This window comes from Oncorhynchus masou, chromosome 30, assembly GCF_036934945.1.
Source record: "Oncorhynchus masou masou isolate Uvic2021 chromosome 30, UVic_Omas_1.1, whole genome shotgun sequence".
In the NCBI taxonomy this organism is placed as follows: Eukaryota; Metazoa; Chordata; class Actinopteri; order Salmoniformes; family Salmonidae; genus Oncorhynchus; species Oncorhynchus masou.
In genome coordinates this window covers 8,393,819-8,465,712 of record NC_088241.1, presented here as the reverse complement: position 1 = coordinate 8,465,712, position 71,894 = coordinate 8,393,819, and the positions used below count along the sequence as shown (strand labels likewise).

General features: G+C 43.4%; 4 protein-coding genes across 7 annotated transcripts in view; 3 read left to right on the top strand and 1 right to left on the bottom strand.

Moving 5' to 3' along the window:
- LOC135523019 (meprin A subunit beta-like) overlaps nt 1–644 on the top strand; it is a 13,877-nt gene extending 13,233 nt beyond the window's left edge. The window contains exon 12 of the mRNA XM_064949746.1: nt 451–644. Coding sequence (XP_064805818.1) covers nt 451–644 — 194 coding nt within the window. The remainder of the gene's footprint in view (nt 1–450) is intronic.
- A 4,434-nt stretch (nt 645–5,078) lies between these two features.
- LOC135521981 (probable ATP-dependent RNA helicase ddx6) lies at nt 5,079–22,034 on the top strand. 3 transcript variants are annotated; one of them, XM_064947831.1, is made up of 13 exons: nt 5,079–5,376; nt 6,959–8,022; nt 8,116–8,220; nt 8,339–8,468; nt 9,052–9,198; nt 11,473–11,567; nt 12,807–12,929; nt 13,110–13,238; nt 18,805–18,921; nt 19,041–19,104; nt 19,203–19,304; nt 19,443–19,654; nt 19,944–22,034. In XM_064947831.1, exons 2-12 carry the CDS (start codon nt 7,783–7,785, stop codon nt 19,649–19,651), a joined length of 1,461 nt encoding a protein of 486 aa, XP_064803903.1. In that variant the 5' UTR covers nt 5,079–5,376; nt 6,959–7,782; the 3' UTR covers nt 19,652–19,654; nt 19,944–22,034. The 3 variants fall into 3 exon arrangements, with proteins under 3 accessions (XP_064803903.1, XP_064803904.1, XP_064803902.1); XM_064947832.1 differs by lacking the exon at nt 5,079–5,376 and adding an exon at nt 5,707–5,809; XM_064947830.1 differs by lacking the exon at nt 5,079–5,376 and adding an exon at nt 5,709–5,899.
- Nucleotides 22,035–24,016: 1,982 nt separating this feature from the next.
- On the top strand, nt 24,017–29,044 carry LOC135521980 (mitochondrial import receptor subunit TOM40 homolog). The gene is made up of 10 exons (XM_064947829.1): nt 24,017–24,079; nt 24,598–24,809; nt 25,438–25,505; nt 25,721–25,813; nt 25,918–26,019; nt 27,318–27,423; nt 27,675–27,797; nt 27,885–27,961; nt 28,242–28,344; nt 28,503–29,044. Exons 2-10 carry the CDS (start codon nt 24,599–24,601, stop codon nt 28,640–28,642), a joined length of 1,023 nt encoding a protein of 340 aa, XP_064803901.1. The 5' UTR covers nt 24,017–24,079; nt 24,598; the 3' UTR covers nt 28,643–29,044.
- A 61-nt stretch (nt 29,045–29,105) lies between these two features.
- Nucleotides 29,106–65,084, bottom strand: LOC135521979 (B-cell lymphoma 3 protein homolog). 2 transcript variants are annotated; one of them, XM_064947827.1, is made up of 9 exons: nt 63,987–65,084; nt 63,338–63,509; nt 40,304–40,412; nt 34,503–34,704; nt 31,205–31,293; nt 30,952–31,056; nt 30,560–30,727; nt 30,073–30,178; nt 29,106–29,994 (listed from the first exon to the last, which is right to left on the bottom strand). In XM_064947827.1, exons 1-9 carry the CDS (start codon nt 64,636–64,638, stop codon nt 29,690–29,692), a joined length of 1,908 nt encoding a protein of 635 aa, XP_064803899.1. In that variant the 5' UTR covers nt 64,639–65,084; the 3' UTR covers nt 29,106–29,689. The 2 variants fall into 2 exon arrangements, with proteins under 2 accessions (XP_064803899.1, XP_064803900.1); XM_064947828.1 differs by having other exon boundaries at nt 30,952–31,029; nt 63,987–65,083.
- Between the last annotated feature and the right edge of the window lie 6,810 nt (nt 65,085–71,894).

Sequence of the window (71,894 nt, the reverse complement as noted above, 5' to 3'; positions counted from 1 at the left end):
CGGTTCACCTAACCGACTTCGGCTAGGCGCCATTCTAACTGTAACATGCTGATGCCGTATGCATCTGCCTCTGGTGCCAAAGGTTGCATGTTCAAATCCAGCAATAAAGTTAACTTTTGTATTTCTGTTTTAAGCGTATACCAAACCATAACCCTTACAGTAAATTCAGAAAGTATTCAGGCCCCTTTCCATTTTCACATTTTGTTACGGTGCAGCCTTATTCTAAAATGGATTTTTTTAAAGGATTTCCTTCATCAATCTACACAGAATAGCCTATAATGACAAAGCAAAAACAGGTTTGTAGATGTCTTTACGTAAATATTCAGACCCTTTACTCAGTACTTTGTTGAAGCACCTTTGGCAGCGATTAAAGCCCTGAGTCTTCTTGGGTATGACACTACAAGCCTGGCACCTGTGTATTTGGGGAGTTTCTCCCATTCTTCTCTGCAGATACTGTCAAGCTCTGTCAGGTTGGATGGGGAGTGTCGCTGAACAGCTATTTTCAGACCTCTCCAGAGATGTACGATCAGGTTCAAGCTAATGAGGATCCAAATAAACAAATGAACTACCACTCTCCCTCCGACAACGACAACACCTCTCTCCCTCCGCCAACAACGATTGAGAACACCGCCAACAACAATTGAGGACACCGCCACTCTCCCTCCTTCAAAAGTAACTGTATGCTATCGTTGGCTGGTCCTCGTTACATATTCGTCGCCAAACCCACTGGCTTCAGGTCATCTATAAGTCCTTGTTAGGTAAAGCTCTGCCTTATCTCAGCTCACTGGTCACCATAGGAACACCCATCCGTAGCACACGCTCCAGCAGGTATATTTCACTGGTCATCCCCGAAGCAAACACCCTCTTTGGCCACCTTTCCTTCCAGTTATCTGCTGCCAGTGACTGGAACGAATTGCAAAAATCACTGGTTGAAGACATATCTCCCTCACTGACTTTAAGCTTCAGCTGTCAAAGCAGCTTACCGATCGCTGCAGCTGTACAGAGCCCATCTGTAAACAGACCATGCAACCAACCAACCCATATTTGTTTTTGTTTTTCTGCTCTTTTGCACACCAGTATTTCTACCTCCACTTCCTCATTTGCACATAGAGTTGAAGTCTGAAGTTTACATACACCATAGCCAAATACATTTAAACTCAGTTTGTCACAATTCCTGACATTTAATCCTAGTAAAAATTCCCGGTCTTAGGTCAGTTAGGATCACCACTTTATTTTAAGAATGTGAAATGTCAGAATAATAGAGAGAATTATTGATTTCAGCATTTATTTCCTTCATCACATTCCCAGTGGGTAAGAAGTTTACATACACTCAATTTGTATTTGGTAGCATTGCCTTTAAAATTGCTCAACATGGTTCAAATGTTTTGGGTAGCCTTCCACAAGCTTCCCACAATAAGTTGGGTGAATTTTGGCCCATTCATCCTGACAGAGCTGGTGTAAATGAGTCAAGTTTGTAGGCCTCATTGCTCGCACACACTTTTTAAATTCTGTCCACACATTTTCTATGGAATTGAGGTCAGGGTGTTGTGACGGCCACTGCAATACCTTGACTTTGTTGCCCTTAAGCCATTTTGCCACAACTTTGGAAGGATGCTCGGGGTCGTCGTCCATTTGGAAGACCCATTTGTGACCAAGCTTTAACTTCCTGACTGCTGTCTTGCGATGTTGCTTCAATATATCCACATAATATTCATTCCTCATGATACCATCTATTTTGTGAAGTGCACCAGTCCCTCCTGCAGCAAAGCACCCCCACAACATGATGCTGCCACCCCCTTGCTTCACGGTTGGGATGGTGTTCTTCGGCTTGCAAGCCTCCCCCTTTTTCCTCCAAACATAACAATGGTCATTTTTGTTTCATCAGACCAGGGGACATTTCTCAAAAAAGAACAATCTTTGTCCCCATGTGCAGTTGCAAACCGTAGTCTGGCTTTTTTATGGCGGTTTTGGAGCAATGGCTTCTTCCTTGCTGAGCGGCCTTTCAGGTTATGTCGATATAGGTCTCGTTTTACTGTGGATATAGATACTTTTGTACCTGTTACCTCCAACATCTTCACAAGGTCCTGTGCTGTTGTTCTGGGATTGATTTGCACTTTTCACACCAAAGTATGTTAATTTCTAGGAGACAGAAGGCATCTCCTTCCTGTGCGGTATGATGGCTGCGTGGTACCATGGTGTTTATACTTGCATACTATTATTTGTACAGATGAATGTGGTATCTTTGGGCATTTGGAAATTGCTCCCAAGGATGAACCAGACTTGTGGAGGTCTACAATGTTCTTTCCTGAGGTCTTGGCTGATTTCTTTTGATTGTCCCATGATGTCAAGCAAAGAGGCACTGAGTTTGAAGGTAGGCCTTGAAATACATCCACAGGTACACCTCCAATTGACTCAAATGATGTCAATTAGCCTATCAGAAGCTTCTGAAGCCATGACATAATTTTCTGGAATTTTCCAAGCTGTTTCAAGACACAGTCAACTTAGTGTATGTAAACTTCTGACCCACTGGAATTGTGATACAGTGAATTATAAGTGAAATAATCTGTCTGTAAACAATTGTTGGAAAAATTACTTGTGTCATGCACAAAGTAGACGTCCTAACTGACTTGCCAAAACTATAGTTTGTTAACTGGGCTGAAATCCCGTTAACGGGATGATATGACAACAGCCAGTGAAAGTGCAGGGCGCCAAATTCAAAACAACAGAAATCTCAAAATGAAAATTCCTCAAACATAGATGTATTTTATACCATTTGAAATGTCATCTTGTTTTTAATCCCACCACAGTGTCCAATTTCAAATATGCTTTACAGCAAAAACACCACAAACGATTATGTTAGGTCACCACCAAGCCACAGAAAAACACAGCCATTTTTTCCAACAAAGGATAGCAGTCACAAAAAGCACAAATAGAGACAAAATGAATCACTAACCTTTGATGATCTTCATCAAATGACACTCATATGACTTCATGTTACACAATACATGTATGTTTTGTTTGATAAAGTTCATATTTATATCAACATCTGAGTTTACATTGGCACGTTACATTCACTAGTTCCAAAAACATCCAGTGATTTTGCATAGCCACATCATTCAACAGAAATACTCATCATAAATATAGATGATAATACAAGTTATACACATGGAATTATAGATATACTTCTCCTTAATGCAACTGCTGTGTCAGATTTCAAAAAAACTCTACGGAAAAAGCAAACCATGCAATAATCTGAGACGGCGCTCAGAAGAATTGTCAAATTAGCCATGTTGGAGTCAACATAAACAAGAAATTACATGCTAAATATTCCCTTACCTTTGATGATCTTCATCAGAATGCACTCCCAGGAATCCCAGGTCCACAATAAATGTTTGTTTTGTTCGATAATGTCCGTTATTCATTTCCAAATGCCTCCTTTTGTTAGCGTGTTTGGTATACATATCCAAACGCTCGTTCTGGTCAGTGTTACGTCGGACAAAAACTTTAAAAAGTTATATTACAGGTTCGAAGAAACATTTCAAACTAAGTACAGAATCAAACATTAGGATGTTTTTAACATAAATCTTCAATAAAGTTCCAACCGGAGAATTCCTTGTATCTTGACGAGCAAAGGAACGCAAGTATTCCTGAGAAATTTGCTTGATCAGAAAATGGTTGACTGCCAGACACCTGATTCATTCTGCTGTCATTCAGTCTCACAACACAGTAGAAGCCTCATTCAAATTTCTATAGACGGTTGACATCTAGTGGAAGCCCTAGGAAGTGCAACATCATTAATATCTTAAGGGGATTTCAATGGGAACTGTGTTGAATACATACCAACCTCAGATTTCTCACTTCCTGTTTTGATTTCTCCTCAGGTTTTTGCCTGCCATATAAGTTCTGTTATACTCACAGATATCATTCAAACAGTTTTAGAAACTTCAGTGTTTTCTATCCAATACTAATAATAATATGCATTAATTAGCAACTGAGACTGAGGAGCAGGCCGTTTACTTTGGGCACCTTATTCATCCAAGCTACTCAATACTGCCCCCCAGCCATAAGAAGTTAACAATAAATTTGCGGAGTGGTTGAAAAAAATAGTTTTAATGACTCCAACCTAAGTGTATGTAAACTTCCGACTTCAACTGAATATCACTCCAGTGTAAATTACTAAATTGTAATTACTTTGTCATTATTGGCCAATTTATTGCCTTACCTCCTTCATTCGCACACACTGTATACAGATGATTCTATCGTGTTTTTGACTGGATTGTTAATCCCATGTGTAACTCTGTTGTTTTTGTCACACTGCTTTGCTTTATCTTGGCCAGGTCGCAGTTGTAAATGAGAACTTGTTCTCAACTGGCCTACCTGGTTAAACAAAAATAAAAAAAACTGAGGAAGACAACAGGTACTCAACTATTCCCCTCTTTTATGAAGTTACTCACTGAAGAGGGTTAAACCAAGGCTTCGTACCTTTTAAAGGGTTAATAAATTGGGTTATGATAAACTGTAAGGTCTCCTGTTCTAGGAGACCTCTTTGTGTGTATTAACACCTGTTTTGAGTGTTGTGCCCTTCAGACATTATCAGAAGGCGGAAACTGCCTACGTTCAAACATACTCCTCCTGTCTGGGCCCATCTGGGTATCTGAGGTTCTGAGAATACCACTGGTTTCCTGAGAACACAAAGCTGCCGCAGGCCTGAAGAAAACAGCCACCTGTCAGAAGATGCTTGGACTCGTTCACCTTGTTATGACCCTATACTTGTGATGTGTTTTTTTCAATTACGTTTTACTTGCTTTGAGTGTGAAATGTGTTTGTATTACCTAACTTCATGAGTTGAATGGTATGTACTGTGCAGAATCCTTGGACGTCCCTACCCCATTGAAGTTTAAATGTAAAATGGTTAAGCAAAGGGTTAGGAAAGGGGTTAAATGCATCAGCATGCTTCAGTTCTGTTGGCGACAAGCCGAACCGAATGTGCTAGCACAGTACTGTTTGTCCATTTTGGGACGCGGTAGCCAGTTACACTTCCTCAAAATAGTCAGAACTCATCGAAGATATCCCAAGAAATATGTCATTAATGTTGACCTTTTTACCGAAAAAATCTTAGTCGCGCAATTGTACATCTAATTAAGTTTTTTTTTGTGCAGTATTTCTCAATGAAAGAATGTGCATAAAAACGAGTCGTCTCTGGTTGAATAACAACAAAGACTTTATTTAATAATCCCTACTGTTGACCAATCACCGACGAAGGGGCGTAGACATCGGCTCCGAATTTCGGCTTGCCTCTAGATGAATGTCGTTTGCCCGAACAACCGGAAAAAAAAACTCTCACCGAAGTCCAAAATGAACAAAATCTCGACATAGGTATGTGCACGAACTCTACCGAACTTTTTCGCCCGGGAAGCAAGCAAACTTTTTTACGTTAAATACGTCTCAAGAACCTAGATATCTCGAAACAATTTGAGTTCGAAACAGGACACGCTGATTGGGTAGTTCATGTACCTGCGCAGCCAGACGAAGGGTTCCATTAGTTACTACAGTCACAAAGTTAAATGGGTAAATGTATAAAAATGCATAAAAAATAATTAATTTGCCTTTAAGGTTGGGCATACAACTATCAGGTTAAAATCACATTTTAAGAAGATAAATTGTATAAATTGGTGGGGCTTATGACTTTGTGGCTGTGGTAACTAGTGACGAACCAGTAGGAAAGCGAAAGAGACAACCAGCTAAAGGCGAGCGCGCGGCCATGTTGAATTGTCGTTTTTTTAAGAAGAGACAATAGAGAGACAAGTCGGTGGGTTTCACGAAACACATACAGTTTCATAATATTTGGACAATTTGCTTTAATTAAGTTAACGAGAGAAGACGTTCGATGAACATTAAGGTAACGTGTTGTATTTGTTTGAAGTAGCTGATAGTGCATGGGCGCTACTCGGCTGCCTATGCTAGCATGTTTGAAGGAGAGTCGACCAGTCAGCCTACGCTTAACGTTAGTTACCATAGCTAGCTAACCAGCAATGTTTGCTAAGCAAACGTACTAGCTAGTTATTTCATATTTTACTTTCTAAAATCTGTCGACTGTTTATCTAAATCGTTAGCCTCAGCTCGAACATGTGTCGTGAACGTACTGCTAGCCTCCTAGTTGTCAGTCAAAATATCTCAGCCCAAAAACTTCGATTAACACGTTGTCACAGCTAGCTAGTTAACGTTAGTTGACTAACACAACTCTAGCTAGCTACGTTAGCTTAGCTAATCTACTTTACCGGGCATTCAATGCCACTATGTAGATAATTATCCATGTACACTTTGCCTACCGTTACCAATCATTAGTTAGCCATCTAACGTTTGCTGGTAAACCAATTGTGGGTCTCTTGTTGGCTGCTCATACGGCTATCAATTTGTTAATTGTTTCATGAGTACACTAATCACCAACTCAGCGCTAACTGAACTATTTTGCTGAACTCAGTCCAAGCTAGCTATCGTAGTGTTTTAGCACAGCCAACTTGTGCGTAGCTAACGTGTACTCGTAACTTATGTTTAGATCTTTTAAAAACAGTTTTTCTGCTTTGCTTTAGCCCCAGATCGCTGCACTTGGTAACTAACGTTAGCTAACTACTCTTATATCGACATTTTTTACCACGTAACCTAACTAGCTAGCGAAATACCTTGCTAATATGTCCAGTTCGCTAGTTACACGTTAAAACTAAAATGATCAAGTTTAACGTTAGACTCGATTAGCTCACGTTCTGGAAATAAACATAATTTCAAGTGTAGTCCTAGTTAGTGGTTGTTTTGTTTAGAGGTTGAGATTGGTTTCAATAATTTAAACATGTAAATTAATCTCCACTTCCTTTTCGTATTAGCTACAGTCAATAGCGGCACAGGCACAAGTTTTCATTTGTGATGCTTTTGTCCTTATGATGTTATTGTTGCTTTCGTGCAGGTAACCAGGAGTTGAATGCAAATGTGACTGAGTGTGTCAGCTCCACATCTACCACAGCAAAAGAAGAGCACAACAGCAGAACACACATTGTTACTGTCAAAGTGAACAGCACAAAGGGTTGGAACTATTTCCCTCTGTGTTTTGTGTAAGTCCATTTTTTGTGGTTGACAAGTGCACAATTTTTTTGCTTCATAACACACCAAAAAACACCAAGTTGAGACTCAGAGAAACATAGGAATAGTCCATGTGAATCAGAAGACAGTACAGGTCTGTTTGAATGTAAAAGACTAAAAGCACTTGAGACTAACAAAGAAACGTACGACCACTCCAGTCCAGGAAAAACAGCGAAAAGGTCTTTGAACATAGAAACAATATTAAAAACTTTACAGGTTGTTGTACACCGAAAAGAGACTTCAGAAAAAGCTATTTTCACCAGGAATAAGACTGCTTCAGGATAATTTACTTTAATGTTTGAATTCTGAAACACTTTCACAAAGGTTTGTTTTTTGAGCGGATATATGATCTATTTATTCATATAAATGCTAATTTCTCCCTTTTTGGGGAGCGTCTTGTAAATATACAATTTTCATACGCCAGACTCTTCTTTTCAAGAGGGCTGTACGTATAAGTATACATAAATTCTTTAAATTAGAAATCCTGAAAACAAGATTTTATTTTTTTTGTGAACTAAATAACACAAGGACAAAAGTTCTGCGAGTGGATCAACAAGACCTAAGGAAACATTGGCTAGGGGGAAAAAGTTTAGCTTTACACTGTGAGTGACTAAGGAATTGACAGACTGTGAAGGAAAACCTCTCTAAGCCATGTCTACAGCAAGAACGGAGAACCCAACATCCATAATGGGACTGAACAAGCCCAACGGGCAGTTTAGAGGACCACTCAAGCCAGTTGGACAAACACCAGGATCCCTGGCAACTACCCCACAACCAGATGCCCACCAGAAGGGAGGCAACATTCCCCAGGGCAGTGGGGGCATCCGTTTTGGCGATGACTGGAAGAAGTGCCTGCAGCTTCCACAGAAGGACTGCAGATTTAGAACATCAGTAAGTCCTAGTGATACATTCACAGTTTAATAAAGCAAGTCCATCAATCAATAATGAACACAGCTTTAACCTTGACGTCTACTCTTTCCCCAGGATGTGACATCGACCAAGGGGAATGAGTTCGAAGACTACTGCCTGAAGCGGGAGCTACTGATGGGGATCTTTGAGATGGGCTGGGAGAAACCATCTCCTGTACAGGTGACTTCCCTCTGCTGCTCTGTCCATGACTGTTTTGGAATTTTGTTGAATGTGTGTTGGTGTTTGCTCATGTTTGTGGAACTGTCTCTCACCACCCTGTGTCTGTCTCTCTCCCCAGGAGGAGAGCATCCCCATTGCTCTGTCAGGAAGGGACATCCTGGCCCGGGCTAAGAACGGCACCGGGAAAAGCGGAGCCTACCTCATTCCTCTCCTGGAGAGGATAGACCTGAAGAAGGACCACATACAGGGTGAGAACTGCACCAGCTGCTACTCTATACCGTTTCAACATCAATCCATGTAATCTCATTTGCTTGTTTAAATCAATTTTGGTACGAAGTCCGTCTGTGAAATCTGCACTTAATGTTTTATGATTAATTTGGCCTATTGTGGTGTAATCACTGGTGAACACCCCTATGTAGTTGCCTGAACAATTCACTAGATTCATGCACAAGTAAGCACGCTTTCAGTGTATGAAGAGGCCATTACAACGGTCCAGTATGCCTGGTGGGACACAGAATCTCTTGACATATGGACAGACCCAGTGTCACAAACCTAACGCCCATACAGTGTGCTCTAATAGAGTTGGACCACAAGGGAACAGCATGCCACAGATTCATAATATGTCAAGGTCACTTGAGTTTAGTGAGTTGGATAAATTACATTCAGTTAAGCCAGTGCCTGAACTCATCACCTGTCAGTGAAATTTAGCTTTTTAATGGTCTCCAGTTATAGGTTATTTATTCCAATTGATTTGTGGAGATTGTTTTTCTCGTCACTCATTCACCAAACTGTTTCTCTGCATAATCCTTCATTTCTCCCTCATCTCTGCAGCCATGGTGATGGTTCCTACACGAGAGTTGGCCCTGCAGGTGAGCCAGATCAGCATCCAGGTGAGCAAGCACATGGGTGGGGTCAAGGTCATGGCCACCACGGGAGGCACCAACCTGAGGGACGACATCATGCGCCTGGACGAGACTGGTAACTACCACTCAGTCACAGGGGGACAGGCAGTCGAAAGAGTTATAGAGTGGCATATCCAATGTGTGAAGAATTGCAGCTGATTATAGCTCTACATGCATTATGGATATTGTTTGCTTGCCTGACTGACACTGAACTTTGTTACTTTAAATCCAGTTTGGCTGTTGATCAAGAGACTTGCCTGTGTTACGCAACAGCACATTGTGCAGATCCTCATTGTGCCTTTATGTACTGTACTTACTAGTGCTGTAATGATCAGTACCCGATTCAAATGTTTAAGATACTTTTGGTCATGTAGTGTATGTGGACACCTGCTTGTCGAACATCTCATTCCAAAATCATGGGCATTAATATGGAGTTAGTCCTCCCTTGGGGCAGTTGGCATTCTACTGGCATCTGCCAAACCCAGATTTGTCCTTTGGCCTGCCAGGCGGTGAAGCTTGATTCATTACTCCAGAGAATGCGTTTCTAGTGCTCCAGAATCCAATGGTGACGAGTTTTACACCACTCCAGCCGACACCAAGCGCAATGCCAAGCGATCTTAGGCTTGTGTGCGGTTGCTCCGCCATGGAAACCCATTTCATGAAGCTCCCCGACAAACAGCTCTTGTGCTGAAGTTGCTTCAAGGCAGTTTTGGAACTCCACAATGAGTGTTGCGAACGAGGACAGACTATTTTTATGCACCTCAGCATTACCACTTTGTTGCTGAGCCATTATTGCTCCTAAATGTTTCCACTACACAATAACAGCACATACAGTGTTGACCTGGGCAGCTTTAGCGAGACAGAAATTTGGGGAACTGACTTGTTGGAAAGGTGGCATCCTATCCTTTCGAATCTACTAATTTGAAGAGGGGTCCACATACTTTTGTATATAGTGTATGAGTTATTTTGTCCGCTGTAATGATAGCTCCCTGATTCAAATGTTTAAGGAATGAGTGCATTGATCATCAGGACCCCAAACCGATCCAAATGTAACATGCATCGTCAGAAAATCGATTCAAACGTTACGAATTGCCAATTCACTTTTTTGTTATTACCCAAATTACTTTCTACTCTCCAAAAATACCTAATCTTTTATGGCAACTGCGTCTTCTCCTTAATGTTGGACTAAGCATGTAATTATGTTGACAGTCATTGTTCTAAAAGTAATTTTGCCTGCTCAACAACCCCAGTCAATATCAGTAGACTGGTTACTCTGCGTCCTGTGTGCAGCTTCACACGCTGACCAACGATTGGTATTCCTGATCTGGTATATTTGCGACTCACATGTCACGTAAAATGGCTTGCACAATATTAGCCTTTATTAGTTGAGTGACAACCAATGACATTTTTCTAGTTAAAAAAATAGATAAAAATCAAATGCACTTTTGAAAAGGTGGATAGGCTACATACTGATCAGGGCATACATTCAATTTTATTTTGATCACTATCAGCAGTAGTTTTGCTTAAAACGATCTGTATTTGTCATTTTTAGCTATATAAGGTAAAAGTTTATAATTTCATAACGAAGACGACAATCACCTTTTCTATCTATACTACATGGTCGAAGTTAGGGAAGAAAATGAGCTCACTGAGTCCGTCAACTTCCAAACGGTCAAAACCAACTCTCACCATAAATCAGTCCCTGATTTAGAATGAACAACAGAAAAATGCTGTAGATCTGGCTTCGAGGTCTAGAGTTACATTTCAGGGGTCTAAACGGTCCGATTGAGACGGGTGAAATCCGAAGTTGTGCTATGTCACAGTAGATTTTTAAGTATTTATACATTACTAGCTCTAACAATTAATCAGCAAAAATGACATTCATTAGTGGGTGATGGTGATTTTCCTTATGGCTCAGATCAGAAGCCTACATGCATCATTTACACACAGATCCAGCTCCAAGATACCCAGGGGTGGCAGATAGCCTGACAAGGTGAAAATCTGTTCGGCCCCTGAACAATGCAGTTAACCCACTTCCCTGGTAGGCTGTCATTGTAAATAAGAATTTGTTCTTAACTGACTTGCCTAGTTAAACTTAAAGCTCATGAGCTCCATCTGCAGCAGATTTGAATTTAGAATGGAAAATGAATGTGTTTATACAACAGATGTTAGTGGACTGCATCGATACGTTCCTCTAATCGCACTGAATCGTTTCAAACTAAAACGTATTGTACCTGTATCAGTGACAATTTGTCAAGATGTGTAACAACCCGTCTTAAAGGGGAAAGATGAACATCCCCAGTACTTACTATTTTCACGGATTTTCTCTTCCTCGTCCCCTGTCTCTCAGTGCATGTGGTGATAGCCACACCAGGCAGGATCCTGGACCTGATAAAGAAGGGAGTGGCCAAAGTGGACAAAGTCCAGATGATGGTGATGGATGAGGTGAGCTTTACTGGTTGTTTTATTGAAGCGGCATATGTTACAAAATCTGGAAAGTATATTTTTTTGTGGAAGAATCCGTAGTTGCTCATTTTGTTTTGCTAATGGAATAATATTGTTTTAATAAGCCAAGTGAACATAGCCCCACATTGCCACCTGCTCTGTTTGAAATAGTTCATGTGCTGAGGATTCACTCAATTGGGTCATTAACTTCTTGGTGACTGGGGGCAGTATTTTCACGTCCGGATGAAATTCAACTGCCTGCTACTCATCTCCATAAGATAAGATATGCATATTATTAGGACATTTGGATAGAAAACACTGAAGTCTCTAAAACTCTTGAATCATGTCTGTGAGTATAACAGAACTTGTGTAGCAGGCGATACCCAGAGGGATTTTTTTTTTTCTTTGTCACTCTCTTCAATGGGTTTTCATTGGGAATCCAGATTTCTATGGGACCTTCTTGCAGTTCCTACCACTTCCACTGGATGTCACCAGTCTTTAGAAATTGGTTGAGGTTTTTCCTTTGTGTAATGAAGTAGCCCTGTTCAAAACAAGGGTCACTTCAAGTGTACTGTTAGATAGAGGTGCGTGACCAGAAAGGTAGCCTCAGTTTGTTTTCTTCCTGTATTGATCACAGATCATCCCATCTTCAATTTGATCGATTATTTACTTTAAAAAATACCTAAAGTTGTATTACAAAGTTGTTTGAAATGTTTTGGTCAAAGTTTACAGGTAACTTTTAAGATTTTGTAGTCACGTTGAGCAAGTTGGAACCAGTGTTTTTCTGGATCAAACGCGCCAAATAAATTGACGTTTTGGATATATATGGACAGAATTAATCAAACAAAAGGACCATTTGTGATGTTTATGGGACATATTGGAGTGCCAACAAAAGAAGCTCGTCAAATGCATGATTTATATTTTTCTGAGTTTTGTCGCCCCTGCAGGGTTGAAATGTTCTCTCTCTTTGTTTATGGAGGTGCTCCCCTCAGATAGTAGCATTGTTTGCTTTTACCGAAAAGCCTGTTTGAAATCTGACATGTTGGCTGGATTCACAACACGTGTAGCTTTAATTTGGTATCTTACATGTGTGATTTTATGAAAGTTTGGTTTTTATAGTAATTTATTTGATTTTGGTGCTCTGCATTTTCACTGGCTTTTGGCCAGGTGGGAGGCTAGCGTCCCACATATCCCAGAGAGGTTAACAAATGTCCTTGTGTCCTGACTCTCCCTCTCCAGGCAGACAAGCTGCTGTCTCAGGACTTTGTGGTCCTCATCGAAGACATCATCAGCTTCCTGGCTAAGGGGCGTCAGATCCTACTCTACTCTGCCACCTTCCCCATCAGTGTGCAGAAGTTCATGGTGAGAGGACTTGCCTTGATGACTGGGGGGCTAGAGTGAGCGAACGGGGGGAGACCAAGGGGGTGGTTGGATAGACCGAGGTGGAGATGTGCATGTAGGTTCAATGAGAGAAAGCTGAATTAAAAGTTGACAACTGAATTGTCTTTACACTCAATTGTGATCTGTTGTCCCCCTCTCCAGGCGAAGCACCTTTCAAAGCCCTATGAGATCAACCTGATGGATGAGCTGACACTGAAGGGCATCACCCAGTACTATGCCTACGTCACTGAGAGGCAGAAAGTCCACTGCCTCAACACCCTCTTCTCCAGGGTGAGTCTATCTAAAGCTGTGGAGGTAGTTTGTTGAGCTATGTACAGTGCATTCGATAAGTATTCAGACCCCTTGACTTTCTCCACATTTTGTTACATTACAGCCTTATTCTAAAATGGTTTGAATTAGTTTTTTCCCCCTCATCAATCTACACACAATACCCCATAATGGAATAGTGAAAATAGGTTTTTATACACTTTAGCAAGTGTATTCAAATGAAAATAAACACCATATTTACATAAATGTTCAGAGACTTGAAAATTAGCTCAGGTGCATCATGTTTCCATTGATCATCCTTGATGATTCTACAACTTGGAGGCCACCTGTTGTAAATTCAATTGATTGAACATGAATTGGAAAGGCACACACCTATCTAGATAAGCTTCCACAGTTGACAGTGCATGACAGATCAAAAACAAAGCCATGAAGTCGAAGGAATTATCAGAGTTTCGAGCCAGGATTGTGTCAAGACACAGATCTGGGGAAGGGTACCAAAAAATGTCTACAGCATTGAAGGTCCCCAAGAACAGTGGCCTCCATCATTCTTAAATGGAAGACTCCTCCTAGATTCTTCCATTCCTTTGCGTCCTCAGAGCATGTGCATACCAGCTGGCTGGTGTTTATGGACATATTCAATCAGTCTCTATCCCAGTCTGCTGTTCCCACATGCTTCCATTGTTCCTGTTCCATTGTTCCTGTTCCCAAGAAAGCTAAATGAACATTGCCCTGTAGCACTCACTTATGTCATCATGAAGTGCTTTGAGAGACTAGTCAAGGATCATATCACCTGACACCCTAGACCCACTCCAATTTGCTTACTAGCCCAATAGGTCCACAGATGATGCAATCACACTGCCCTAACCCGTCTGGACAAGAGGAATAACTATGTAAGAATGCTGTTCACCGATTACAGCTCAGCATTTAACACCATAGTACTCGTCAGTAAGCTCGAGATCCTGTGTCTCGACCCCGTCCTGTGCAACTGGGTCCTGGACTTTCTGACGGGCTGCCCCCAGGTGGTGAGGATGGGAAACATCTCCACCCCACTGATCCGCAACACTGGGACGCCACAAGTGTGTTCTGAGCCCTCTCCTGCACTCCCTGTTCACCCATGACTGCGTGGCCATGCACGACTCACACTCAATCATCAAGTTTGCAGATGACACTACAGTGGTAAACTTGATTACCTACAATGACAAGATGGCCTACAGGGAGGGGGTGAAGGCCCTCTGAGTGTGGTGTCAGGAAAATAACCTCAATGTCAACTAAAAAGGGGAGATCTTGGGCTTCAGGAAACAGCAGAGGGAGCCCCCCCCCCCCCCCCCCATCCATCCACATCAACGGGACAGTAGTGGAGAAGGTGGAAAGTTAAGTTCCTCGGCATACACATCACGGACAAACTGAAATGGTCCACACAGACAATGTGGGATGAATGCGCAACAGCGCCTCTTCAACCTCCGGAGGCTGAAGAAATATGGCTTGTCACCAAAAGCACTCAAACTTCTACAGACGCACAATCGAGAGCATCCTGTTGGGCTGTATCACCGCCTGGTACGGCAACTGCACCGCCCACAACTGTAAAGCTCTCCACAGGGCAGTGCGGTCTGTACAACGCAACACTAGGGGCAAACTACCTGCCCTCCAGGACACCTACACCACCAGATGTCACAGGAAGGCCAAAAGATCATCAAGGACAACCACCACCTGAGCCACTGCCTGTTCACCCCGCTATCATCCAGAAGGCGAGGTCAGTGCAGGTGCATCAAAGCTTAGAATGAAAAACAGCTTTTCGGTCCATCTCAAGGCCATCACTGTTAACTTCTTACGGCTGAAATCCTGTTAATCTTAGAGCAAGGTGAGACGCTAGCGTCTCACTTAGCCAACAGGAAAGCAAATGCGCAACGCCAAATGCTAATAGTACTCGATAAAACTCAAACTTTCATTAAAACACACATGCAGGGTACTCAATTAAAGCTACACTCGTTGTGAATCTAGCCAACCAGTCAAATTTTTAAAATGCTTTTCGGCGAAAGCATGAAGCTATCTGATAGCACGCAACCCCCCGAAATACCTGAAGGGGACGTAAACAAAGGAATTAGCGTAGCCGGCGCTACACAAAACGCAGAAATAAAATATAATACATTGTTTACCTTTGACGAGCTTCTTTGTTGGCACTCCTATATGTCCCATAAACATCACAATTGGGTCTTTTTTTTCGATTAAGTCGGTCCATGTATACCCAAAATGTCCATTTTATGAAGCCCGTCTGATCCAGGAAAAAACACCATTTCAAAACGCAATGTCATTTTAAGTTGCCTATAAACTTTGACAAAACACTTCAAACTACTTTTGTAAATCAACTTTAGGTATTAGTAAACGTTAATAATCAATCAAATTGATCACGGGGTGATCTGTATTCAATAGCAGCAGGTCTTGAAATGATGGTCGATATTCTCGATCAAAACTTCCTTTGGTGTACCCTGATGACAGGAAGTGCCTATTCTTCATTTCACCAAGGAATAACTTCAACCCAATTGACAAGACTGGTGACATCGTGTGGAAGCTGTAGGAATTGTAAACTGGGAGCTATCTATTTTCCCTTGCCATAGACAATACAGGCAACTGGCAGAGTTTTTTGTTTGTTTTTGTGATCAGTTTTCCTTGGTTTTGCCCGTAACACACATTTTGTTATAGTCACAGCCATGATTTAACCAGTTTTAGAAACTTCAGTGTTTTCTATCCACACATACTAATCATATTCATATACTATATTCCTGGCATGAGTAGCTGGGCGTTGAAATTTTGCGCGATTTTTAACAAAAAGTTGAACAAATTAACCCGATCTTTAAGAGGTTTTAACGGGATTGATTTGACAACAGCCAGTGAAAGTGCAGGGTGCCAAATTCAAACAAACCTCATACTTAAAATTCTGCAAACATACAACTATTGTACACCATTTTTTAAAAACTTAATCTGACCACAGTGTCCGATGACCTACAAACCTCAGATTTCCCACTTCCTGGTTGGATTTTTTTCTCAGGTTTCTGCCTGCCATATGAGTTCTGTTATACTCAGACATCATTCAAACAGTTTTAGAAACTTGTGTTTTCTATCCATTTCTACTCTTAATATGCATATCTTAGCTTCTGGGCCTGAGCAGCAGGCAGTTTACTCTGGGCATCTTATTCATCCAAGCTACTCAATACTGCCCCCCCAGCCATAAGAAGTTAAACAGCCATCACTAACATTGAGTGGCTGCTGCCAACATACTGACTAAAAATTTCTAGCCACTTTAATAATTAAAAATGGAATATGACTATCACTAGTCACTTTAAAAATGCCACTTTGTTTACATACCCTACATTACTCATATATGTATATACTGTACTCTAAACCATCTACTGCATCTTGCCTATGCGTCATGGCCATCGCTCATCCATATATTTAAATGTACATATTCTTATTTTTTCATTTACACTTGTGTTTGTATAAGGTAGTTGTTGTGAAATTGTTAGATTACTTGTTAGATATTACTGATTGGTCGGAACTAGAAGCACAAGCATTTTGCTACACTCGCATTAACATCTGCTAACCATGTGTATGTGACCAATTTGATTTAAGAGCTGGCCACCTGGCCAAACTGAGCAATTGGGGGTGAAGGCCCTTGGTCAGGGAGGTGACCAGGAACCTAATGGTCCACCTGACAGAGCGCCAGAGTTCCTCTGTGGAGATAGGATAACCTTTCAGAAGGACAATCTCTGCAGCAATCCAGAAATCAGGCCTTTATGGTAGTAGCCAGGTGGAAGCCTCTCCTCTGTGAAAGGCACATGACAGCTCACTTGGAGTTTGACAAAATGCACCTAAAGGAATCTCAGGCCATGAGAAACAAGATTCTCTGTTCTGATAAAACCAAGATTGAACTATTTGTCCTGAATGCCAAGTGTCACATCTGGAGTAAACCTGCCACCATTCCTACAGTTAAGCATGGTGGTGGCAGTACCATGCTGTGGGGATGTTTTTCAGCGGCAGCGACTGGGAGACTAATCAGGATTGAGGGAAAGATGAACAGGGATTCTAATTGAAAACCTTCACCCCAGTCTGAAGTCCTGAGTGCTCTGGAGCAAGTTAACATTCCAAGAGGACAATGACCCTGAGAACACAGCCAGGCAACGCGGGAGTGGCTTTGGGACAAGTCTCAATGTCCTTGAGTTGCCCAGCCAGAGCTCGGACTTGACCCGGTCGACCATCTCTGGAGAGACCAAAAAATAGCTGTCTAGTGGCAGTCTTCATCCAACCTGACAGAACTTTTGAGTGGATCTGCAGAGAAGAATGGAAGAAACTTACCCAAATACATGTGCCAAGCTTGTAGTGTCCTACATTTACATTTACATTTAAGTCATTTAGCAGACGCTCTTATCCAGAGCGACTTACCTACTCGTGGCTGTAATTGGTGCCAAAGGTGCTTCAGAAGTACTTTTTATTTTTATTTTACTAGGCAAGTCAGTTAAGAACAAATTCTTATTTTCAATGACGGCCTAGGAACAGTGGGTTAACTGCCTGTTCAGGGGCAGATCAACAGACCTTGGGGATTTTGTCAGCTTGGGGATTTGAACTTGCACCTTTCGGTTACTAGTCCAATGCTCTAACCACTAGGCTACCCTGCCGCCCCAGAGCTGAGTAAAGGGTCTGAATAGTTGTGATTCAAATAAAATGTTCTTTTCTAAACCTGTATTTGCTTTGTCATCATGGAGTGTTGGTGTAGATTGAGGGGCGGGGGGGCATATCAATTTTAGAATAAGGCTGTAATGTATGTGAGCGGACCAAGTAATTGGGTGTCACTCAAGTGGGAAGGTGGAATAAACGAGTCAGGAGTAGGTTTTCTTGATTGAACACAGTTCTCTATTGAGGGCATTTGGTCAACACAAAAACTCCAACATAATCAATGAAAATCTTCCAAGGAAAAACATACAATTTCTTCTCCAGATGAAACAGGAACACAATAGGATTATCTTTAAACTACAACAAAAGTCACGGGATTGTCACCGTCTTAGTGGTTCTTCCTGGATAGCTCCTCTTTCTCGGTGGCCATCTTCCAGAGAGTCCCCCCCCCCTCTGCTGGTTCCATTCTCTCTCTTATAGGGGAAGGAGAGTATGTCATTAGTACCGTCAGCTGTGCTTAATTGCCTCTGGTTACCTTGTCTCCCATGCCTTGTTGGGCTACTATCCGTGAGCCCAGCCTGCCCTCTGGTGGTCCTTCCACATGTAACAAAATATGGAAAAATTAAAGGGGGTCTGAATACTTTACGAATGCGCTGTACCTGCTTGATGAGTAACCTTGAAGGAGCCTTAGCTCCCAGAGATTTCGCCTCATGTTTTGCTAGATAGCCTAACTCTTGAGGTGGGTTGGAAACTTGTGTTCTATAACTGATCCTTTACATACGCAGTCAAAGCTCAACTTGTTTCAGTCGTAGAGATATTGGCTAATAGTAGAGCAGGAAGCCATGTTTCGGTCATCCATTCATAATAAGTACATTGTCTCATCAATGCGTCTTTTGTTCTCCAACAGCTCCAGATCAACCAGTCCATCATCTTCTGTAACTCCACCCAGCGGGTTGAGCTGCTGGCCAAGAAGATAACCCAGCTGGGCTACTCCTGCTTCTACATCCATGCCAAGATGATGCAGGTCAGCTCAGCCGGCCCAGCCACTTGCACTTTAGATGTAGACCGCATGGAATACCTTCTCATTAGACCGCGTGTAGCCAAGTTTTGCAAACACTTGCACTGGTTTTGCCTTTGAAACAGGAGTACAGAAACCGTGTGTTCCATGACTTCAGAAACGGACTCTGCAGGAACTTGGTCTGCACAGGTAACGTATTTTATCCTTGTTGAATGATTGCTTGGTTGATAAAATTAAAAAAAGATAACCGATAGACTGTTAAATTATTCTCTTGCATCTCTGCTTAGATCTGTTCACCAGGGGAATTGACATCCAAGCAGTGAACGTAGTGATCAACTTTGACTTCCCCAAGAATGCTGAGACGTACTTGCATCGCATCGGCAGATCAGGTGAGACCATACACTGTATTTTCATCACGCCGTCAAATCAGACCTCGGGCCACATGTCCTCCAGCTACCATCTGCTCATCTCCTGGGTAAATAAAGCATCAAATATAAGCCTGTTGCTTATTTTGACACCTTTTCCAGGGAGGTTCGGTCACCTGGGTCTGGCCATAAACCTGATCACCTCTGAGGACCGCTTCAACCTGAAGTCCATCGAGGACCAGCTGGTGACCGACATTAAGCCCATCCCCGGCAGCATCGACAAGGGCCTGTACGTGGCAGAGTTCCACTCTGCCGAACCAGACGCCGAAGACGAGATCAGAGGCAAGGACGGCGAGTTAAGTGCAGCATAAACGGTAAGGTTTGTCCACTCATGCAGAGATAAGTCTCCCACTACTCATAGAAAGGACTGGGTAGTTATTTCACCTTTTGTTTATTTCATCTGAGTCCTTTGACTCCTTGCTGGTCAGTGGTCATTAAACAAAATAAATTTGGGCATTGGGCCTGAACTGAAAAATGGTTTACGCATGTTCAGCCTCGCTCTTGATAAAAGATTCTTGTGGATAGGATTGTTGAATTGGCTTTACTTCTGCTTTTGCAATTTGATTACATTAGTTCCTAACTGGAGCCTTGTCTCTTTTCCAGGAGAACAAGAGGCGTCTGGCATTCATCACACCATCCCCTGCTGCGCACAGACATTCAGATTAGTTTGACTGAATATAAAAAATTCTACAGGATGCAGCTTCCAGTTTTCTTTATTTTTTGGGATAATGTTTACAGCAGTGGTCAGTTTGTTTTGGCACAGATTACATCTGTTTTTTAACCAACATGATATGTACCCAACTTGTCAACGGTCAATAATTTTCTAAGTCTGCCGTTTTTCTGTATGGTCAGTGTATCACTGGTGGCTTCTTATACAGTCACATTTCATCATTTCCTGTTGAAAAGGCCCTCCTCACTTGTCAGGTTCACTTCCTATAGACTTATTTCTGAGCAGATGACTGTCGAGGAAACCAAACCAAAGCTGAACATGTTGATAGGGGAGTATGGATTTACTCAACCAAAAGGACCCCCTCTGCTTTAACGGCTGTTTGGGGAAAGCCATCACGGTGCTCTATGGTGGAAATACGAATAGAACTACATTTTAAAAGTTTCTTTGTTTTTAAGTGTTCATGCTAATGTGACGTTACAGTCGTACATAAAAGGCACCTCCATGAATAGTTTGTCAGACGCACATGGATGAGTCCAATGATGAGTGTTGATTAGTTGACTTATTGTTTATTTGTTTCGTATTTTACAGCCTCCTTAGTAGGCTATAGCACCAGACAGACCTGTAACTCTGGGCAACAGATCCCTTAGACAAGGAGACGATGACAGTAGAACCTGACATGGATAAGAGCCTGTATCAACGGGGTAAACATTTTATTTAGATGCACCCCCCCCCCCACACACACACACACACACAAATAATTACACATGCTGAAGCCAGTCATCTTATTCTATCGCTCTGACTCTTCTGTTCCTCTCACATTCTTCCTCTTAACTCACTCGCGTGCCTTAATCTAACCTCCGCTCAGTGTTTATACTGTACATCTGAAAGAATCTCTGTGTGAACCAGAGCTCCAGAAAGTAGCTTGAAAGTTCGGTTCCAAAAAGAGCTTCTCTGGTAATGTGTTCTTTAGCTCTCACCAAGTCAGTGCTTGTTTTCTCAGCTTCCCAGAACTCCCCTCTGTGTTTTTAATGTGGAGTAGTTGAAAATGATCTAAGGTCAATTTTGCAAACCCCTATCCTATTGGTTAATATTAGGATTTAGGGATGAAAACCTGACCCAAGATCTATCCGTAGCTTGCCAGGAAGCAGGAATGGTCACACAGGGTGGGGGGGGCCCTAATCTCTAACACAAGAAGTGATTTGTTACAATACTGGCAATTGTCGTTGAGGAATCGCAGCATTTCAGTCATTTTCTCAATTGTTATGCAATGTATTTTTCCTCTTTCGTACAGCTATATTGGGTAGTCTGACAGAGCAATGGTTGTGTTGAGGGAAGATTGGCAGTACTCTCATTGGCCAAAGTACAGTGTTCTACTTTTAAAAGGAAAAAATATTGCCAAATACAATCTTGTCTTATAGCGACAACCCTAGCAGATCCTACAATCTTCAACATTCGAGATGTAGCAGAGGGCTGGCCTCTGCATTGAGTGTAGCACCAGCAGAACAGAACAGGGACCATTGTAATGCATGTACTGTAAGCCTACAATACTGAGCACTGTTTCCCCACATCTGGCTCTGGAGTATCCCTGTAAATGCTCAAGTTTATTTAACTTATTCCATTGTCAATTATCCTCAATTGAGGCACTTGAGCACTGAAATGGGACTTGTGATTTGAGCATTGTCAAGTGTCTGTGTTAAACATTATTAATTGGTTAATCTCAGCACACCAGCCGCCCACAGCGATGAGCAATAGCTTTGGGAGGAGGCTATAAATTGGGTAAGTGAAGCAGTATTTGCCAGGGGTACTCCAGGGCCAACTATAAGAAGACTATGGTAGACTTGTTGATTTGAATTTATTTCTATCCAACTCATTTGGTTTGAGTAATGCTCCTGTTGTAGTTGTCTTGTGTTGGCAGAGGTCACCTGCTGAGCTGTGAAGTGGTAGGAGGATGACTAAGCAAAGTTGTGTCAATTGTGTCAATGCCAGCACCTGAAGGAATCAAATAAAGGCCTGCTGATTCTCCATCCCTGTGTCTTAAGTTTTCATGTGTATTGGTTCATCACACTGAACGTTATGTGCATGTATTTTTGACAAGTTACATTGTATCAGTGGTCAGCTAACATTGTGAGACGTATGCATAACCTATTTGGCGTAGGCCTGTCGTGAAACTAGCTATATGTATGCATTAAATTTGCTAGGTCAGATTTGGTGTTAATGATAAATCGGGAAAACGTTTTAAGATGCCATAATATACAGTACCCGTCAAGGTTGGACACCTACTCACCTTTTCTACATTGTAGAATAATAGTGAAGACAACTATGAAGTAACACAATCATGTAGTAACCAGAAAAGTGTTAAACAAAGCTAAATATATTTTAGATTCTTCAAAGTAGCCACCCTTTTCCTTGACTGCTTTGTACACTCTTGGCATTCTCTCAACCAGCTTAATGAGGTAGTCTTGAAGGAGTTCCCACATATGCTGATCACTTGGCTGCTTTTCTTTCACTCTGCGGTCAATCTCATCCCAAATAATTTCAATTGTGTTGAGATCAGGTGATTGTGGAGGCTAGGTCATCTGATGCAGCACTCCATCACTTTTCTTCTTGGTCAAATAGCCCTTACACAGCCTAGAGGTGTTTGGTCATTTTCCTGTGGAAAAACAAATGGTAGTCCCACTATGCGCAAATCAGATATAGCTGCAGAATGCTGTGGTAGCCATGCTGGTTAACTGTGCCTTGAATTTTAAATCATTGTCACCTGCGAAGCACCATCACACCACCACCATGCTTCACTGTGAGAACCACACATGCGGATATCAACCGTTCTTACAAAGACACTGGTTGGAAGCAGAAATATCAAATTTGGACTCACCAAAGGACGGATTTCCACTGGTCTAATGTCCATTGCTCGTATTTCTTGGCCCAAGCAAGTCTGTTGGTTTCCTTAGGTGGTTTCTTTGCAACAATTTGTCTATGGAGGCCTGATTTGCACAGTCCCCTCTAAGCAGGTAATGTCTTACTTTAATTTACTTGGGCTGCAATCTGAGGTGCAGTTTAATTTCTGATTTCTGAGGCTGGTAACTAATGAATTTATCCTCTGCAGCAGATGTAACTCTCGGTCTTCCTTTCCTGTGGCAATCCTCAGAGACAGTTTCATCATAGTGCTTGATTGGTTTTGCGACTGCACTTGAAGAAACAATGAACTATCGTTTCTCTTTGCTTATTTGAACTGCTCTGCCAATATATGGACTTGGTCTTTTACCAAATAGGGCTATTCTGTATACCACCTCTACCTTGTCACAACACAACTGATTGGCTCAAATGCATTAAGAAGGAAAGGAATTCCACTAATACACTTTCAAAGGCACACCTGTTAAATGAAATGCATTCCAGGTGTCTACCTCAAGAAGCTGGTTGAGAGAATGCCAAGTGTATTAAAGCTGTCAAGGCAAATGGTGGCAACTTTGAAGAATCTCAAAAATAAAATATATTTTGATTTAACACTGTTACTACCTGATTCCATATTTGTTATTTCATATTTTTGATGTCTTCACTATTCTACAATGTAGAACATAAAAATAAAGAGAAACCCTGGAATGAGTAGGTGTCCAAACTTTCCTGGCCCTGTACATTCTACGTGTAGATTACCCTTGGAATGTCTTGCCTCGTGGGATTGAATGACTCAACCGATTGGAAGGCGCAAAATACGCCTATTAATGTCGTATTCAGGTGCTAATCAGAAGTAGGAAACTCGTAAAGGTTGGACTTGCTAAATGGCTGTAGTTATACACGTGTTGCATTCAACCCATACCTCTGTGGTTCAACGATTTAGTGTTTAACTAGATAGCAGCTCAGTCATTTCAGAGTTCTGACTAGGTGATCAACCCAGCACATCACGCAATATTTAGGGGATTCCTAGTAGTTGGATATGCTGACCAATGGTAGTTGATTTTGTAGGTACACTACCCAATCCATGGGGTTTTTGGGTGCGGTGGGCGGGCCTAAATGTGCACCGGAACTTTGCCGGTGCATAGCTTGAATTACAGTTGAACACGCACGAACAGTCAACGTGAGTAGCTCGCTAACACATTTGAAGGATAGTTGCATGAAACGGACAATTGTAAAACATGTCTTTATTACAGAAAGTTGATGGTGTTACAGTTTTGTCTGAGGCATGTGCAGTGCTGCAATTGTTATCGCTAGGAACATTAGCAAGCTAACGTTAGCTCAATCAGTGACTGTCAGTCAAGTCGACCAGATCTCAGAGCATTTCGTATTTTTCTGTACGTAAATCCGAGACACCTCATTAAGTATGATACAGTATCTTACGTTTGGTATGGTTGCATAAGACAGATGGTTACTTGAGGCCAAAAAGAAAGGCCACTGTGGTTGGTATGGGTGGGCATATGCTATCCAGCTAACGTTACGTTTATGGCTTAAATACCTTTTGGCCTTGACCTAGCTGTGCTAGTCTTTGTCCCAGTTAATGCATAGAGTTGGTTAACTAGCCACTAGCTAGTAACTATTTACATAACATCAAGTATCTCATCCCATCTCTCTCGTTGTCTGTTTCTCATTCTGCTTCAGCATGGGCAGTGTGTTGGCTGCCAGCTCCCCCGCTCCCCCCCCTGCCCCAGGCAGTGGTGTTGTCCAGGGGGCCCCTGGGTTGGTGTCAGTCCCCCCAGGGTTCTCCATGCCCTCCGTCCCTCCCCCCTCTGTCCCCGGACAGCCAGCAGGGGAGACGGGGAGCCCCCTCCCCAACCCTGGTACCTATGAGGAGTGTCATCGCAAGTGCAAAGGTAAGGATCTTTGTCATGCGGTATGTCATCAGAGTTGTACAGGTGCATCCTTCCTGTTCGAATAGGCTGGGCAATGACATGGCAGATTTTATGCTCTATTGTTTGAGAGGTGTGTTTTTCCTCAGAATCCAAAAAATGTTGGTCCCATATTTTAGATTGTGTTCAAATAAAACTTTGTTTGCATTAAACAGTTTCTGTTCTGACCATAGACTTGGACTACTCTAGTGCCCAAAAGCCAGTTTTAGCAAGGGCAGCACCATTGAAGACTAAAACCAATTTGAAATCAACTGGGTGGGACTTGCTATTTGTAAAAGAAGGATCACATAATTCCTTCCAGGTCATCAGGAGGGATTAGCCAATGAATTATACATGTGAGCAAACATTCCTTAACTGCAGGTGGCAGTAAATCGCCAACCTTTCTTTTATACCTGTTCAAATAACTCACTCCATGTGGCAAATTGCACCCTTTCAGTTTGTTTACCAACTCAGAGTTAGTAGAATATGAAAATTCACTACTTCCAAATGGAGTTGGCCTTAATGGCGGAGACTTTGCTCTCACAGACGCCATAATGGGACCGATACAAAGTTGGGTCCTCTAACTATCTCTGTGGTTCTAACGCCATTTCAGAGGTGTTCCCCATCCAGATGGAAGGAGTGCGACTGGTGGTCAACAAGGGCCTGAGTAATCACTTCCAGGTCAGTTGTGGAGCTAGAGGAATATATATTCTAGACGCAGCCAGTAAATTAAAGCCAGCGTTATTATGCATTCTGTTGCAGCTATTATAAAATGAAAAGGAACTATCTAACCCTCAAGGCTGTAAAGCTCAAGGTGGTGATTGTCCTATTTCAGATGGATTAGAATACTATATTGTTTGCCACTTTATTGGATGTCTGCTGTATCTGTTCTACAGGTCAGTCATACAGTTACTCTAAGCACCTTGGCTGAATCTGGCTACCGGTTTGGTGCCACCTACGTGGGCACTCAACAGACAGGACCTGCTGAGGTAAACTAACTGTCACTTGTCTGGTCTGGAAATCATCTCTCAGCCACTTTACCCTCATATTATTATACTCTAATATTGTTGTTTCATGTGTTGAACCCCCCCAGTCCTTCCCAGTCATGGTGGGAGACATGGACAACACCGGTAGTCTGAACGCCCAGGTTATCCACCAGCTCACCAGCGCCGTGCGCTCCAAAATAGCCATCCAGGTACGTCACTGTGAAGGCCACACAAGGAAGTTTATGTACACTACTATTCAAAAGTTTGGGGTCACTTAGAAATGTAAATGTTATGTCCCTTAAAATAACATGAAATTGATCAGAAATACATTGTAGACATTGTTAATGTTGTAAATGACTATTGGAGCTGGAAGTGGCTGATATTTAAAAAATGATGGAATATCTACATTAGGCGTACAGAGGCCCATTATCAGCAACCGACACGTTGTTAGCTAATCCAAGTTTATCATTTTAAAAGGCTAATTGATCATTAGAAAACCCTTTTGCAGTTGTTAGCACAGCTGAAAACTGTTGTCCTGATTAAAGAAGCAATAAAACTGGTATTTAAAAATAATAATTTTCTTCTGAAACGCATCAGTCTATTCCTGTTCTGAGAAATTAAGGCTATTCCATGTGAGAAATTGCCAAGAAACTGAAGATCTCGTACAATGCTGTGTACTACTCCCTTCAAAGAACAGTAAAAACGGTCTCTAACCAGAATAGAAAGAGTGGGAGGCCCAGGTGCACAACTGAGCAAGAGGACAAGTACATTAGTGTCTAGTTTGAGAAACAGACGCCTCACAAGTCCTCAACTGGCAGCTTCATTAAATTGTACCTGCAAAACAGACACTAGTGTACTTGTCCTCTTGCTCAGTTGTGCACTAGGGCCTCCCACTCTTTCTATTCTGGTTAGAGACAGTTTGTGCTGTTCTGTGAAGAGAGTAGTACACAACGTTGTACAAGATCTTCAGTTTCTTGGCAATTTCTCACATGGAATAGCCTTAGTTTCTCAGAACAAGAATACATGGACGAGTTTCAGAAGAAAGTGCTTTATTTCTAGCCATTTTAAGCCTGTAATCGAAGCCACAAATGCTAATGCTTCAGATACTCAACTAGTCTAAAGGCCAGTTTTTTTATTGCTTCTTTAATCAGGACAAGTTTTCAGCTGTGCTAACATAATTGGAAAGTGTTTTAAAATGATCAACATGGATTAGCTAACACAACGTGCCATTAGAACACAGGAGTGATGGTTGCTGATAATTGGTCTCTATACGGCTACGTAGATATTCCATTAAATATCAGCTATTTCCAGCTACACTAGTAATTTACAACATTAACAATGTCTACAGTGTATTTCTGATCAATTTTATGTTATTTTCATGGACAATTATTTATTTTCAAAAACAAGGACATTTCTAAGTGACCCCAAACTTTTGAACGGTAGTATATATTCAACTTACTGTTTATTAATCTGTGTATTTCCAATAATGTGTTTGTTATTTCAACAGACTCAGCAGCACAAGTTTGTGAACTGGCAGTGTGACCTGGAGTACCGCGGTGACGACTTCACTTCTGCTGTTACCCTGGGCAACCCAGACGTCCTCCTCGGCTCTGGTAGGATTGTTTTCTCATCATCAAAGACTTCACTGGTGGTCCATGATGCTGCAAAACGACCCATCTCTCCTACAAGCACATTTGTGTGGAAGCTTCATCACTTACAGCAATAATGTTCTTGTTACCCAGCCTTTTGATTATACGTTATGATGGCCTCTGTTTACAGAGTGAACAGGCTGGTTATTTTTCAGACATGAGTCCTTTATTCTTGTGCTCTACTGTAAGATCTATGATGATGTTTCTGTCCTCAGGTATTATCGTGGCTCACTACCTCCAGTCCATCAGTCCAGCCCTGGCGTTGGGAGGAGAGCTGGTTTACCACCGGAGGCCTGGAGAGGAGGGAGCAGTCACCTCCCTAATGGGCAGATACACAGGTGAGACCCGCATCACCTTCTGTTAGAGCCAGGAGTTTTTTACTGGTCAGGTCACTGAGATTAATATTCTTCTGGTTTTTCCTCCAGGCAATAATTATGTTGCCACATTGACTCTAGGAGGTGCCGGTGCTCATGCAACATACTACCACAGAGCCAATGACCAGGTACCCAAACTAAGCTATCACCTCTACATTGCCCCCAGTCTAGACCAAAAAACTCCTCAAGCTTTAGTGTGGATCACTGTGCAAAATAGTTGGGAATCCACTGGTAGCCTACCATCTCTCGACCATGACTATAGGCACAGTACCATCCCTCTCCTATGAGTTGTGCTTAGTGGAAAGTTTGACCATGGAGGTGTTAGCCCACTGAAATACTTGAGGCTATGTAGCACCACAGTGCTAGGTCTGTTTGTGAGACCATCTTGTTGTCGTTCTACCAACGCAGCTGCAGCTGGGGGTGGAGTTTGAGGGCAGCATGCGGACGCAGGAGACCGCAGTATCGTTTGGGTACCAGCTGGACCTCCCTAAAGCCAACCTGCTCTTTAAAGGTAAGCCACTGTCTGTCCCTCGACAGCACAGCTATTCAGTCAGACCTCTAGGATTAATTGATCCATTTAATGTCATAGATTGGCCAGAGTTTATCCACCTGCTGTCCCAGGTCTGAATTATTTCCTGATCAGTCCCTCCCCTCCATCCCTGTCTCCAGGTTCGGTAGACAGTAACTGGGTGGTGGGGGCGGTCCTGGAGAAGAAGCTGCTGCCCCTGCCTCTCTCCTTGGCCCTGGGAGCCTTCCTTAACCAAAAGAAGAACACGTTCCAGTGTGGCTTCAACGTCACCGTTGGCTAGACCTCCAGCCGCCTCCGACACACTGGGTCGTGCTTGGACCAGCACTTGTCATGTATGTATCTACTGGATTCAGAGACTCTCCTATACTGTGAATTGTGGGGCAGAGAGTTACTCTATACCAAGGAGCCAGGCCTACATATTGTAGCACAAGTGTATTTCCTTACAATCGATACATTCTTTAGGAAAGGGAAAAAGCTATATTTTTACCAAACTTCAGAAGCATTTTGAATACATTATCTTGGTCCTAGAGTCATGAAATGTTCAGAGTACACTGAGTGCAGTTACTGCTTTTGATACATGTAACAAACATTGTCAGAAATGGAGTTGAGGTTTTCACCAGACCGTGATGAAATGTATTTAGAATCATAAATAAACTACTTTTGTATTTTTGGCTTTTCATGACATTAACGACCATTAAGGTCGTGCATGTGTCCGTGTGGTGCTATGCATAAGAACAAATAGCTTCATGTAGAAAAATATTTATTCTTGGACTTATCAATTATTCAAAGTAAACAACAGTGAGCCTGAAAAATAATGAGTTTCAAGTAAGGTAGCAACATTCAAGACCTGGTGGAGCTCCAGTTTCCACAAAGCCCATCACACACACACACACACACGGTGATAACAGTTCTGAATGCAGTCTATTCAGGAAACTGCAATCACATTCATTCTTCCAGTGTAGGTTTCATTGCATTAGTCCCTTTACAAATCCATATGCATCCAGCTGAGCGCTAGAGGAACATAATCATACCAGCATAAGCTCTATAGTCCAACAGTAGTAAATGAACTGTCCCTCCTTGTTTTAAGCTCAAGTCCTTCTGGTCACCAACCAATAATTCAGCAGGGACACTGAAAGCGCACCTCTTTGTCAACTGTTACCTTTGCCCATGCTGACGCTCGTGATGGAGACATCCGATTGGTCGCTGTAGGGCCGGGATTGGCCAGGGGTCATTTGGGAGGCAGTGGCTGGGTAAGGGATGTTGGTGTGGAGGAGGATAAAGGGAGGCTCTGGATAAAGAGGTCTCTGGACTCCAGGGGAGTAGTAGGCTAGTAATGTCCTATTTGAGCATCAGTGATGGGGGACTGGTGGTGCATTGCTGGAGGGTAGCTGTAGATCCTTCTCTGGGTCAGGCTGATGTCCACTGTAGTCATCCTGTCGGAGTCAAGCCTCACAGGCAGCTGCTCGCTCTCCTGGATCTTCATTGGAGACTGACGGCCTGACAGGCTCTCTGCTGATTGGGTGTGAGGAGAGGGAGTGGGAGGTGCCCTGGGGGAATGGGATGCGCTGTGGTGAAGAGGCAAAACTGTGGGAGTGGCCAATGGTGAAAGGCCTAGGCTGGGAGATGGGGAACCTGGAGACAGAGGGGTGTGATGAGTTTATTGTGTGCCCGAATGCATGACGCACATAAGTGTACTCGTCTCACCACTACCTCTGTTCTTTGAGTGGGGTGTGCTCCTGTTTGGTGAGGCTGGTACACACTGCTGAGCTTTGGGCTGCTGGTTTCTGGAGCCCTTCCCTCGTAGTACATCTGTTACCTGAGGACAGAGATCTAAAGGGTTAGGTTACCTGAGAGGACACACATTAACAGTGCTGCAATGACAACTAGTGAGTTCACGGCATCTGTGGGGCCTGCTACCGAGTGATAGCATTCCTTAGATTATTTGTGTGTTTTATTGTTGGTACAATTTGTCATTGTCAGTTTGTGTTACTTTGCCGCTGACAAGAAATGTTATTAGGTACAGCCACTAGAGGGAAGCACCCACAAGGATTAGTTCAGTCCTATGCCCACACTATTGTTCATTTAACCTACTAACCTATTCTCCTACACATCCGTAAAGCTATTGATTAGCGTGAAACAGAGGAGAGAGAAAAAGACCCTCTTCCATAGATCCAGTGTTAATTTTCTCCCTCCTCACCATCTTGTTCTTGGCCACCATCGCGGGGGTGTCATTGTGGTAGTTCTTCACACTGCTGTCGGCTCTGTTCTTCAGTAGCAGCCTGGCTGTGTCTACCTGGCCTCGCCCACAGGCACTGTGCAGTGCCGTGTTCCCACTGTACGACTGGCCATTCACATTACAGTCATTCTGAGGAGGGGGCAGGAGATTGATGAGAAGATATAAGTAACATGGTCAGTCTTTGACGATGTGTAACTAGACAGTCACTTAATGTTTTTCTTGCAAATCATTTTCCCAGAATGAAAAGAGAAACCTAAAAAAGGGGAACAGGGGAGAACCTACAGACCATTTTAAATAGAGATGAGCTGACTTCAGTAGAACAGCTGAGTCACATACAACACATGTAGCCTTACCTCTATGAGGAAGTGCACCATGTCCATATTGTGGTTCTCTACTGCGTGTATGAGAGGACTGTGGCCACTCTTGATGTCCTGCTTAGAGAGAGGGGAATGGGGACTCTGTAAAGTGGAACTGGAATTAATCTAATGAGTATTACCTAGTATTGAGTAATTGGATGATGCAGTAGGTTCAGTATGCCAGAATAACTCAAAGCCCATTTGAAATGGCCCAGCATTAAGGGGAGAGATGGAGAGGAAGGTGACTGACCATAGCATTGATGTCCGCCCCAGCATCCAGCAGCATTCTGACCAGCTCCTTGTCTCCACCCTGTACAGCTAGGTGGAGAGGGGTGAGGCCTGGAAAGAAGGGGAACAATAAGCAATTAAGAGAATCACACGCTCCAGAGCCCATGTGTATTCTAGGGGCTTTCTGCTGTTTTGAGTACAAGGCAAACCATGCTGTGCCCAGACTTGTCACACAGACCACCACAGCAGGAAATGTTCTTTTCCCCTCTCTCACACACCCACCACGGGACCCACAGCCTGAGTCAAACAGGGGAATGTGAGAATCAATAATACCAGTAGTTTAAGCTCTAATCATATCAAATGGGTAGGTCACTTTCAGTGCAATTCGATTCAACTTACACAACTTAAGTCAGTCAAGCAACCATTTGAAATGTGTGCTACATAACGTTAGTATCTGTGTCGCAACTCAAATATTCCCACATGAATATGGGAATTCCCATACATTAGGCATAAATGTTGTAAACATTGTGGGGAGGTTACTGGCTTTATTTGGGGTAGTAGTATACATCTCACCGTTGCCACTTGTTGTAGACCCCCTTCAGCCCCCAGCTGTGCCCTGGACACCATATGTGACTTGATTACCCCCCATCTATCTTCAGAGTTCGTACTGTTAGGTGACCTAAACTGGGATATGCTTAACACCCCGGCCATCCTACAATCTAAGATAGATGTCCTCAATCTCACCCAAAGTATCAAGGTACCTACCAGGTACAACCCAAAATCCATAACCATGGGCACCCTCTTAGACCTCATTCTGACCAACCTGCCCCCCAAATATACCTCTGCTGTCTTCAACCAGGATCTCAGCAATCACTGCCTCATTGCCTGCGTGCATAATGGGTCCACCCCTCATCACTGTCAAACGCTCCCTAAAACACAGCGAGCAGGCCTTTCTAACCGACCTGGCCCGGGTATCCTGGAAGGATATGGACCTCATCCCGTTAGTAGAGGATGCCTGGTTGCTATTCAAAAGTGCTTTCCTCTCCATCTTAAATAAGCATGCCCCATTCAAAAAATGTAGAACTAAGAACCTATATAGCCCTTGTTTTACCCCAGACTTAACTGCCCTTGACCAGTGCAAAAACATCCTGTGGCATTCTGCATTAGCATCGAATAGCCCCCGCGATATGCAACTCTTCAGGGAAGTCAGAAACCAATATTCTGTCAGTTTGAAAAAGCTAGCCTTAGCTTTCCTAACAAATTTGCTTCCTGTGACACTAATTCCAAAAAGTTTTGGGACACTAAAGTTCATGGAGAATAAGAGCATCTCCTCCCAGCTGCCCCCACTGCACTGAGGCTAGGAAACACTGTCACCACCGATAAATCTCAGATAATTTCAATAAGCAATTTTCCACGGCTGGCCATGTTTCCCTCTGGCTACTCCTACCCCGGCCAACACCTCAGCACCCCCTGCAAGATCTCTTTCGTATCGTCTGAGATCCCCAAAGATTGGAAAGCTGCCTCGGTCATCCCCCACACCTTAGACCCAAACTGTTAGACCTATAGCCATCCTGCCCTGCCTTTCTAAAATCTTTGAAAGCCAAGTTAATGAACACATCACAGACCATTTCGAAACCCACTGTACCTTCTCCACTATGCAATCTGGTTTCCGAGCTGGTCATGGGTGCACCTCAGCCACACTCAAGGTCCTAAACAATATAACCGCCATCAATAAGACAGTACTGTGCAACCGTCTTCGTCGACCTGGTCAAGGCTTTCGACTCTGTCAATCACCGCATTCTTATCGGCAGACTCAATAGACTTGGCTTCTCAAATGACTGCCTTGCCTGGTTCACCAACTATTTCTCAGATAAGTTCAGTGTCTCAAAATCGGAGGGCCTGTTGTCCGGACCTCGGGCAGTCTATGGGGGTGCCACATGGCTCAATTCTCAGGCCGACTCTTTTCTCTGTATACATCAATGATATTGCTCTTGCTGCTGGTGATTCTCTGATCCAACACCATCTTGTATACATCTGGCCCTACTTTGGACACTGTGCTAACAAACCTCCAAACAAGCTTCAACGCCATACAACACTCCTTCCGTGGCCTCCAACTGCTTTTAAATGCTAGTAAAACTACACCCACACCCTCCCGCCCGACTAGCATCACTGCTCTGGACAGTTCTGACCAAGAAAATGTGAACTACTAATACCAAGATGCCCGATTAGACTGTAAACTCTCCTTCCAGACTCACATTAAGCATCTCCAATCCAAAAATAAATCTAGAATCGGCTTCCTATTTTGCAACAACGTATCCTTTACTCATGCCGCCAAACATACCCTCGTAAAACTGACTATCCTACAGATCCTCGACTTCGGTGATGTCATTTACAAAATAGCCCCCAACACTCTACTCAGCAAACTAGATGTAGTCTATCTGTGCCATCTGTTTTTATCACCACCCGCACCCATGTACTACCCACCACTGCGACCTCTATGCTCTCGTTGGCTGGCCCGCACTACATATCCGTCGCCAAACCTACTGGCTCCAGGTCATCTATAAGTCTTGGCTTGGTAAAGCTCCACCTTATCTCAGCTCACTGGTCACCATAGCAACACCCACCCGTAGCACACGCTCCAGCAGGTATACTGCACTGGTCATCCCCAATGCCAACACTTCCTTTGGCCGCCTTTCCTTCCAGTTCTCTGCTGCCAATGATCTCTGAATCAAAAATCTCAATTTGGAGTCTTATCTCCCCCTCTAACTTTAAGCATCAGCTGTCTGAGCAGGTTACCGATCACTGTACCTGTACACAGCCAATCTGTAAATAGCACACCCGACTACCGCATCCCAATATTATTACTTACCCTCTTGCACCCCAGTATCTCTACTTGCACATCTGCACATATCACTCCAGTATTAATGCTAAGTTGAAATCATTTTCGCCTCATGGCCTATTTATTGCATACCTCCCTACATTTGCACACACTGTACATAGATCATTTTGTTATTGACTGTATATTTGTTTGTAACCCTGTTTTTGTCACACTGCTTTGCTTTATCTTGGCCAGGTCGCAGTTGTAAATGAGGACTTGTTCTCAACTGGCCTACCTGGTTAAATAAAAGTGAAATAAATACAGATCTATTATTGTTTTAGTCATGTCTGGCATGACTACCACAAAGGAGCTGGCTATAGCAGAAACACTGTCAATTAGGTCATATTGGAAAGTTCAGGGGAATTTTGAATTGATGAGTTCAATTTAAATGAATTCCCTGAAATGTCTCAATTTAATCGATCCCAACATAGTAGTAACTTACCCTCATAGTTCCTGACCTCCAGGCAAGTCAAGATGGAGGGGTGGGAAAGCACCACAGAGAGGCAGGCCTGCTGGCCGTGTTCACAGCAGAGGTGGACCGCTGTTTGACCGTTACGGTCCAGAGTCCCCGGATCAGCACCCGCACGCAGCAACGCCCCCACCAGCTGGGCCTGATGGGTAATCACAGCCAAATGAAGAGGGGTCTGAGAAAGAGGGAGATAATTCATCCTTAGACAATCTCATTAAACAAGAACATTTGAACACCAGGAGCCTCATAAACATTGGATAAATGTTACTCAATATCTGCTGTCACCATTTATGAAAAGACTGCGCACGTACAAAGTATTGATTTATAAACTTGGCGTACACCATACATGTTTCCCTTTATAGACCCGTTCTGAAACTTCGAACTTACATTAAAACACTGGCTGAAAAACGTCCCATTCATCTTTTATGGTGACAATAACGCCCTCATTTGCTGTATACTTTGGAAGTATTCAAATTAGGCGAGGCCGTTTTCTAAAGGCAATAGCGAACTTGATCCGATGTCTTTGGAAGGGATTGTAGAATGTTAACTTTTGCAGTGACATTTTCTGTAGTCCTAGGCTATCTGACCATTTATGAAAGACAACTGCAAATTGCTGTGGACCTTCATTTATTTAAATAGGCATGTCAGTTAAGAACATTCTCATTTACAATGACTGCATAGCCCGTCCAAACCCTAACGACGCTGGGCCAATTGTGTGCTGCCCTATGGGACTCCCAATCACGGCCAGTTGTGATACAGCCTGGAATCGAACCAGGGTCTGTAGTGATGCCTCTAGCACTGAGATGCAGTGCCGTAAACCGCTGTGCCACTCGGGACCTGTAAACAGATTGTTTTGAATTCAATAGGGCCTAATGATTTGCATTTACTTTTTCTCAAACCTATGCTACGCTCCCCTCGAATTCTGAAACTATCTACATAGTGGTAGACACACTTCAATGTAAAATATGAACTGCCTGTTCTCTTGTTAAATTCTACTGCATGTTATAAACCATGCTTACTTTAATGCATAGAGCGAAATAATATCTAATAGCCCCAATTAAATTAGATCTACATGGTAATTTATTGTAGTCTGTGAACCCATCATGGCCAGAAAGTGAAGAATTTATTCTGCAATAGTTATGAAAATATTTAGTGTGTATAAATGCAATAGTCTACTTGAGAAATTTGAAATTGCAGTATTAAGATGTAAGCTACAGCAGTAACCTACAACCGTCTGTTCCACAATTAATAAACTGCGATCTTGATTGGCTTGCATCGAGCAAAAATACTTTAAAAGCCTGTCGTTCTGCCCCTGCGCAAGATAGTTAACCCACTGTACCCTGGGCGCCAAAGGCGTGGATGTCTTGGACAGCTGACTAGGTATCCCCCATTCCCCTTGTAGGCCTATGCTACCTCGTGAGTATTAAACCACAGAAAAGGTGAGGCATTTTTTTTATGTAATGATCATGGAAATTAATAATAACCCAGGATTTAGATGCCTATTTCTAATTATTTTATAGTGCTAAGATAAATAGATTCTCACTAAAGGCAAATGATAGAATCTTGTTATTAACCAGTTTATTATGAATAGGTGTGTCCATCATATCCCCTATTTGCACAAAATACTAATCTGCTTGCAATACAATACTTCAACCACTAGAAAATGTGCATAAACATTGAGCACATAAAGTTGAGCACATTTCCATGTCAAGCTTAGTTTTTATAAATGCCAATTTTTGCACATACGCACAGTTCATAAATGAGGTAAACCATTTTTTTTAACCAGGAGGAGGAGGAAGAAGAATAGTGTATTACTCCTGTTAATGGAATCACATCTCCATCCTGTTCACAAGAGCCGATAAACGATTGGCTAGATAAGGTTGGGCATACGCCCCCAAACAAACCGGAGCTGCCCAGTCACGGCACAGAAGGCTTTCTGGCTTCATCAGCATGAGACATCAGCAGACAAAGATAAAACGCCACACAGGATGGTAAACACACCATCAAAGTCCAAAATGCAAAACAGCTAGGAGATGGCTTCCACAAATGTCAGGGTGAAGATACAGCCCCATATGGTTTTTCTTGTTTCAAAATTAGGTGCACCTAAAGTATTTGAAAGAACTAATGCTTTTTCGAGCCAGGTCGGATGTGATCAATGAGGTAAACCTGTTTGTCTCAAGTGACCGGAACAGCCCATGTTGTGTCGAAAAGCCTGGGACCCGGCCCAGGTGATTCCAGAGACATGCCACTATGCAGGGGATTGCAGATTCCAACACAGGTTTACTGAAAGCACTTGTGCAATCTAGGATGTTCCAGAGACTATGGCCATTGATTCATAAAACCCGATTTGATAAATGTTAACTTTGTCAGTGGTCCAATGTCCAGAGACATGCAGAAAGGGTTTAGGGAAGTCACTTGATCTGGAATCTATCATTGTTCAGTATGATTAACCTCAGTGGTCAGGATGATGTTCATTTAGTTTCACTTTGATTCAAGAAAAGCACGTACTTAGTGTGTGGGGTAGGGGGGGCTATGTTCCAGTAAAGAACAGCAGCAAAATACCAAAGCAGTGTCGGGAGAAAACACTGGTGAAATGCCGCCAATGTCTCAATGCCAGTGGCCCTCACTTCCTGAGAGAACTCCTATTTCTCTGAATCCTCAGTTACTCATGACTGATCTCACACACACTCGAGTGTTTGCCCTCCCATGAACTACCAACAATCTGACTCAGTCATCTTGTACTTCCTAGAATGTACCGGAAGATGAAGCCGTAAATGACGTAACCATCAACATGTCACAATACTTAATCAAAAGGCCAAATCAAAGCTTTTATGATGGTCCAAAAACACTCAAGTTCATTGAGTTTAGTTCTAGCTTCCTGTAAACCATTCCAGAATGACAAACAAAAACTGCACAGATAAGAGGGACAGAGTGTGGGGAGGGAGAGGAGGAGGAGCATAGGGTAAGAAAGCCAGGGAGAGGAATAGCTGGAAGTGGTATAGAGGGGAGGCAAGGGGATAGACGGGATAAGAGGGAAAATCCCTTCCCTCTCCCCTGCTGGCTGTGTGTCCAGAGTTACATTCCAATGAAATGAGCAGATAAACCAGAAGAACAGAGGAGTGGAGGGGAGAGTTCTAGGTATGAGGAAAAGCCTTGAATGGGTGGGTGTGTGCCAGACAAGGATACAAAGAACAGGAGGAGGAGGTAAAAACAATGAGAAACTAAAGGTGTGCATTTAATCCCAAAATTTTCCCAGACATGAAATATCCAAATCCAATGTCATTAGTAACCCTTTGAAGTAATCAATCATTATTTTTCAAAGTTTTAATGGAAAAGTAGGTGAAAAGTGTGTTTTATGGTTGTGACCAGGTCATCATCACTGATAACGTTGTTCCTGTCATGATCTGTTTGCATAGGTTCAGCATATGCATTCAACAGCCTAGCTGGCAAATGGCCTGTCCATAGTGCATATCTGACCCATCGCTATCACAATCACTCAGGACAGCATCTTTCTCATTTTGAGGGATAACTGCAATGTTGCATGCCTTGTCTGGGCAGTCACCTAGATCCAACATATCCAGAACTTGACTCAAAGTGAAACTAAAAGAAAGAACAGAGTAGAAAGTCAGGTAGAACAAGACCTATGTATGTGTACACCTGGATGCACTGTGTTATCCCGCCGGTCACTATTGTTGCCGTCAACATGTTTACTCATTCTATGACCACACTGAACAAAGTTGAGTAATTGCAAATGCATATCTCAATACTAGACACCTTAAAGATGGTGTAATCTTTGTCCTATCTTTAACATACTTTACTAACCTTTTGTTTGGGAGCTTTGATGCAGCCATCCTCTTCTCATGGTGTAACCAGGAAGTAAACAGCTCTGGTCATGTGACAATTTACACATTTCATTGCTACACTTTATTATTTCAATATTTTCTGTAAATGCATTGATGTAACATTTATAGAGCTGTATAACTGGAAACGTTTTTTACGGTCACAATTGTGACCGATGGGATTAAATAGGTTAATGTTATAGTTGTGCAACTTCCCAGGAAAGACTAACAAAGGCCCTTAACATACCATGGAAGAGCTCATTCTACTAGTTATTTTGCATAATTTATGCAATAGGAGGGGTCAACTCAATGTACTGAGATAAGATCAGAAGGAGACAGCGACTAGAGCAGAAAGGGAAAGTCCCTGATTCTACCCTCAACCTCAGCAACAACTTATGTTGAAACAGTCATGTGACTTCTCAGAATGAGGATACTAGCACATACACAAGCACTGTAGAAGCCTCACACAATACACTGAGCGGCAACAGTAGCGTTAAGGACATGGTCATTAATTTGCAATATCTTAACAGTTTCCAGGGAATTTGCATAAGCTAACATGGGAGTAACATTGGCCAGAGAATTGGGAAGTGCACCGGTTAGTAGTAGTGTCAGTGTTTTGGTTAGCAGTAGTGACAGTGTTTGGTTAGTAGTAGTGTCAGTGTTTTGGTTAGCAGTAGTGACAGTGTTTGGTTAGCAGTAGTGACAGTGTTTGGTTAGTAGTAGTGTCAGTGTTTTGGTTAGCAGTAGTGACAGTGTTTGGTTAGCAGTAGTGACAGTGTTTGGTTAGTAGTAGTGGCAGTGTGGGAGTATCACCACCAGTGCTGCAGCTGATCTGGTAGTCGCACAATGTGCACATGCAACGCAGTACTGATATTAACTCTGTCAAACCGTTTAATTAAAGTGACCACTGAAGTATTGTTTGGACTGCACAACACATTGAATGGCTAGAGAATTTATTTTTTTGCTGACAAAAAAAATGTAAAGGTATTGTGCAGTGTGTTTTTAAGATGTTTATTTTAGGTTACAGACTATCCTATATAGTCATTTACTTGATTATCACTGACAAATCTAATAAACAAAGAAAATGGTTCTCAGGCTTGGCAATAGGGTCATTTTGTTATCTAGCACAGGCTTATCTGGTAGTCACATCATTGTGGCATCACAACATCATCTCGGCCTGGACTGAATCTCACATGACACGAAAGTATGCAGCCTGTCTGCTAGACTATACACTACAGACAGGATATCACTGTAAATGCTGGTGAGAACACACAACAAACTACCGACGTTATTTCTGGTAAGTGAGCGATGTGTTGTCTGAAACCTCAGTTGTGTGTGTGTGAAGGGTAAAGGGTGATTTCTCTGGGGTGATTAGGCAGACTAACAAAGCTGCAGAGGGGATGTGACATTGACAGGACACGATGGCATGCTGGAGGGGGGAAGAGGACTCATTTGAAAGTGATGGGAAAAGGGCATTGATGAACAGAGCACAAAATATAACTTCAGAACACCCAGCCCTGAACAAAGGATACCAATCATAGCACATCCTTCCAAGCAATAGTTTTGTGCGTGTGACTTTACCTGTGCTTACCGCAGGCCAACCAGAAACAACATTTCTTCTGATAACCGGCAGCCGAGAGGTAGGTGTCTACGGTAAAGAGGCTGGGCGAGGAGGAAATCAAGGACTTCCTCTATCACAACTTTCCTTGTTGTGATCTGAAATCTGCAGTGAGTGGCAAGTGTGTGTGTGTGTGTACTTGTTTTCCTACATTATCAAGACCCCAATGTCCTAACAAGGTAGGAAAAAATACTTTTTCAGGTCGAGTTTTTTTCAAATGCTATTTTAAGCTTAGGGGTTTTGGGGTTAGGGAAATAGGATTTTTACACTCAAAAGTCTTGACAACATCGCTGTGTGTGCTCGAGCATGTATCTCACCTGTCTCAGGTTGTTATAGATGTCCAGGTCTGTGTGAACCAGTCCCAGGAGAAGGATCATTCTTTGGATCTGAGCTTCCTGCCCCTGCACCACTGCTATGTGAAGAGCCCTGTAACACATGCACCGGAGTCAAAACTACACACAAATAACAGGTACACATACACACTAACTATTTAAATGCACACAAAAAATTGACACACTTTCACACAACTCCAGCATGATTGTAAAGTCGCTGCTTATATGTCATGACACAGAAACCCACTGATGCCTTAACTAACCTTTAAGCCAGCTAACTAACACTGGGCCAGGATAGGAACAGATTGACTGACCTGAGAAATCCTATGGCCAACAAACTGACTGACATGTGATGGCTGACTATGTGTAAAACCTTTACACAATTGCGGTATAAAGTTTACACAAACCTACAATATGTTGACAAAGTCAGGCTAACCCATAAATGTATCTCACCGGTCTGCCCCTGCAACACCTGTCTGCCCCTGCACCATTACTGAATGACTGAGCACTGGCCAACTTCACTTGACCTATGACCTGATTCTCCACAACTGACAGTTAGGCTGAGAGAAGAGCAGTGTGGTGCGTGACTCATTACAAAACATGTTAAACTGATCAAGTTGACTAGGAAACGAATATTTATATAGTATGTAAAGTGAAAGAACAGAAACATGCAAGAATGACAGGAGTTCTTGAATTTATGTATATATATTTATACATACACATTCGAACGGTAGTGTGTGGGTGTATATACACCCACTACCGTTCAAAAGTTTGTGGTCAAATGGCAGCTTCATTAAATGGTACCCCCAAAACACCAGTCTCAACAGTGAAGAGGCGATGCTGGCCTTTGAGGCAGAGTTGCAAAGAAAAAGGCATATCTCAGACTGGCCAGTAAAAAGAAAATATTAAGATGGGCAAAAGAAGACACTGGACAGAGGAACTCTGCCTAGAAGACCAGCATCCCGGTGTTGCCTCTTCACTGTTGGTGTTGTGCGGGTACTATTTAATGAAGCTGCCATTGTGGGAGCAAATAGAACACATAGACAAACGCATAAGATGTATAGAATAGCTGAACACTAAAAACAGACTACATGAAGGGAAGGTGACACATAGGTGCCAGGATAGCTGGACATACCAAGGCCAGAGGGATATACAAAGGAGGGGGTCAGTCAAATGACTGATGACAAATAGACATAGTTTGCATATTTTTAGGACGTAGAGATGCAGAAGGAATGACAGAGAAGACACAGTCTGTTGCTCTGAGATAAAGACACACATACAAAGGAACATATTGAGCTAAGTGCAGAGCCAAAGCATAGGGCTGTAAAATAGAGGAATGTATAGTATTTTTAGTATAGCTGGACACGCTAGAAACTGAGGAGACACAGTCTGCTGATCCTAGATAATACACAAACAAAAGAATGCATTTAGCTAAGTGCAGGAACAAAGCAAGGGTCTTGTCATCATTATAATCTGACGGAAAGCAGGTATGGGCGTTATTGAGCTGAACAAGCAGGATGCACGGATTGGAATGTAACTTCATTTGCTTGTGGGATGGGCTCATATGCAATATGTGGATAAATACTGGAGCCAGGGCTCTGGAAAAGGTGTGTGTTCCGCGGGGCACTCCGGCTTGCTATACTTTTGTATTAAAGCTTGATTGATTTCACAAGTTCTGGTATGCGTTGTATTTGATCCGATTTTCCACGACACCATTTGAGGACTTGTGAAGCGTCTTTCTCAAACTAGGCACTAATATACTTGTCCTCTTGCTCAGTTGTGCACCGGGGCCTCCCACTCCTTTCTATTCTGGTTAGAGCCAATTCCAGTTTCTTGGCAATTTCTCGCATGGAATAGCCTTCATTTCTTAGAACAAGAATAGACTAATGAGTTTCAGAAGAAAGTGCTTTGTTACTGGCCATTTTGAGCCTGTAATTGAACAGACAAATGCTGATGCGCCAGATACTCAACTTGTCTAAAGAAGGCCAGTTTTATTGCTTCTTTAATCAGAACAGTTTTCAGCTGTGCTAACAATTGCAAAATGGTTTCCTAATGATCAGTTAGCCTTTTAAAATTATGAACTTGGATTAGCTAACACAATGTGCCATTGGAACACAGGCGTGATGGTTGCTGGTAATGGGCCTCTGTACGCCTATGTACTGTAGATATTCCATTAAAAAAGGCAGTTTCCAGCTACAATAGTCATTTACAACATTACCAATGCCTACACTGTATTTCTGATCAATTTGATGTTATTTTTAATGGACCCAAAAAAAAGTGATTTTCTTTAAAAAAACAGGACATTTCTAAGTGACCCCAAACTTTTCAACGGTTTTGTGTGTATATATTTTTGAACGATAAGTGTACAAACACATTACACACACACACGTTCAAAAGCTTGGGGTCACTTAGAAATGTCCTGGTTTTTTAAAGAAAATCACTTTTTTTTGGGTCCATTAAAAATAACATCAAATTGATCAGAAATACAGTGTAGGCATTGGTAATGTTGTAAATGACTATTGTAGCTGGAAACTGCCTTTTTTAATGGAATATCTACAGTGGGGTCACTTAGAAATGTCCTTGTTTTTGATACACACACAATATAAATATATATATATATATATATATATATTTTTTTTTCAGTAAACACCTGTTTGGTTTGATGTAATTTCCTGTTGTGTGACAATGGCACGGCCCTCTGTTTTTGGGAAGATAATCACCATTAGAACTATGGTCTCCATTAGGGTCTTTCTGTGTGTTTTCATGTCTTTCAGCTTCCTCCAATGAATATCGATCGTAAATGCAGAACAAGAGACAAAGGTTGACAGGAAATTGGGTAGGGACATTAAGAAAGTCATTTAAAAGTACCTTCACTAAGAATTTGGGGTTAGCACAAATTTATGGTAATAAGCTTTGTTTACTTCCTGATCTATTGTCCATTACAACAGACTAAAGAACATATTGGTGTTTGGCATGTCTACCTACTGCACATACAACTGAAGTCTGAGGAGATGAGTAACAACATATTTGCATACTGCAAAGAGGAAATGGAAGACAAAGAAAATACGTAGGCCTCCACACACAGAGACCATCTTTCATGCATTGCTCAAAAGACAGCTCTTATACAAAACAAATTTAGCGGAAAACCTTTTTAAATCTCCAGCATCTACCTTGGCTTTCTAACACTGGTCACAAATGATACGTGCTGCAGGCCTACACAATACAAATGTAATGTCCCGAGACAAAAACATGTCATTCTCTTTCAGAGAATTGTGAGTTGATAATGTCATACATTCCTCCACATAACTACACTGAACAAAAATAAACACAAGTGTTGTTTTCATGAGCTGAAATAAAAGATCCCAGAAATGTTCCAAAAGCTTATTTCTAAAAATGTTTACATCCCTGTTTGTGAGCATTTCTCCTTTGCCAAGATAATCCATCCACCTGACAGGTGTGGCACATCAAGAAGCTGATTAAACAACATGATCATTACACAGCAACTGTTCAGTATCTGACCGTAAGGCCCTACAGTGGGTAGTATGTACGGCCCAGTACATCACTTGGGCCAAGCTTCCTGCCATCCAGGACCTATATACCAGGCAGTGTCAGAGGAAAGCCTAAAAAATGGTCAAAGATTCCAGTCACCCAAGTCATAGACTGTTCTCTCTGCTACCGCATGGCAAGCGGTACCGAGCGCCAAGTCTAGGTCCAAAAGGCTCCCGAACAGCTTCTACCCCCAAGTTATAAGACTGATGAACAATTAATCAATCAAATGGACACCCAGACTATTTACATTGAACCCCCCTCCCTCCCTTTGTTTTTATACTGCTGCTACCCCCGCACATTTACTCAGTACCGGTGCCCCCTGTATATAGACTCGTTATGTTATTCTACTGTTGCTTTTTATTTTCACTTTATTTTGATTTAGTAAATATTTTCTTAATTATTCCTTGAACTGTACTGGTGGCTATGGGCTTGTAAGTAAACATTTCACGGTAAGGTCAACACCTGTTGTATTTGGCACGTGACAAATAAAATTAGAATTGACAGGTGCACCTTGTGCTGGGGACAGTAAAAGTTGTGCAGTTTTGTCACAACAGTACCACAGGTGTCTCAAGTTGAGGGAGTGTGCAATTGGTATGCTGACTGCAGGAAAGTTCACCAGAGCCTTTGCCAGATAATTAAATGTTCATTTCTCTACCATAAGCCGCCTCCAATGCCGTTTTAGAGAATTTGGCAGTACGTCCAACTAACCTCACAACCACAGACAACATGTATGGCATCGTGTGGGCGAGTGGTTTGCTGATGTCAACGTTGTAAATGGAGTGACCGTGGGGTTATGGTACGGGAAGGCATAAGCTACGGCCCACGAACACAATTTTATTTTATTAATGGCAATTTGAATGCACAGAGATACCGTGAAACGATCCTTAGGCCCATTGTCATGCCAATTACCCGCTGCTATCACCTCATGTTTCAGCATGATAATGCACAGCCCCATGTCGCAAAGATCTGTGACGCAATTCCTGGAAGCTGAATATATCCGAATTCTTCCATGACTTGCATACTCACCAGACATGTCACCCATGGAGCATGTTTGGGATGCTGGGGACAATAAAATGCCACTAAAATGTGCAGTTTTGTCACAACACAGTACCACAGGTGTCTCAAGTTGGGGGAGTGTGCAATTGGTATGCTGACTGCAGGAATGTTCACCAGAGCCTTTGCCAGATAACAGCCCATGAACATAATTTAATTGTATCAATGGCAATTTGAATGCACAGAGATACCGTGACACGATCCTGAGGCCCATTGTCGTGCCAATTATCCTCCGATATCACCAGAGCCTTTTGTTCAGTAGAAATTGTAGTACAAGTCCATAGCTTGAGCCAACAATTCCCTTAGCATCAACAAAGTGAACACAGATTTAAAAAAAATATATATAAAATAACTTACAACTTATGCTCTGGCTCGGTGTACGACAGCGTGTCCCAGTTCTTGCCAATATCCAGTAACTTCGCACAGACATTGAAGACGAGTGGGACAACATTCCACAGGCCACAATCAACAGCCTGATCAACTCTGAAGGGGATGTGTTGCGCTGAATGAGGTAAATCAGTCACACCAGATACCGACTAGTTTTCTGATCCAAGCCTCTACCTTTAAGGTATATGTGACCAACAAATGCGTATCTGTATTCCCACTCATGTGAAATTCTTAGATTAGGGCCTAATCAATTTATTTCAATTGACTGATTTGCTTACATGAACTGTAACTTAGTTACATATTTGAAATTGTTGCATGTTGCGTTTTGTATTTTTGTTCAGTAGAAATTGTAGTACTAGTCCATAGCTTGAACCAACAATTCCCTTAGCATCAACATCAAAGTGAACACAGGTTTAAAAATATATATAATAATTCACAACTTTATGTTGGAGGGCTCGTGTGTGAGATAGGGAGAGGTCATACAGCTTAGCTCTGTTTTACCAGGCAGAGAGAGACTGACTTGACAGCTGAAGTAATATTTGGGTGCCAAGCCGAAACATTACATTCTTTTTGAGCTTGAGTTAAGGCAAGTTCTAACAGACCACTTATCAGCATACGGCCTTGGGTGGATCTCATTATTGCCTCTCTTGAAGACAGGTGCGTGCCTACCTGCACTTATGAGTAATTAAACCTAACATTATGCATTAGGAGTATATTGTGTTATACAGAGCAGTATGTTACTAAATCAGACTGATCATTGAGACATTGTTCATCTCTGATCCAGCTGTGTCACCGTAGACCATATTCAAACAGAGTGGCTGGGTGGATGCATCTTTCACAACACAACACGTACAATGCATAGCACAGGTGTGGAGATGTGTGGTAACATTATACAGAGCCTGAGGTTTGGAGGCGGGTGTTTGACTGACGTCAATGCAAAAGGCAGGTCTAACCAATCACAACCAGCCATCTCATCCGTGTAGCTAGTGTAACACAGACCAAAACATGTCAACAAACCATAGCCAATACAACCTTGTTTTCCTCATTTCTTATTCAACTTGAGTAAACAAATATTTCACATAGAGAAAGACACAATAGGGATGACAGTTTGTCTTTGTAATTGAAACCCATCTCCATACAAGTCTAACCGGCAACTGTGGTGACTGATGCAACTGAAGATGACCACAAGACAGTCTCATAACAGTAAAACATGCAACAGTGTTGACGCCCTTCTCTCGCAATCTGACCTGACTAATGGCCATACAGCACAGTGGAGCCACTCAGCCGTCTGATCAGTGTGAAAAGTAGAAATTGTTTGGCCGTGTGTGTCGGTTCTTTCCTCAAAGCTCCCCTTACCGGTAAGTGAGAACCACCCATCACCATACAAATACCACCCCTCACTACACACACACACCGTACAAATACCACCCCTCACCACACACACACACCATACAAATACCACCCCTCACCACACACACACACACACACACACACCATACGAATACCACCCCTCACCACACACACACACCATACAAATACCACCCCTCACCACACACACCATACAAATACCACCCCTCACCACACACACACACACACAATACAAATACCACCCCTAACCACACAAATACCACCCCTCACCACACACCATACAAATACCACCCCTTACCACACACCATACATACCACCACACACCATACAAATACCACCCCTCACCACACACCATACAAATACCACCCCTCACCACACACACACACACCGTACAAATACCACCCCTCACAACACACCATACAAATACCACCCCTCACCACACACCATACAAATACCACCCCTCACCACACACACACACACACACAATACAAATACCACCCCTAACCACACAAATACCACCCCTCACCACACACCATACAAATACCACCCCTTACCACACACCATACATACCACCACACACCATACAAATACCACCCCTCACCACACACACACCGTACAAATACCACCCCTCACCACACACACACCGTACAAATACCACCCCTCACCACACACACACCGTACAAATACCACCCCTCACCACACACACACCGTACAAATACCACCCCTCACCACACACACACCGTACAAATACCACCCCTCACCACACACACACCGTACAAATACCACCCCTCACCACACACATACACACACACCGTACAAATACCACCCCTCACCACACACACACCGTACAAATACCACCCCTCACCACACACACACACACACACACACACCGTACAAATACCACCCCTCACCACACACACACCGTACAAATACCACCCCTCACCACACACACACACACACACACACACCGTACAAATACCACCCCTCACCACACACACACCGTACAAATACCACCCCTCACCACACACACACACACACCGTACAAATACCACCCCTCACCACACACACACACCGTACAAATACCACCCCTCACCACACACACACCGTACAAATACCACCCCTCACCACACACACCTTACAAATACCACCCCTCACCACACACACACCGTACAAATACTACCCCTCACCACACACACCGTACAAATACACTTGTGAATGTGGTATCTGTCTAAATGGCTGACCCCATTTAGTCGACTTGTCGATTGTTTGGTCGATAGGCTGTTGGTCGAGCAGTATATAATATATATTTTTATGGCAAAAGTGACCTGATGGATTCACGCCTGTCCCAGTGGACTAAACCATTGCGGAGGCCATGGGGATTGCTCATCTAAATCACCAGTAGTACATTTAATTTCCCAGATTTCTAGTCTACAATGTTTTATGGTAATTGCTGTTAATGCATTCAAGTTATTACTACAACAGTCTTTTACCATTCTCATTGTCAGAGTGGACACGTTGTTTGAGGATCGCACCACCTAGGCTACACTTCTGAGGACCAAGTTTTGGTTTATTTCATTCCATTTAGGAGTTGTCAATTTACTCATTGTAATTTGTAGTCGCTTCTGTTAATGTTGAGTAAGGACGAGCACCTGACTATACATAGAAGTAGGCATAGGCTACCTGGTCTGTGCGCAAATGTAGGCTGTAAATGTGCCCATTTGGGGATCTGATAGTATTTCTGATTGTCTTAACTCACCACCACAGTGGAACTTCTGAAAGTAATTTTTTCTTCACCTCAAACAGCGTGTCAACTAAGTCTGTTTTTACATCCCTTGAGAATGACAAGGTCATCCTCAACGTAGACTATTTGAAATACATTTTTAGCTCTCTTTCGATAACCACTCAGCGTGAAAGGGGGAGAAAAGAATAATGCTTTGATCCCGTGGAAACTACTTATCCCTTGCGCAAATAGTCAAGAGTCAAGGTTCACCAACTACTTTGCAGACAGAGTTCAGTGTGTAAAATCGGAGGGCATGCTGTCTGGTCCTCTGGCAGTCTCTATGGGGGTGCCACAGGGTTCAATTCTCGGGCTGACTCTTTTCTCTGTATATATCAATGATGTTGCTCTTGCTGCGGGCGATTCCCTGATCCACCTCTACGCAGACGACACCATTCTGTATACTTCCAGCCCGACCTTGGACACTGTGCTATCTAACCTCCAAACGAGCTTCAATGCCATACAACACTCCTTCCGTGGCCTCCAACTGCTCTTAAACGCTAGTAAAACCAAATGCATGCTTTTCAACCGTTCGCTGCCTGAACCCGCACGCCCGACTAGCATCACCACCCTGGATGGTTCCGACTTAGAATATGTGGACATCTATAAGTACTTAGGTGTCTGGCTAGACTGTAAACTCTCCTTCCAGACTCATATCAAACATCTCTAATCTAAAAATCAAATCTAGAGTCGGCTTTCTATTCCGCAACAAACTCACGCCGCCAAACTTACCCTAGTAAAACTGACTATACTACCGATCCTCGACTTCGGCGATGTCATCTACAAAATAGCTTCCAACACTCTACTCAGCAAACTGGATGCAGTTTATCACAGTGCCATCCGTTTTGTTACTAAAGCACCTTATAGCACCCACCACTGCGACCTGTATGCTCTCGTCGGCTGGCCCTCGCTACATATTCGTCGCCAGACCCACTGGCTCCAGGTCATCTACAAGTCCATGCTAGGTAAAGCTCCGCCTTATCTCAGTTCACTGATCACGATGGCAACACCCACCCGTAGCACACGCTCCAGCAGGTGTATCTCACTGATCATCCCTGAAGCCAACACCTAATTTGGCCGCCTTTCGTTCCTCTGCTTCCTGTGACTGGAACGAATTGCAAAAATCGCTGAAGTTGGAGACTTATCTCCCTCACCAACTTCAAACATCTGCTATCTGAGCAGCTAACCGATCGCTGCAGCTGTACATAGTCTATTAGTAAATAGCCCACCCAATTTTACCTACCTCATCCCCATACTGTTTTTATTTATTTACTTTTCTGCTCTTTTGCACACCAATATCTCTATCTGTACATGACCATCTGATCATTTATCACTCCAATCACAGATTGGACCACTTTAAGTCGTACACCCCACAGAGCTAGGCTTTGCGGAATAGTGACCAGAAAAAAGCCATTGCTTAAAACTTCTTAGGGATAGGGGGCAGTATTTGGAAGTTCGGATGACTGAGGTGCCCAAAGTAAACTGCATGTTACTCAGGCCCAGAAGCTAGGATATGCATATAATTGGTAGAATTGGATAGAAAACACTGAAGTTTCTACAACTGTTAAAATAATGTCTGAGTATAACAGAACTGATATGGCAGGTGACCACCCATAATGGCCGTCTATGGGAAAATCAAAAGAAATCCTCCCAGATTGCAGTTGATATGGCTTCCACTAGATGTCAGTCTTTAGGAAGGGTTTCAGCTTGTTTTTTGAAAAATGAGCTTGAATTTGTAGTTTTCCTAGGTGGCTCTCATTTAGACTGTTGTCTTGTGGCGCGAATGGATGAGGGCGCACACTTCGTTATTTATCGCCGGTATTGAACACCGGCGATAAATAACGAAGTGTGCGCCCTCATCCACTCGCTCCACAAGACAGTCAAAATAAGAGCCACCTCGGAAAACTACAAGTCAAAAAACGTTTCTAATCAATCCTCAGGTACCCTAATATGTAAATAAATGGTCAAATTTAAGACTGACTCAGTCGTTGTTGTTTGACTTGTTTGGACGAAGTTTATTGGTAACTTTTGGGATTCCTTTGTATGCATTTTGAACGAGGGAAACAGGTGGATTATTGAAAACAGGAAGTGAGAAATCTGAGCTTGGTATGTATTCACCACAGTTCCCAATGAAATCCCCTTGAGATACTAATGTTGCACTTCCTAGGGCTTTCACTAGATGTCAACCATCTATAGAAATTTGAATGAGACTTCTACTGTGTTGTGGGACTGAATGAGAGCAGAATCTCAGGTGACTGGCAGTCAGCCATTTTCTGAACACGCGCATTCCTCATGGTATCCACTTGCGTTCCATTGCTCATCAAGATACAAAGGAATACTCCGGTTGGAACTTTATTGAAGCTATATGTTAACATCCTAATGATTGATTTTGTACTTAGTTTGAAATGCTTCTTCGACCTGTAATATACATTTTTGAAGTTTTTGTCCGACGTAACGCTGACCAGAATGACCGTTTGGATATGTATACCAAACGCGATAACAAAAGGAGGTATTTGGACATAAATAACATTTACATTTACATTTAAGTCATTTGGCAGACGCTCTTATCCAGAGCGACTTACAAATTGGTGAATTCACCTTATGGCATCCAGTGGAACAGCCACTTTACAATAGTGCATCTAAATCATTTAAGGGGGGGTGAGAAGGATTACTTTATCCTATCCTAGGTATTCCTTAAAGAGGTGGGGTTTCAGGTGTCTCCGGAAGGTGGTGATTGACTCCGCTGTCCTGGCGTCGTGAGGGAGTTTGTTCCACCATTGGGGGGCCAGAGCAGCGAACAGTTTTGACTGGGCTGAGCGGGAACTGTACTTCCTCAGTGGTAGGGAGGCGAGCAGGCCAGAGGTGGATGAACGCAGTGCCCTTGTTTGGGTGTAGGGCCTGATCAGAGCCTGGAGGTACTGCGGTGCCGTTCCCCTCACAGCTCCGTAGGCAAGCACCATGGTCTTGTAGCGGATGCGAGCTTCAACTTGAAGCCAGTGGAGAGAGCGGAGGAGCGGGGTGACGTGAGAGAACTTGGGAAGGTTGAACACCAGACGGGCTGCGGCGTTCTGGATGAGTTGTAGGGGTTTAATGGCACAGGCAGGGAGCCCAGCCAACAGTGAGTTGCAGTAATCCAGACGGGAGATGACAAGTGCCTGGATTAGGACCTGCGCCGCTTCCTGTGTGAGGCAGGGTCGTACTCTGCGGATGTTGTAGAGCATGAACCTACAGGAACGGGCCACCGCCTTGATGTTAGTTGAGAACGACAGGGTGTTGTCCAGGATCACGCCAAGGTTCCTAGCGCTCTGGGAGGAGGACACAATGGAGTTGTCAACTGTGATGGCGAGATCATGGAACGGGCAGTCCTTCCCCGGGAGGAAGAGCAGCTCCGTCTTGCCGAGGTTCAGCTTGAGGTGGTGATCCGTCATCCACACTGATATGTCTGCCAGACATGCAGAGATGCGATTCGCCACCTGGTCATCAGAAGGGGGAAAGGAGAAGATTAATTGTGTGTCGTCTGCATAGCAATGATAGGAGAGACCATGTGAGGTTATGACAGAGCCAAGTGACTTGGTGTATAGCGAGAATAGGAGAGGGCCTAGAACAGAGCCCTGGGGGACACCAGTGGTGAGAGCGCGTGGTGAGGAGACAGATTCTCGCCACGCCACCTGGTAGGAGCGACCTGTCAGGTAGGACGCAATCCAAGCGTGGGCCGCGCCGGAGATGCCCAACTCGGAGAGGGTGGAGAGGAGGATCTGATGGTTCACAGTATCGAAGGCAGCCGATAGGTCTAGAAGGATGAGAGCAGAGGAGAGAGAGAGTTAGCTTTAGCAGTGCGGAGCGCCTCCGTGTTACAGAGAAGAGCAGTCTCAGTTGAATGACTAGTCTTGAAACCTGACTGATTTGGATCAAGAAGGTCATTCTGAGAGAGATAGCGGGAGAGCTGGCCAAGGACGGCACGTTCAAGAGTTTTGGAGAGAAAAGAAAGAAGGGATACTGGTCTGTAGTTGTTGACATCAGAGGGATCGAGTGTAGGTTTTTTCAGAAGGGGTGCAACTCTCGCTCTCTTGAAGACGGAAGGGACGTAGCCAGCGGTCAGGGATGAGTTGATGAGCGAGGTGAGGTAAGGGAGAAGGTCTCCGGAAATGGTCTGGAGAAGAGAGGAGGGGATAGGGTCAAGCGGGCAGGTTGTTGGGCGGCCGGCCGTCACAAGAAGCGAGATTTCATCTGGAGAGAGAGGGGAGAAAGAGGTCAGAGCACAGGGTAGGGCAGTGTGAGCAGAACCAGCGGTGTCGTTTGACTTAGCAAACGAGGATCGGATGTCGTCGACCTTCTTTTCAAAATGGTTGACGAAGTCATCTGCAGAGAGGGAGGAGGGGGGAGGGGGAGGAGGATTCAGGAGGGAGGAGAAGGTGGCAAAGAGCTTCCTAGGGTTAGAGGCAGATGCTTGGAATTTAGAGTGGTAGAAAGTGGCTTTAGCAGCAGAGACAGAGGAGGAAAATGTAGAGAGGAGGGAGTGAAAGGATGCCAGGTCCGCAGGGAGGCGAGTTTTCCTTCATTTCCGCTCGGCTGCCCGGAGCCCTGTTCTGTGAGCTCGCAATGAGTCGTCGAGCCACGGAGCGGGAGGGGAGGACCGAGCCGGCCTGGAGGATAGGGGACATAGAGAGTCAAAGGATGCAGAAAGGGAAGAGAGGAGGGTTGAGGAGGCAGAATCAGGAGATAGGTTGGAGAAGGTTTGAGCAGAGGGAAGAGATGATAGGATGGAAGAGGAGAGAGTAGCGGGGGAGAGAGAGCGAAGGTTGGGACGGCGCAATACCATCCGAGTAGGGGCAGTGTGGGAAGTGTTGGATGAGAGCGAGAGGGAAAAGGATACAAGGTAGTGGTCGGAGACTTGGAGGGGAGTTGCGATGAGGTTAGTGGAAGAACAGCATCTAGTAAAGATGAGGTCGAGCGTATTGCCTGCCTTGTGAGTAGGGGGGGAAGGTGAGAGGGTGAGGTCAAAAGAGGAGAGGAGTGGAAAGAAGGAGGCAGAGAGGAATGAGTCAAAGGTAGACGTGGGGAGGTTAAAGTCGCCCAGGACTGTGAGAGGTGAGCCGTCCTCAGGAAAGGAGCTTATCAAGGCATCAAGCTCATTGATGAACTCTCCGAGGGAACCTGGAGGGCGATAAATGATAAGGATGTTAAGCTTGAAAGGGCTGGTAACTGTGACAGCATGGAATTCAAAGGAGGCGATAGACAGATGGGTAAGGGGAGAAAGAGAGAATGACCACTTGGGAGAGATGAGGATCCCGGTGCCACCACCCCGCTGACCAGAAGCTCTCGGGGTGTGCGAGAACACGTGGGTGGACGAAGAGAGAGCAGTAGGAGTAGCAGTGTTATCTGTGGTGATCCATGTTTCCGTCAGTGCCAAGAAGTCGAGGGACTGGAGGGAGGCATAGGCTGAGATGAACTCTGCCTTGTTGGCCGCAGATCGGCAGTTCCAGAGGCTACCGGAGACCTGGAACTCCACGTGGGTCGTGCGTGCTGGGACCACCAGATTAGGGTGGCCGCGGCCACGCGGTGTGGAGCGTTTGTATGGTCTGTGCAGAGAGGAGAGAACAGGGATAGATAGACACATAGTTGACAGGCTTCAGAAGAGGCTACGCTGATGCAAAGGAGATTGGAATGACAAGTGGACTACACGTCTCGAATGTTCAGAAAGTTAAGCTTACGTAGCAAGAATCTTATTGACTAAAATGATTGAAATGATACAGTACTGCTGGAGTAGGCTAGCTGGCAGTGGCTGCGTTGTTGACTTTGTAGGCTAGCTGGCAGTGGCTGCGTTGTTGACACTACACTAATCAAGTCGTTCCGTTGAGTGTAATAGTTTCTACAGTGCTGCTATTCGGGGGCTAGCTGGCTAGCTAGCAGTGTTGATTACGTTACGTTACGTTGAAAGAACGACAATAGCTGGCTAGCTAACCTATAAAATCGCTCTAGACTACACAATTGTCTTTGATACACAGACGGCTATGTAGCTAGCTAGCTACGATCAAACAAATCAAACCGTTGTACTGTAATGAAGTGAAATGAAAATGTGATACTACCTGTGGAGCGAAGCGGAATGTTGACCGGGTTGTTGAAGTTCTATTCGGTAGACGTTGGCTAGCTGTTGGCTAGCTAGCTAGCAGTATCTCCTACGTTAAGGACGACAAATAGCTGGCTAGCTAACCTCGGTAAATTAAGATAATCACTCTAAGTCTACACACTCTAAACTACACAATTATCTTGGATACGAAGACAGCAAAGAAAACTATGTAGCTAGCTAACACTACACTAATCAAGTCGTTCAGTTGAGTGTAATAGTTTCTACAGTGCTGGTATTCGGTAGACGGTGGACGTTAGCTAGCTGCTGGGCAGATAGCAGTGTAGACTACGTTAGGACGACGAAATACGATAATTACGCAATTATCTTTGATACAAAGACGGCTATGTAGCTAGCTAAGAAGAAATTGCTAAGATTAGACAAATCAAACCGTTGTACTATAATGAAATGTAATGAAAAGTTATACTACCTGCGGACCGAAGTGTAGATGCGACCGCTCGCTCCAACCCGGAAGTAGTTTTGTTCGATAACTGACATTATCGAACAAAACAAACATTTATTGTGGACCTGGGATTTCTGGACTGCTTTCTGATAAAGATCATCAAAGGTAGGGGAATATTTATCATGTCATTTCTTGTTTATGTTGACATGGCGGCTATTGTGACTATTTTTCTGAGCGCTGTCTCAGATTATTGCATGGTTTGCTTGTTCCATAAAGTTTTTTTGAAATCAGACACAGCGGTTGCATTAAAGAAAAAAATAAGCAAACACATTTGTATTAGCCTCATCTGGTCAGATGAGAAAAAAATGTTGCATTTTGGCCATCAATGAAAACGCTATGTCTGGCGCAAACCCAACACCTCTCATCACCCCGAGAAGACCATCCCAGCATCATGCTGTGGGGATGTTTTTCCATCGGCAGGGACTGGGAAACTGGTCAGAATTGAAGGAATGATGGATGGCGCTAAATACAGGGAAATTCTTGAGGGAAACCTGTTTCAGTCTTCCAGAGATTTGAGACTGGGAAAGAGGTTTACCTTCCAGCAGAACAATGACCCTAGGCATACTGCTAAAGCAACACTCGAGTGGTTTAAGGGGAAACATTTAAAATGTCTTGGAATGGCCTAGTCAAAGCCCAGACCTCAATTCAATTGAGAATCTGTGGTATGACTTAAAGATTGCTATATACAGTGCCTTGCGAAAGTATTCGGCCCCCTTGAACTTTGCGACCTTTTGCCACATTTCAGGCTTCAAACATAAAGATATAAAACTGTATATTTTTGTGAAGAATCAACAACAAGTGGGACACAATCATGAAGTGGAACGACATTTATTGGATATTTCAAACTTTTTAAACAAATCAAAAACTGAAAAATTGGCCGTGCAAAATGATTCAGACCCCTTAAGTTAATACTTTGTAGCGCCACCTTTTGCTGCTATTACAGCTGTAAGTCGCTTGGGGTATGTCTCTATCAGTTTTGCAAATCGAGAGACTGAAATGTTTTCCCATTCCTCCTTGCAAAACAGCTCGAGCTCAGTGAGGTTGGATGGAGAGCATTTGTGAACAGCAGTTTTCAGTTCTTTCCACAGATTCTCGATTGGATTCAGGTCTGGACTTTAACTTGGCCAATCTAACACCTGGATATGTTTATTTTTGAACCATTCCATTGTAGATTTTGCTTTATGTTTTGGATCATTGTCTTGTTGGAAGACAAATCTCTGTCCCAGTCTCAGGTCTTTTGCAGACTCCATCAGGTTTTCTTCCAGAATGGTCCTGTATTTGGCTCCATCCATCTTCCCATCAATTTTAACCATCTTCCCTGTCCCTGCTGAAGAAAAGCAGGCCCAAACCATGATGCTGCCACCACCATGTTTGACAGTGGGGATGGTGTGGTCAGGGTGATGAGCTGTGTTGCTTTTACGCCAAACATAATGTTTTGCATTGTTGCCAAAAAGTTCAATTTTGGTTTCATCTGACCAGAGCACCTTCTTCCACATGTTTGGTGTGTCTCCCAGGTGGCTTGTGGCAAACTTTAAACAACACTTTTTATGGATATCTTTAAGAAATGGCTTTCTTCTTGCCACTCTTCCATAAAGGCCAGATTTGTGCAATATACGACTGATTGTTGTCCTATGGACAGAGTCTCCCACCTCAGCTGTAGATCTCTGCAGTTCATCCAGAGTGATCATGGGCCTCTTGGCTGCATCTCTGATCAGTCTTCTCCTTGTATGAGCTGACAGTTTAGAGGGACGGCCAGGTCTTGGTAGATTTGCAGTGGTCTGATACTCCTTCCATTTCAATATTATCGCTTGCACAGTGCTCCTTGGGATGTTTAAAGCTTGGGAAATCTTTTTGTATCCAAATCCGGCTTTAAACTTCTTCACAACAGTATCTCGGACCTGCCTGGTGTGTTCCTTGTTCTTCATGATGCTCTCTGCGCTTTTAACGGACCTCTGAGACTATCACAGTGCAGGTGCATTTATACGGAGACTTGATTACACACAGGTGGATTGTATTTATCATCATTAGTCATTTAGGTCATCATTGGATCATTCCGAGATCCTCACTGAACTTCTGGAGAGAGTTTGCTGCACTGAAAGTAAAGGGGCTGAATAATTTTGCACGCCCAATTTTTCAGTTTTTGATTTGTTAAACACGTTTGAAATTTCCAATAAATGTCGTTCCACTTCATGATTGTGTCCCAATTGTTGTTGATTCTTCACAAAAAAATACAGTTTCATATCTTTATGTTTGAAGCCTGAAATGTGGCAAAAGGTCGCAAAGTTCAAGGGGGCCGAATACTTTCGCAAGGCACTGTACCAGCGGAACCCATCCTACTTGAAGGAGCTGGAGCAGTTTTGCCTTGAAGAATGGGCAAAACTCCCAGTGGCTAGATGTGCCAAGCTTATAGAGACTTGCAGTTGTAATTGCTGCAAAAGGTGGCTCAACAAAGTATTGATTTTGGGGGAAAGGGGAGGGGGTGAATAGTTATGCACAGTCAAGTTCTGGGTTTTTTGTCTTCTTGTTTGTTTCACAAAAAAATATTTTGCATCTTCAAAGTGGTAGGCATGTTGTGTGATCAAATGATACAACCCCCCCCCAATCTATTTTAATTCCAGGTTGTAATAAAATAGGAAAAATTCCGGGGGGGTGAATACTGTCGCAAGGCACTGTATGTCTGTCCGCAGCTCATCTTAATTTGCCTAATAACTCCCACCAGATCAACATTGGCACTCAAGTGATTAGAGTGATAATAGGTAACCCATCAAAAACAACTGACTGGGTTCTCCCATGCAGTGAGGAAGCAGAATTAATGAATCTGCAGCAGAGTCTTTTCGTCACATAGTAAAAATTGTATTTGTGGAGTATGTGAGTAGACAACAAACATGCATTATTGCAGCACAATGAGGATGACAACAGTAATGGCATCAGTTCTGATTAAAAAGAGTCCCAAGTGTAGTATTTGCGAGGTGCCTCTACCAACATTCCTTAAAAAGCTATCAACACCCAACTGACCGAGTAACAAGTGTCTCCATTCAGTGCAATGGTGAGATTATCACACACTTGAACAAGGTTCCTCGCTCTCTTTCTCTCAAGATGAAACTGTACTCTCTCCTGTTCCTGGAAGTGGGGCAGACCACAGCCCCAGATAACCCAAAGCACACTGACGCAGGGGCGCTGGGCCGCACTCAAACACACACACACACTGAGCGACAGAGACTGGCAGTGGCGTACATGTGGTATCCTGTTTTGGGGGAGGCGTGAGAATGCGGGTTGCTGTGGCCAGCAGACCAGCTGAGAGAGTGATGACTCTAAGGCAGGTGTATTAAACAAAGGGGAACCAGAAACACACCACAGTCCAACTTACAATAAATAATTTTTAAAAACCCTTTGTCATTTAGCAGACCCTCTTATCCAGAATGCATACATTTCTTACTTTTTGCAAATTGGACCCCTGTGGGAATTGAACCCACAACTCTGACATTTCAAGCACCAAGCTCTAACAACTGAGCCACCCTAGGTCTGAAGCCTGACATAGCCTTTATGGTTGCCTGTCAGTTTTAGAAACAATTTAAAAAAAAATTGCTTTATTGATCTTTAAAGCAGCCTCTATGGTCCTGACCTTGGGAACAGCCTGCCGGAGGATCTAAGGGCGGGCCTCAGAAACTGGAGACATTTTAAAGAAAAATCTCAAAACATACCTTTCTAGCCGTGCTTTTACGTAAGGTGCTTTTAGTCATACTATTTACTTTTTTTATACCATTCTATATTTATTTCAATCAATTAGTCTCATGTCCACTTATTTTGTTATACTATTTAATTTGTGAAGCACTTTGAAATGCAAATGTATCTTCTAAGAAATGTGCTATATAAATAAAGTTTGATTCGATTTTTGCCATGGCAGCACTATAGCTATTTACTCCAGTTTATTGACCCCGCCCCTACATACATGTCTGCAAAGTTGGATGCATATCCCTTGCCAAGCACAGCAGTGAGCCAAAGTTGTTGGGTACAATACATGTGGTTTACAAGGAACTGCTGAACAAACTTCATCCGCACCTGTATTATATAGTGCCTTGCGAAAGTATTTGGCCCCCTTGAACTTTGCGACCATTTGCCACATTTCAGGCTTCAAACATAAAGATATAAAACTGTATTTTTTTGTGAAGAATCAACAACAAGTGGGACACAATCATGAAGTGGAACGACAATAATTGGATATTTCTAACTTTTTTAACAAATCAAACTGAACAATTGGGCGTGCAAAATTATTCAGCCCCCTTAAGTTAATACTTTGTAGTGCCACCTCGTTCTTTCCACAGATTCTCGATTGGATTCAGGTCTGGACTTTGACTTGGCCATTCTAACACCTGGATATGTTTATTTTTGAACCATTCCATTCTAGATTTTGCTTTATGTTTTGGATCATTGTCTTGTTGGAAGACAAATCTCCATCCCAGTCTCAGGTCTTTTGCAGACTCCATCAGGTTTTCTTCCAGAATGGTCCTGTATTTGGCTCCATCCATCTTCCCATCAATTTTAACCACTTTCCCTGTCCCTGCTGAAGAAAAGCAGGCCCAAACCATGATGCTGCCACCACCATGTTTGACAGTGGGTATGGTGTGTTCAGGGTGATGAGCTGTGTTGCTTTTACGCCAAACATAACATTTTGCATTGTTGCCAAAAAGTTCAATTTTGGTTTCATCTGACCAGAGCACCTTCTTCCACATGTTTGGTGTGTCTCCCAGGTGGCTTGTGGCAAACTTTAAACAACACTTTTTATGGATATCTTTAAGAAATGGCTTTCTTCTTGCCACTCTTCCATAAAGGCCAGATTTGTGCAATATACGACTGATTGTTGTCCTATGGACAGAGTCTCCCACCTCAGCTGTAGATCTCTGCAGTTCATCCAGAGTGATAATGGGCCTCTTGGCTGCATCTCTGATCAGTCTTCTCCTTGTATGAGCTGAAAGTTTAGAGGGACGGCCAGGTCTTGGTAGATTTGCAGTGGTCTGATACTCCTTCCATTTCAATATTATCGCTTGCACAGTGCTCCTTGGGATGTTTAAAGCTTGGGAAATCTTTTTGGATCAAAATCCGGCTTTAAACTTCTTCACAACAGTATCTCGGACCTGCCTGGTGTGTTCCTTGTTCTTCATGATGCTCTCTGCGCTTTTAACGGACCTCTGAGACTATCACAGTGCAGGTGCATTTATACGGAGACTTGATTACACACAGGTGGATTGTATTTATCATCATTAGTCATTTAGGTCAATATTGGATCATTCAGAGATCCTCACTGAACTTCTGGAGAGAGTTTGCTGCACTGAAAGTAAAGGGGCTGAATAATTTTGCACGCCCAATTTTTCAGTTTTTGATTAGTTAAAAAAGTTTGAAATATCCAATAAATGTCGTTCCACTTCATGATTGTGTCCCACTTGTTGTTGATTCTTCACAGAAAAATACAGTTTTATATCTTTACGTTTGAAGCCTGAAATGTGGCAAAAGGTTGCAAAGTTCAAGGGGGCCAAATACTTTCGCAAGGCACTGTAAGCATGACTACACTCGAATACATTGTGAACTGTCCCAATGTTACTGCACTGACTACACACCTGTCTTTCATTCAAGCAGCTCGAAGGACAATGAACAGGGAGGGGAGTGTGTCACAGAGGGGTCAGAGATGAACAGGGAGGGGAGTGTGTCACAGAGGGGTCAGAGATGAACAGGGAGGGGAGTGTGTCACAGAGGGTCAGAGATGATCAGGGAGGGGAGTGTGTCACAGAGGGGTCAGAGATGAACAGGGGCGAATGAGACAGGGGTGAGAGTGTTAGTGAGAGATAAGCAGGGAAATGATCAGAAGAAAAAGCGAGAGAGATCGATGACAGAGAGAGAGAGAGAGAGAGAGAGAGAGAGAGAAAGCGGTAAACGAGGAAGTGAGGAGCGGATGTTTGGGTTTTGAGCTCATTCATTTAAAAACACAGAGAAATGAAAACAGAAAGACCTGAGAAAACCACAGTCACACATTGAGAGGCGCACGCTCAGAGGTTTTCCCGAAACTGAGGGGCTCAGAGGCGATGAGAACTGAGGATTAACACCCCATTGACGTAAGCACACACACACACACACACAGACACACACACACTTGGGGATGGTGGGGGGGCTGAGAAGTGGCGCTGTCTTTCTGCTGAAATCCAACTTTTCATCAGACAGACCACAATACAAGTAGCTACCAGCCAGGGAAATTTACTTCTTTACAGTCTACCACTTCATCAAGTAGTTTGACTTCGTAAGAACAGCACCCAAAAGTCCCAGTGCAACCGCCTAGGTACTGTTCGATTATTTAAAAAATGTAAAAGTACATTTTTTAAAAAGGCACAAAAAAATTGAGCACTGAAATGTAAATGCACTTTAATACTGATACATCTTAAACATCCTGTGGTCAGATTGCAAGGTGTTTTCTTCCTGATTGATTTCAGTGCTGGTCCCTGGGCTCTCCATCACATGAAATCATCCCAAGCAGAACTGCCATGGCTCAAAACCCACAGCCAGGTCTGCACTTTCTCGATCATGTGTTTTTTTGTGAGGGGATGCAAATGACAGTGACACATGGCACTTAAACTACAGGAACATGACTTGCTTGGAAGGACTTATGATTTCAGTCACATGACTATTTTTGTATTGTCCTCGCATTTCTGTCAGTGAACAGGTGAGTGCTTAGGTGTAGAAGGTCAGAGAGGGCATCGGTGCGTGAGGTTGGTATTAACATGTGATTGAATGTACCACATCCACTCCTTAACCTCTAACATAAGGTGACCAGACATCCCCGATTTTGGTGGCCTGTCCCTGGCTAGTACTGGCAATGTCCCTGATTATCCCCCAGAAAGAAAAGCAACTCTGAATTTAAATTGTGGCTGATATTTCAGTAATCAAAAGCTGTATGCAATCGGATTTCAATGTAAAATTTGTCTCACCACTTTTATCAAACTTGTTTGCTCCCTTCTATGAGAACATTTGGTCAGTGATACATTGTAACAACTGCATGAACAACCATGCCCATAGCCAGAAAACCTTTCCAACGGCATAGGCTACCAAACTGGGGTGATTCAAAAATGACCAAGGTAGGCTAAAATTAAGAAACATTTGAGGGGTTAATCCATTTGTGTTATAAATAATTAAAGTATTTGAAAGGACTGTAGCGGAAATATATAGTTAAAAATAATTCAGTGGGCGGCCTCCCGAGTGACGCAGTGGTCTAAGACGCTGCATCGCAGTGCTAGCTGTGCCACTAGAGAACCTGGTTCGAGTTCAGGCTGCGAGCAGCCGGCCATGACCGGGAGACCCATGGGGCGTTGTCCGGGTTAGGGGAGGGTTTGGCCGGCAGGGATGTTCTTGTCCCATCACGTACTAGCGACTCCTGTGGCGGGCCGGGCACAGTGCACGCTGACACGGTCACCAGGTGCATGGTGTTTCCTCCCACACATTGCTGCAGCTGGCTTCCAGGTTAAGTGGGCGTTGTGTCAAGAAGCAGTGCGGCTTGGCTGGGTTGTGTTTCGGAGAACGCACGGCTCTCGACCTTCGCCTCTCACGAGTCCGTACGAGAGATGCAGTGATATGACAGGACTGTAACTACCAATTGGATACCACAAATTGGGGTGAAGTAGGGGTTAAAAAAATATTTTAAAAATATAATTATTCCATGGGATATTTTTTATCTTCTTTCTTCATTTTTTGTGTGTGTTGTTATCTAGTCACCTTACTCTAATAGTCATCCCAGCCTCTCAGAGACAAGCCTGTCTCTCATATGAAGACTCACACAAACAATGCAAAGAGACACAGAACACGACACACACACACAGTACAGATCACAGAGGTCAAGTTCAATCCCAGAATCCCCCTCACCCAGGGACACTTTCACTGAGCAGTAGAGCAGAGAATTGACTCCATTAATCATTACGGAGACAGGAAGTGAAATGAAGGTAAAGAATGTGGTGTGGTGTGATAAGGGTACACACAGCACACTCCTCTCTCTCACCACCAACACCCCTCAGCCAGGTGAATCATAGACCAAAACAAACAGACTGTGTGACATCTCCTCTCCCTCCAACACATACCTAACTGATCAGGGTCATATGTGAAATGGAAAACAAAAATGACCAACTGAACTCGACCCAGTCCATAGCGCCTTGCAGGTAGTCAGGGTTAGCAAGGAACCCTCAGAGGGCAACAGTACTAGGCCCTATCTGCTTCATGAGACTAACTGAAGTTCAATGCATGTAGGGTTTAAAAAAAACAACATACGTGTCACCGTCGTTGTCTTGGCACGTCGCCTGGGCAACATCTGCCAGCAGGTGTTCGGTATGTCCCGTCGGGTAAAGAGAGGACTGGAGGTGAGAGACAGGCACGTTCACAACCAGCGGTGACCTGCTGGGCCAGGAGTAGAATGGGTACCCTGGATAGTGATCTGGGTGACCTAGGGAGGGAGGGGGTAGATAGAGAGAGATGGTTGGTACGATAATGTGAAATAAGGAAATTACAGATGATGACCCATTGACATGTTTTGCAAGTTTTTTATCAGTTCAATAATTTAATCACTGGAAGGTCTGGCAAAACAGTTTCTCAATGACTTGGTTTTCAAAGCAGGACTAACCATCACTGCACAATGACACACAATCTATGAAGGAACATTCCACAGAGAAAAAACAGTTTGACTCAAAGGCAAATGCCCACTAACTGATTCAGAAGTATATTCTCTTTCAAACCAATAACTTTGATTATAGTCAAATTAATACACTTATGATATGACTATCAGATATGATTACGCATTTTTAGGAGAGAAAAAAAACACATGAAAATGCGATGGGATAAACTTTAAATAATAATGTAATGGGCTGTACACTTTCATTTTAATATTTTTTTTACGTGTCTTTTGCCAGGGCGACTAACTTACAGTAAGGACGAAGTGCTTGCATTGAACGAGCCGGAGAGACGCCTTGGTGTCCATTGTCAAAATCGCGGGCATCGGACAATTGTCTGTGTGAGACCGATGCCAGGGAACCAATATTCTCATTGTCGTAGCTCTTTAAAAAAATATTTGGAGGACTCGGTCTGCTGCACAAGTCTTTGTTTTTGTAGGGGGATAAGCGCTCATCTCTCTCGGGTGGGTTACGTGACTGTTCCGGCGTCTCCCATTCGGTAGGAAATTGACGTTTCCTAAAAGGAAGCCTCGAGGAAGATATGTCCCGTGTTCGTGTGTCTGTTGTGCTGCGCTCACCAGGGTTCGGAGTGAATGGCGTGTGTGAAGTTACAACTGGGGAGTGATTTTTCTCCAGAACTGACGGGTTTCCCGTGTTCACAGGAGGTTTTATCAACGATGATCCACAACGATGATCCAGCGGCTCCACAGTCGGGCTGGCATTTCCGTTTGGACAGTCATCCCCCGTGTGTGGGGCAGTGGGATACGGTACTCTCGCCCGAACCGAGCGACCTTTGCTGGTGGGAGTTCCATCGGCACCGTTCCCACACTCCCTCTTTGTGGTGCGCAAATCCAGTGGCACTGTGGTTTGAGTCTGGTGACCGTTCATGGTCATGGTCCTCGGCATGAACACGGATCAATTATCCTGGAATCAGCCTCAGGAGTTTGTCGTCTCAAAACATAGCAGTGATTCAAATGCCAATTCAATTGATGTCTTCTATAGCCTCGGCACAGTCTCCTTCTCCACGAAAGTATCCAAATGTCGTTTTGCATTTGGAGTTTAATAATGTAATTTGCCATGCCAGAACAAGAATGTCTCGAGGCTATTCTCCAAATCCATAAATGTTCCTTTTGAGAATTTGTGGACACTGATAATTGAAATAAATTTAATCACACAACTGAATTGTGGTAAATATTTTGAATATGATCAATAGGACTTTCGAATAACCAAACTGACGGTAACAACAGCAATATAACTGCAGGTAGGCAAGTGAAGAAAATCAGTAGGCAATTATGTTCCTTTTATTGCAACGAATCAAACTGTCTGTCTCTCTCATTCACATAACCAAATCCCCGAAACTGGGGCTTTCCCTTTCGTATAAGAATTAACTCTTTACCTTCCTGTTTGCAAACTCAAACAGTGCGTTCTGACGGTCTACTTTTAAAAAAACAACACCTTTAAGAAATTAAAGGTTTCTTGTTCAATGTTAATTAAGACATATGATTGATTTAATTCACTTAATGTTAGAATTCCTGTTTTACCCCGGTTTAGGCTATGGATTGACCTAATATGTCAACGATGACAAATGCTTTTTTCGGATTTTAAATTAGGACTAGCACAAACGCTGCTGGAGATGGCAAAATGGCACGCAATGCTCAATTTCTGCGTAGAGTGCATTTGGCACCAGGAAGTGGTGAGAAAAAATGTGATCTAATCCAGGGGTTTCAAACTCATTCCATGGAGGGTTTAGTGTTTGCAGGGTTCTGATGGGCAAGGCATTGTGCCCTTGAGCAAGGCACTTAACCCCGCACAACTCCTCCTCCACGGGCACCCAATGCGGCAGCCCCCTCCTCCAAACTGTATATGTATGTGTGTCTTTTGGAGGGGTTGAGATAAAGCAGAGGTCAAATTTCAGTGTGACTTTATGTACAATTGACCAATAAAGGGACAGCCTTAAATAGCCTTCTGATCTGGGCCTCTGTGTCATTGCACATCTCACGCCATCAACCCCCCCGCAATACACACACAACGGCTTGCCTCCAGCTGATTCTTTAGTTACCAGGGCCAATTTGGGACTTTCCTCAGATGTATCGAAGTGTGGAACCACCAACGGGAAATCAAGCTTTGTGTCTAAAGTCCCTGAAACACACTGCTGAATCTTTGTTGACACATTGTGCAGATGCTGGAAACAGTAGATAGTCAAGGTGTCCTGCGTGCCTTTGTGTGAGATGTGGTGGGATGATCGTTACCATGAACTGTTGGAGGCAGGTAGCCTAGCGGTTAGAGAGGTGAACCAGCAACCGGAGGGTTGCTAGTTGGAATTCTGGGTCCGATGGGAGAAATCTGTCTGGGAAATGAACTGAAACCAGAGGGTTGCTGGTATCAAATCCTAGATGCAATTGTGCCCTTGAGAAAGGCACAACAACAGCTCCCCGGGCACCCAGTGTGGCAGCCCCTAGCACCTCTCCAAAATAACCTGTGTGTGTATGTGTGTCTTTCAGTTGGGTTAAAAGCAGAAGTCAACTTTCGGTTGGACCTTGTGTGCAATTGACCAATAAAGTGATCCTAATCTTAATCTGTTTGAGCTACCCTGGCCAACCGTACACTCATACAGCACCCACCTCTTCATGACTGTATGAGCGACTTCTGCCCTTATGTCTTTACACTAAGCTTGTCAAAATGCAGAAAAGTGCAGCATTCTGTTAAGAACAAGGCGTGGCAGGATGGTTTTGTGGTGGTGTAGAGGTGAATGGACAGACAAGATGGAACACCCTGAGAGAGTGAAAGGAGGTAGGGCTGCACGATGTGGGCAAAAAAATTGAATAGCGATTTAAAAATAACAAGTAAATATTGCGATTGCAATTTGACTTCCGATATAGATCAAAACACTTGGATGAACCATTTGACATAGAATGATTTATATTAAGAAGCAAAGTGGAAAGCAACATCATTCTTGTTTGGAACAATCTGTTGACTGCATTAAACCTAACAAAACAGCATGCAAATTTATAGTGAATCTAACAGCGAGGAGCAGCCATGAGGAGAGGTAGAGAGATGACAAACACACGGCTTATTGGTGTTTCAAAATATTGCATGATATATGGATATTGCACATGTCAATATTGCGATGTTTATGCGAATTTGATTAATTATGCAGCCAATAAAGGGAGCCATGGCCACCTAGTGTCATTAGATGTATACTCAGTGGTCAGCTTATTAGGTACACGCATCTAGTACCGGGTTGGACCCCTCTGTAGCTATGTTCAGCAACAATGTACAGATATGCTGTGTCGTTCAAACATTGCTCAATTGGTATTAAGGGACCTAACGTGCGCCAGGAACACATTTCCCATACCATTACACCACTGCCACCAGCCTGTACCGTTGACACCAGGCATGATGGGGCCATGGACTCATGCTTTTGTTGCTCCCTGCCTATAGACAGAGACTAAAACAGGAAGCTCCTGCGCTCAGGTCTGTTCAACGCTGGTCCGATCTGATTCCACGCTTCTAGATTGCTTTGATCACGTAGATTGGGATATGTTCCACAATGCGTCAAACAACAACATTGATGAATACGTTGATTCGGTGAGCGAGTTTATTAGCAAGTGCATCGGCGATGTCGTACCCACAGCAACGATTAAAACATTCCCAAACCAGAAACCGTGGATTGATGGCAGCATTCGCACGAAACTGAAAGCGCAAACCACTGCTTTTAACCAGGGCACAGTGACCGGAAACATGACCGAATACAAACCGTGTAGCTATTCCCTCCGCAAGGCAATCAAACAAGCTAAGCGTCTGTATAGAGACAAAGTAGGGTCTCAATTCAATGGCTCAGACACAAGAGGTATGTGGCAGGGTCTACAGTCAATCACAGATTACAAAAAGAAAACCAGCACCATCGAGGACCAGCATATCTTGCTCCCAGACAAACTAAACAACTTCTTTGCTCGCTTTGAGGACAATACAGTGCCACTGACACGACCTGCTACCAAAATCTGCGGACTCTCCTTCACTGCAGCCAACATGAGTAAAACATTTAAACGTGTCAACCCTCGCAAGGCTGCAGGCACAGACGGCATCCCCAGCCGTATCCTCAGAGCATGCGCAGACCAGCAGGCTGGTGTGTTTACGGACATATTCAATCAATCCTTATCCCAGTCTGCTGTTCCCACATGCTTCAAGAGGGCCCCCATTGTTCCTGTTCCCAAGAAAGCTAAGGCAACTGAGCTAAACGACTACCGCCCCGTAGCACTCACTTCCGTCATCATGAAGTGCTTTGAGAGACTAGTCAAGGACTAGTATATCACCTCCAACCTACCTGGCACACTAGACCCACTCAAATTTGCTTACCACCCCAATAGGTCCACAGACGATGCAATCGCAACCACACTGCACACTGCCCTAACCCATCTGGACAAGAGGAATACCAATGTGAGAATGCTGTTCATCGACTACAGCTTAGCGTTTAACACCACAGTACCCTCCAAACTTGTCATCAAGCTCGAGACTCTGGTTCTCGACCCCGCCCTGTGCAACTGGGTACTGGACTTCCTGACGGGCCGCCCCCAGGTGGTGAGGGTAGGTAACAACATCTCCACCCCACTGATCCTCAACACTGGTGCCCCACATGGGTGCGTTCTGAGCCCTCTCCTGTACTCCCTGTTCACCCACGACTGCGTGGCCATGCACGCCTCCAACTCAATCATCAAGTTTGCAGACGACACTACAGTGGTAGGCTTGATTACCAACAACAACGAGATGGCCTACAGGGAGGAGGTGAGGGCCCTTGGAGTGTGGTGTCAGGAAAATAACCTCACACACAATGTCAACAAAAGAAAGGAGATGATCGTGGACTTCAGGAAACAGCAGAGGGAGCACCCCCATCCACATCGACGGGACAGTAGTGGAGAGTATAGTAAGTTTTAAGTTCCTCGGTGTACACATCACGGACAAACTGAATTGGTCCACCCACACAGACAGCGTGGTGAAGACAGCGCAGCAGCGCCTCTTCAACCTCAGGAGGCTGAAGAAATTCGGCTTGTCACCAAAAGCTCTCACAAATTTTACAGATTCACAATTGAGAGCATCCTGTCGGGCTGTATCACCGCCTGGTACGGCAACTGCTCCGCCCACAACCGTAAGGCTCTCCAGAGGGTAGTGAGGTCTGCACAACGCATCACCCGGGGCAAACTACTTGCCCTTCAGGTCACCTACACCACCCGATGTCACAGGAAGGCCATAAAGATCATCAAGGACAACAACCACCCGAGCCACTGCCTGTTCACCCCGTTATCATCCAGAAGGCGAAGTCAGTACAGGTGCGTCAAAGCAGGGACCGAGAGACCGAAAAACAGCTTCTATCTCAAGGCCATCAGACTGTTTATCAGCCATTTCTAACATTGAGTGGCTGCTGCCAACATACTGACTCAACTCCAGCCACTTTAATATTGGAAAAATTTATGTAAAAATGTATCACTAGCCACTTTAAACAATGCCACTTAATAAAATGTTTACATACCCTACATTACTCATCTCATATGTATATACTGTACTCGATACCATCTACTGCGTCTTGCCTATGCCGTTCTGTACCATCACTCATTCATATATCTTTATGTACATATTCTTCATCCCTTTACACTTGTGTGTATAAGGTAGTTGTTGTGAATTGTTAGGTTAGATTACCCGTTGGTTATTACTGCATTGTCGGAACTCGAAGCACAAGTGTCACGTTCTGACCTTTATTTCCTTTGTTTTGTATTTATTTAGTATGGTCAGGGCGTGAGTTGGGTGGGCAGTCTATGTTTGTTTTTCTATGTTTTGGTGTATTTCTATGTTTCGGCCTAGTATGGTTCTCAATCAGAGGCAGGTGTCATTAGTTGTCTCTGATTGAGAATCATACTTAGGTATCTTGGGTTTCACTGTGTGTTTGTGGGTGATTGTTCCTGTCTCTGTGTTTTGCACCAGATAGGGCTGGTTTTTGTTTTCCACGTTTATTGTTTTGTAGTGTTCATGTTTATCTGTTTTAATTAAACATGAATCAATATAACCACGCTGCGTTTTGGTCCTCCTCTACTTCACCACAGGAAAACCATGACAACACACATTTCGCTACACTCGCATTAACATCTGCTAACTAAGATTTTATTTGCTGCTTACACCAATTTTTTTTATTTATTTCACCTCTATTTAACCAGGTAGGCCAGTTGAGAACAAGTTGTCATTTACAACTGCGACCTGGACTAGATGAAGCAAAGCAGTGCGACAAAATCAAACAACAGAGTTACACATAAACAAACGTACAGTCAATAACACAATAGAAAAAAATCTATTTACAGTTTGTGCAAATGTAGAAGGGTAGTAGGGAGGTGAGGCAATAAATAAGACATGGAGGCAAAATAATTACAATTTAGCATTAACACTGGAGTGATAGATGTGCAGATGATGATGTGCAAGTAGAGATACTGGGGTGCAAAAGAGCACGAGGAATAATATGGTATCTGTTGCATAATGCAACAGGAGCCAGGATTCGTCGGACTCAGACCAGGTAATGTTTTTCCGCTCCTCAATTTTCCAGTGTTGGTGATGGCGAGCCTACTGGAGCTGCTTCTTCTTGTTTTTAGCTGATAGGAGTGGAACCCGGTGTGGTTGTCTGCTGCAATAGCCCATCTGTGACAAGGACCGATGAGTTGTGCGTTCTGAGATGCCGTTCTACACACCACTGTTGTACTGTGCTGTTATTTGCCTGTTTGTGACCCGCCTGTTAAGTTGCACGATTCTTGCCATTCTCCTTTGACCTCTGTCATTAACAAGCTGTTTTTGCCCACAGGACTGTCGCTGACTGTCGTGCGTGAAAAGCCCAGGAGGCCGGCCATTTCTGAGATACTGGATATAGCACCACTGGTACTGACGATCATACCACTCTCAAAGTCGCTTAGGTCACTGGTTTTGTCCATTCTAACGTTCAATCGAACACTAACTGAATGCCTCCATGCCTGTCTGCCTGCTTTATATAGAAGCCATGGCCACCTGACTCTCTGTAGGAGCTAACCATTTTCGTGAACAGGGTGGTGTACCTAATAAACTGGCCACTGAGTGTAAATTGACAACAAACTGAATGTGACGGGCACTGGAGAATGATGCAGAGAAGACCCAGAGTCTCTGTAAACATTGCAACATACACTTGGAGATCTCTTTGGTGCAGTGAGCAGACTCACACGCTCGGACTGTGAACTTGTTGCCAGTGTCTCCATTATGTGGATAATGTAAGTATAGCCTGGTTATAAAGAATTCTACCAGGCCAATGCAGTTCCAGTCTCTGCCACTTGTTGGTAGTAGAGACCCAGTCATACAGGAAAAGTGCATAGTGGTTTTCTTCATTTGGAAAACTGTGACTTAGCTTCATTATTATCAAGCATTTTATCTTAACACATCCCATGTCTTTCCAATGTGCTACTGCGTAATGATCACTCTACACTAAACCTAACATCCATGCCTAACAGCTGCCAAGAGAATGGTTGCCTTACGATGGCAAGCCTCACACACACTGCAATGGATTTCCTTATTCATGGTATTTTGGTATTTGCATTTTATTAGGATCCCCATTAGCTTTTGCAAAAGCAGTAGCTACTCTTCCTGGGGTCCACACAAAACATGAAACATGACATAATACAGAACTTTAATAGACAACAGCTCAAGGACAGTACTACATAAAAAAGTGTTTATTTTTTACAAAAGGCACACATACCCTACATATCAATACATATACACAAACTATCTAGGTCAAATAAGGGAGAGGCGTTGTGCCCTGATGTGTTGCTTTATCTGCTTTTTTAAACCAGGTTTGCTGTTCACTTGAACAATATGAGATGGAACGGAGTTCCATGCAAATATGGCTCTATATAATAATGTACGCTTTCTTGAATTTGTTCTGGATTTGGGGACTGTGAACTTATTAAGTTATTCATGAGCTCAACTTGAACTGTAATTTGAACTGTAATTTTCTCGATAAGGTGCAAAATCAGACAATATTGAAATATGCACCACAGCACTTGACAGTGTGTGATTGAGAGCTGCTTTACACATTAAACATCACTGGGCCTTGACCTGCAGTGCAATGACTTCACACACATGCTGTAGCACAGTGCTCTTCATCT

Coding starts and splice junctions, on each gene's coding strand:
- LOC135521980 (XM_064947829.1), top strand. CDS start 24,599: ATGGGCAGTGTGTTGGCTGCCAGCTCCCCCGCTCCCCCCCCTGCCCCA. Junction 27,424..27,674: donor AGACGTCCTCCTCGGCTCTG/GTAGGATTGTTT, acceptor TTCTGTCCTCAG/GTATTATCGTGGCTCACTAC. Junction 27,962..28,241: donor ACCACAGAGCCAATGACCAG/GTACCCAAACTA, acceptor CTACCAACGCAG/CTGCAGCTGGGGGTGGAGTT.
- LOC135521979 (XM_064947827.1), bottom strand. CDS start 64,638: ATGCCGAGGACCATGACCATGAACGGTCACCAGACTCAAACCACAGTG. Junction 31,294..34,502: donor GGAGGTCAGGAACTATGAGG/GTAAGTTACTAC, acceptor CCTTCTTTCCAG/GCCTCACCCCTCTCCACCTA. Junction 30,179..30,559: donor TGGTGGCCAAGAACAAGATG/GTGAGGAGGGAG, acceptor CTCTGTCCTCAG/GTAACAGATGTACTACGAGG.
- LOC135521981 (XM_064947831.1), top strand. CDS start 7,783: ATGTCTACAGCAAGAACGGAGAACCCAACATCCATAATGGGACTGAAC. Junction 9,199..11,472: donor CATGCGCCTGGACGAGACTG/GTAACTACCACT, acceptor CCTGTCTCTCAG/TGCATGTGGTGATAGCCACA. Junction 13,239..18,804: donor TCAACACCCTCTTCTCCAGG/GTGAGTCTATCT, acceptor GTTCTCCAACAG/CTCCAGATCAACCAGTCCAT.